The sequence below is a fragment of the Pan paniscus genome, chromosome 17 (assembly GCF_029289425.2).
Source record: "Pan paniscus chromosome 17, NHGRI_mPanPan1-v2.0_pri, whole genome shotgun sequence".
NCBI lineage: Eukaryota > Metazoa > Chordata > Mammalia > Primates > Hominidae > Pan > Pan paniscus.
Window position 1 is genome coordinate 4,228,877 of NC_073266.2, and position 72,089 is coordinate 4,300,965.

A 72,089-nucleotide genomic window follows, 5' to 3' on the forward strand; every position below is an offset into this window, starting at 1 on the left:
ACATTTTATATACTGTAAATAAAATATCAAAATACAGTAAATATATATTACATACTCTACATAAAATATCAAAAAGTACACCAAATATGTGTTATATATACTGTAAATAAACTATCGAAAACTACAGTAATTACATTTAATATACTGTACATAAAATATCAAAAATTACACCAAATGTATATTATATACTGTAAATAAAATATCAAAAAGGACAGTAAATATATACTACACACCCTATGTAAAATATCAAAAACTACACCAAATATATATTATATAATTTACATAAAATATCAAAATGTCACCAAATATATCTTATACACCGTACATAAAATATCAAAAATTACAGTAAATATATTTCATATATTGTATATATAATATTAAATAAAGTACAATAAATACATTTTATATACTCTAAATTAAATATCAAAAAGTACAGTAAATATATATTACAGACAGTACATAAAATATCAAGAAGTAGACCAAATATGTGTTATATATACAGTAAATAAACTATCAAAATCTACAGTAATTATATTTCATATATTGTACATATAATATTAACTAAAAGTACACCAGATATATTTTATATACTGTAAATAAAATATCAAAATGTACAGTAAATATTTATTACATACACTACATAAAATATCAAAAAGTACACCAAATATGTGTTATAGATACTGTAAATAAACTATCAAAAACTACAGTAATTATATTTAATATACTGTACATAAAATATCAAAAATTTCACCAAATGTATATTATATACTGTAAATAAAATATCAAAAAGTACAGTAAATATATACTACACAACCTATGTAAAATATCAAAAACTACACCAAATACGTATTATATAATTTACATAAAATAACAAAAGGACACCAAATATATATTATATAATGTACATAAAATATCGAAAAGTACAGTAAATATATTTCATATATTCTAAATGTAATATTAACTAAAAGTACACCAAATACATTTTATATACTGTAAATAAAATATCAAAAAGTACAGTAAATATATATTACATACTGTACATAATATATCAAATAGTACACCAAATATGTGTTATATATACTGTAAATAAACTATCAAAATCTACAGTAATTATATTTAATATATTGTACATAAAATATCAAAAATTACACCAAATGTATATTTTAGACTGTAAATAAAACATCAAAAAGGAAAGTAAATATATAGTACACACCCTATGTAAAATATAAAAAACTACAACAAATTTATGTTATATAATTAACATAAAATATGAAAAGGACTCCAAATATATCTTATATACTGTGTATAAAATATGAAAAATACAGTAAATATAATTCATATATTGTACATATAATATTAACTAAAAGTACACCAAATACATTTTATGTACTGTGAATAAAATACTAAAAGTACTGTAAATGTATATTACATACTGTACATAAAATATCAAAAAGTACACCAAATATGTGTTATATATACTGTAAATAAACTATCAAAAACTACAGAAATTATATTTAATATACTGTACATAAAATATCAAAAATTACAACAAATGTACATCATATACTGTAAATAAAGTATTAAAAAGGACTGTAAATATATATGACACACCCTATGTAAAATATCAAAATCTACACCAAATATATATTATATAAATTACATAAAATATCAAAAGTACACCAAATATATATTATATACTTTACATAAAATATCAAAAAGTACAGTATATATATGTCATATATTGTATATATAATATTAACTAAAAGTACACAAAATACATTTTATATACTGTAAATAAAATATCAAAATACGGTAAATATATATTACATACTGTACATAAAATATAAAATAGTACACCAAATATGTGTTATATATACTGTAAATAAACTATCATAAACTACAGTAATTATATTTAATATACTGTACATAAAATATCAAAAATTACACCAAATGTATATTATATACCTTTAATAAAATATCAAAAAGGACAGTAAATATATACTACACACCCTATGTAAAATATCAAAAACTACACCAAATATATATTATATAATTTACATAAAATATCAAAAGTTCACCAAATATATCTTATACACCGTACATAAAATATCAAAAAGTACAGTAAATAGATTTCATATATTGTACATATAATATTAAATAAAGTACACCAAATACATTTTATATACTGTAAATAAAATATCAAAATGTACAGTAAATATATATTACATACAGTACATAAAATATCAAGAAGTACACCAAATATGTGTTATATATACTGTAAATAAACTATCAAAAACTACAGTAATTATATTTCATATATTGTTCATATAATATTAACTAAAAGTACACCAAATACATTTTATATACAGTAAATAAAATACCAAAAAGTACAGTAAATATATATTACATACACTACATAAATTATCAAAAAGTACACCAAATATGAGTTATATATACTGTAAATAAACTATCAAAAACTACAGTAATTATATTTAATATACTGTACATAAAATATCAAAAATTACACCAAATGTATATTATATACTGTAAATAAAATATCAAAAAGACAGTAAATATATACTACACACCCTATGTAAAATATCAAAAACTACACCAAATACATATTATATAATTTACAAAAAATAACAAAAGGACACCAAATATATATTATATACTGTACATAAAATATCGAAAAGTACAGTAAATATATTTCATATATTCTACATGTAATATTAACTAAAAGTACACCAAATACATTTTATATACTGTAAATAAAATATCAAAAAGTACAGTAAATATATATTACATACTGTACATAAAATATCAAATAGTACACCAAATATGTGTTATATATACTGTAAATAAACTATCAAAATCTACAGTAATTATATTTAATATACTGTACATAAAATATCAAAAATTACATCAAATTTATATTTTAGACTGTAAATAAAATATCAAAAGGAAAGTAAATATATAGTACACACCCTATGGAAAATATAAAGAACTACACCAAATTTATGTTATATAATTAACATAAAATATGAAAAGGACACCAAATACATCTTATATACTGTACATAATATATCAAAATGTACAGTAAATATAATTCATATATTGCACATATAATATTAACTAAAAGTACACCAAATACATTTTATATACTGTGAATAAAATATCAAAAAGTACTGTAAATGTATATTACATACTGTACATAAAATATCAAAAAGTAAACCAAATATGTGTTATATATACTGTAAATAAACTATCGAAAACTACAGTAATTATATTTAATATACTGTACATAAAATATCAAAAATTACACCAAATGTACATTATATACTGTAAATAAAATATTAAAAAGGACAGTAAATATATATGACACACCCTATGTAAAATATCAAAATCTACACCAAATATATATTATATAATTTACATAAAATATCAAAAGGTCAACAAATATATATTATATACTCTACTTAAAATATCAAAAAGTACAGTAAATATATTTCATATATTGTACATATAATATTAACAAAAATACGCAAAATACATTTTATATACTGTAAATAAAATATCAAAATACAGTAAATATATATTACATACTCTACATAAAATATCAAAAAGTACACCAAATATGTGTTATATATACTGTAAATAAACTATCGAAAACTACAGTAATTACATTTACTATACTGTACATAAAATATCAAAAATTACACCAAATGTATATTATATACTGTAAATAAAATATCAAAAAGGACAGTAAATATATACTACACACCCTATGTAAAATATCAAAAACTACACCAAATATATATTATATAATTTACATAAAATATCAAAATGTCACCAAATATATCTTATACACCGTACATAAAATATCAAAAAGTACAGTAAATATATTTCATATATTGTACTTATAATATTAAATAAAGTACAACAAATACATTTTATATACTGTAAATTAAATATCAAAAAGTACAGTAAATATATATTACAGACAGTACATAAAATATCAAGAAGTAGACCAAATATGTGTTATATATACAGTAAATAAACTATCAAAAACTACAGTAATTATATTTCATATATTGTACATATAATATTAACTAAAAGTACACCAAATATATTTTATATACTGTAAATAAAATATCAAAAAGTACAGTAAATATGTATTACATACACTACATAAAATATCAAAAAGTACACCAAATATGTGTTACAGATACTGTAAATAAACTATCAAAAACTACAGTAATTATATTTAATATACTGTACATAAAATATCAAAAATTTCACCAAATGTATATTATATACTGTAAATAAAATATCAAAAAGTACAGTAAATATATACTACACAACCTATGTAAAATATCAAAAACTACACCAAATACGTATTATATAATTTACATAAAATAACAAAAGGACACCAAATATATATTATATACTGTACATAAAATATCGAAAAGTACAGTAAATATATTTCATATATTCTACATGTAATATTAACTAAAAGTACACCAAATACATTTTATATACTGTAAATAAAATATCAAAAAGTACAGTAAATATATATTACATACTGTACATAATATATCAAATAGTACACCAAATATGTGTTATATATACTGTAAATAAACTATCGAAAACTTCAGTAATTTTATTTAATATACTGTACATAAAATATCAAAAATTACACCAAATGTACATTATATACTGTAAATAAAATATTAAAAAGGACAGTAAATATATATGACACACCCTATGTAAAATATCAAAATCTACACCAAATATATATTATATAATTTACATAAAATATCAAAAGGTCAACAAATATATATTATATACTCTACTTAAAATATCAAAAAGTACAGTAAATACATTTCATATATTGTACATATAATATTAACAAAAATACGCAAAATACATTTTATATACTGTAAATAAAATATCAAAATACAGTAAATATATATTACATACTCTACATAAAATATCAAAAAGTACACCAAATATGTGTTATATATACTGTAAATAAACTATCGAAAACTACAGTAATTACATTTAATATACTGTACATAAAATATCAAAAATTACACCAAATGTATATTATATACTGTAAATAAAATATCAAAAAGGACAGTAAATATATACTACACACCCTATGTAAAATATCAAAAACAACACCAAATATATATTATATAATTTACATAAAATATCAAAATGTCACCAAATATATCTTATACACCGTACATAAAATATCAAAAATTACAGTAAATATATTTCATATATTGTATATATAATATTAAATAAAGTACAATAAATACATTTTATATACTGTAAATTAAATATCAAAAAGTACAGTAAATATATATTACAGACAGTACATAAAATATCAAGAAGTAGACCAAATATGTGTTATATATACAGTAAATAAACTATCAAAAACTACAGTAATTATATTTCATATATTGTACATATAATATTAACTAAAAGTACACCAAATATATTTTATATACTGTAAATAAAATATCAAAATGTACAGTAAATATTTATTACATACACTACATAAAATATCAAAAAGTACACCAAATATGTGTTATAGATACTGTAAATAAACTATCAAAAACTACAGTAATTATATTTAATATACTGTACATAAAATATCAAAAATTTCACCAAATGTATATTATATACTGTAAATAAAATATCAAAAAGTACAGTAAATATATACTACACAACCTATGTAAAATATCAAAAACTACACCAAATACGTATTATATAATTTACATAAAATAACAAAAGGACACCAAATATATATTATATAATGTACATAAAATATCGAAAAGTACAGTAAATATATTTCATATATTCTAAATGTAATATTAACTAAAAGTACACCAAATACATTTTATATACTGTAAATAAAATATCAAAAAGTACAGTAAATATATATTACATACTGTACATAATATATCAAATAGTACACCAAATATGTGTTATATATACTGTAAATAAACTATCAAAATCTACAGTAATTATATTTAATATATTGTACATAAAATATCAAAAATTACACCAAATGTATATTTTAGACTGTAAATAAAACATCAAAAAGGAAAGTAAATATATAGTACACACCCTATGTAAAATATAAAAAACTACAACAAATTTATGTTATATAATTAACATAAAATATGAAAAGGACTCCAAATATATCTTATATACTGTGTATAAAATATGAAAAATACAGTAAATATAATTCATATATTGTACATATAATATTAACTAAAAGTACACCAAATACATTTTATGTACTGTGAATAAAATACTAAAAGTACTGTAAATGTATATTACATACTGTACATAAAATATCAAAAAGTACACCAAATATGTGTTATATACACTGTAAATAAACTATCAAAAACTACAGAAATTATATTTAATATACTGTACATAAAATATCAAAAATTACAACAAATGTACATCATATACTGTAAATAAAGTATTAAAAAGGACTGTAAATATATATGACACACCCTATGTAAAATATCAAAATCTACACCAAATATATATTATATAATTTACATAAAATATCAAAAGTACACCAAATATATATTATATACTTTACATAAAATATCAAAAAGTACAGTATATATATTTCATATATTGTATATATAATATTAACTAAAAGTACACAAAATACATTTTATATACTGTAAATAAAATATCAAAATACGGTAAATATATATTACATACTGTACATAAAATATAAAATAGTACACCAAATATGTGTTATATATACTGTAAATAAACTATCATAAACTACAGTAATTATATTTAATATACTGTACATAAAATATCAAAAATTACACCAAATGTATATTATATACCTTTAATAAAATATCAAAAAGGACAGTAAATATATACTACACACCCTATGTAAAATATCAAAAACTACACCAAATATATATTATATAATTTACATAAAATATCAAAAGTTCACCAAATATATCTTATACACCGTACATAAAATATCAAAAAGTACAGTAAATAGATTTCATATATTGTACATATAATATTAAATAAAGTACACCAAATACATTTTATATACTGTAAATAAAATATCAAAATGTACAGTAAATATATATTACATACAGTACATAAAATATCAAGAAGTACACCAAATATGTGTTATATATACTGTAAATAAACTATCAAAAACTACAGTAATTATATTTCATATATTGTTCATATAATATTAACTAAAAGTACACCAAATACATTTTATATACAGTAAATAAAATACCAAAAAGTACAGTAAATATATATTACATACACTACATAAATTATCAAAAAGTACACCAAATATGTGTTATATATACTGTAAATAAACTATCAAAAACTACAGTAATTATATTTAATATACTGTACATAAAATATCAAAAATTTCACCAAATGTATATTATATACTGTAAATAAAATATCAAAAAGACAGTAAATATATACTACACACCCTATGTAAAATATCAAAAACTACACCAAATACATATTATATAATTTACAAAAAATAACAAAAGGACACCAAATATATATTATATACTGTACATAAAATATCGAAAAGTACAGTAAATATATTTCATATATTCTACATGTAATATTAACTAAAAGTACACCAAATACATTTTATATACTGTAAATAAAATATCAAAAAGTACAGTAAATATATATTACATACTGTACATAAAATATCAAATAGTACACCAAATATGTGTTATATATACTGTAAATAAACTATCAAAATCTACAGTAATTATATTTAATATACTGTACATAAAATATCAAAAATTACATCAAATTTATATTTTAGACTGTAAATAAAATATCAAAAGGAAAGTAAATATATAGTACACACCCTATGGAAAATATAAAGAACTACACCAAATTTATGTTATATAATTAACATAAAATATGAAAAGGACACCAAATACATCTTATATACTGTACATAATATATCAAAATGTACAGTAAATATAATTCATATATTGCACATATAATATTAACTAAAAGTACACCAAATACATTTTATATACTGTGAATAAAATATCAAAAAGTACTGTAAATATATATTACATACTGTACATAAAATATCAAAAAGTAAACCAAATATGTGTTATATATACTGTAAATAAACTATCGAAAACTACAGTAATTATATTTAATATACTGTACATAAAATATCAAAAATTACACCAAATGTACATTATATACTGTAAATAAAATATTAAAAAGGACAGTAAATATATATGACACACCCTATGTAAAATATCAAAATCTACACCAAATATATATTATATAATTTACATAAAATATCAAAAGGTCAACAAATATATATTATATACTGTACATAAAATATCAAAAAGTACAGTAAATATATTTCATATATTGTACATATAATATTAATTAAAGTACGCAAAATACATTTTATATAGTCTAAATAAAATATCAAAATACAGTAAATATATATTACATACCCTACATAAAATATCAAATAGTACACCAAATATGTGTTATATATACTGTAAATAAACTATCATAAACTACAGTAATTATATTTAATATACTGTACATAAAATATCAAAAATTACACCAAATGTATATTTTATACTGTAAATAAAATATCAAAAAGACAGTAAATATATACTACACACCCTATGTAAAATATCAAAAACTACACCAATTATATATTATATAATTTACATAAAATATCAAAAGGTCACCAAATATATCTTATACACCGTACATAAAATATCAAAAAGTACAGTAAATAGATTTCATATATTGTACATATAATGTTAAATAAAGTACACCAAATACATTTTATATACAGTAAATAAAATATCAAAAAGTACAGTAAATATATATTACATACAGTACATAAAATATCAAGAAGTACACCAAATATGTGTTATATATACTGTAAATAAACTATCAAAAACTACAGTAATTATATTTCATATATTGTACATATAATATTAACTAAAAGTACACCAAATACATTTTATATACTGTAAATAAAATACCAAAAAGTACAGTAAATATATATTACATGCACTACATAAAATATCAAAAAGTACACCAAATATGTGTTATATATACTGTAAATAAACTATGAAAAACTACAGTAATTATATTTAATATACTGTACATAAAATATCATAAATTACACCAAATATATATTATATACTGTAAATAAAATATCAAAAAGACATTAAATATATACTACACACCCTATGTAAAATATCAAAAACTACACCAAATACATATTATATAATTTACAAAAAATAACAAAAGGACACAAAATATATATTATATACTGTACATAAAATATCGAAAAGTACAGTAAATATATTTCATATATTCTACATGTAATATTAACTAAAAGTACACCAAATACATTTTATATACTGTAAATAAAATATCAAAAAGTACAGTAAATATATATTACATACTGTACATAAAATATCAAATAGTACACCAAATAAGTGTTATATATACTGTAAATAAACTATCAAAATCTACAGTAATTATATTTAATATACTGTACATAAAATATCAAAAATTACACCAAATGTATATTTTAGACTGTAAATAAAATATCAAAAAGAAAGTAAATATATGGTACACACCCTATGTAAAATATAAAAAACTACACCAAATTTCTGTTATATAATTAACATAAAATATGAAAAGGACACCAAATATATCTTATATACTGTACATAAAATATCAAAAAGTACAGTAAATATAATTCATATATTGTACATATAATATTAACTAAAAGTACACCAAATACATATTATATACTGTGAATAAAATATCAAAAAGTAATGTAAATGTATATTACATACTGTACATAAAATATCAAAAAGTACACCAAATATGTGTTATATATACTGTAAATAAACTACCAAAAACTTCAGTAATTATATTTAATATACTGTACATAAAATATCAAAAATTACACCAAATGTACATTATATACTGTAAATAAAATATTAAAAAGGACAGTAAATATATATGACACACCCTATGTAAAATATCAAAATCTACACCAAATATATATTATATAATTTACATAAAATATCAAAAGGTCACCAAATATATATTATATACTGTACATAAAATATCAAAAAGTACAGTAAATATATTTCATATATTGTACATATAATATTAATTAAAGTACGCAAAATACATTTTATATACTCTAAATAAAATATCAAAATACAGTAAATATATATTACATACTCTACATAAAATATCAAAAAGTACACCAAATATGTGTTATATATACTGTAAATAAACTATCATTAACTACAGTAATTATATTTAATATACTGTACATAAAATATCAAAAATTACACCAAATGTATATTATATACTGTAAATAAAATATCAAAAAGACAGTAAATATATACTACACACCCTATGTAAAATATCAAAAACTACACCAAATATATATTATATAATTTACATAAAATATCAAAATGTCACCAAATATATCTTATACACCGTACATAAAATATCAAAAAGTACAGTAAATATATTTCATATATTGTACATATAATATTAAATAAAGTACACCAAATACATTTTATATTCTGTAAATTAAATATCAAAAAGTACAGTAAATATATATTACAGACAGTACATAAAGTATCAAGAAGTACACCATATATGTGTTATATATACAGTAAATAAACTATCAAAAACTACAGTAATTATATTTCATATATTGCACATGTAATATTAACTAAAAGTACACCAAATACATTTTATATACTGTAAATTAAATATCAAAAAGTACAGTAAATATATATTACATACACTACATAAAATATCAAAAAGTACACCAAATATGTGTTATAGATACTGTAAATAAACTATCAAAAACTACAGTAATTATATTTAATATACTGTACATAAAATATCAAAAATTACACCAAATGTATATTATATACTGTAAATAAAATATCAAAATGTACAGTATATATATACTACACACCCTATGTAAAATATCAAAAACTACACCAAATACGTATTATATAAATTACATAAAATAAAAAAAGGACACCAAATATATATTATATGATGTACATAAAATATCGAAAAGTACAGTAAATATATTTCATATATTCTACATGTAATATTAATTAAAAGTACACCAAATACAAATTATATACTGTAAATAAAATATCAAAAAGTACAGTAAATATATATTACATACTGTACATAAAATATCAAATAGTACACCAAATATGTATTATAAATACTGTAAATAAACTATTAATATCTACAGTAATTATATTTAATATACTGTACATAAAATATCAAAAATTACACCAAATGTATATTTTAGACTGTAAATAAAATATCAAAAAGGAAAGTAAATATATAGTACACACCCTATGTAAAATATCAAAAACTACACCAAATTTATATTATATAGTTAACATAAAATATGAAAAGGACACCAAATATATCTTATATACTGTACATAAAATATGAAAAAGTACAGTAAATATAATTCATATATTGTATATATAATATTAACTAAAAGTACACCAAATACATTTTATATACTGTGAATAAATTATCAAAAAGTACTGTAAATGTATATTACATACTGTACATAAAATATCAAAAAGTACACCAAATATGTGTTATATATACTGTAAATAAACTATCAAAAACTACAGTAATTATATTTAATATACTGTACATAAAATATCAAAAATTACACCAAATGTACATTATATACTGTAAATAAAATATTAAAAAGGACAGTAAATATATATGACACACCCTATGTAAAATATCAAAATCTACACCAAATATATATTATATAATTTACATAAAATATCAAAAGGTCACCAAATATATATTATATACTGTACATAAAATATCAAAAAGTACAGTAAATATATTTCATATATTGTACCTATAATATTAAGTAAAAGTACGCAAAATAGATTTTATATACTCTAAATAAAATATCAAAATACAGTAAATATATATTACATACTCTACATAAAATATCAAAAAGTACACCAAATATGTGTTATATATACTGTAAATAAACTATCATAAACTACAGTAATTATATTGAATATACTGTACATAAAGTATCAAAAATTACACCAAATGTATACTATATACTCTAAATAAAATATCAAAAAGACAGTAAATATATACTACACACCCTATGTAAAATATCAAAAACTACACCAAATACATATTATATAATTTACAAAAAATAAAAAAAGGACACCAAATATATATTATATACTGTACATAAAATATCGAAAAGTACAGTAAATATATTTCATATATTCTACATGTAATATTAACTAAAAGTACACCAAATACATTTTAAATACTGTAAATAAAACATCAAAAAGTACAGTAAATATATATTACATGCTGTACATAAAATATCAAATAGTACACCAAATATGTGTTATATATACTGTAAATAAACTATCAAAATCTACAGTAATTATATTAAATATACTGTACATAAAATATCAAAAATTACATCAAATGTATATTTTAGACTGTAAATAAAATATCAAAAAGGATAGTAAATATATAGTACACACCCTATGTAAAATATCAAAAACTACATCAAATTTATGTTATATAATTAACATAAAATATGAAAAGGACACCAAATATATCTTATATACTGTACATACAATATCAAAAAGTACAGTAAATATAATTCATATATTGTACATATAATATTAACTAAAAGTACACCAAATACATTTTATATACTGTGAATAATATATCAAAAAGTACTGTAAATGTATATTACATACTGTACATAAAATATCAAAAAGTACACCAAATATGTGTTATATATACTGTAAATAAACTATCAAAAACTACAGTAATTATATATAATATACTGTACATAAAATATCAAAAATTACACCAAATGTACATTATATACTGTAAATAAAATATTAAAAAGGACAGTAAATATATATGACACACCCTATGTAAAATATCAAAATCTACACCAAATATATATTATATAATTTACATAAAATATCAAAAGTACACCAAATATATATTATATACTGTACATAAAATATCAAAATTTACAGTAAATATATTTCATATATTGTACATATAAAATTAACTAAAAGTACACAAAATACATTTTATATACTGTAAATAAAATATAAAAATACAGTAAATATATATTACATACTGTACATAAAATATCAAATAGTACACCAAATATGTGTTATATATACTGTAAATAAACTATCATAAAGTACAGTAATTATATTTAATATACTGTACAGAAAATATCAAAAATTACACCAAATGTATATTATACACTGTAAATAAAATATCAAAAAGGACAGTAAATATATACTACACACCCTATGTAAAATATCAAAAACTACACCAAATATATATTATATAATTTACATAAAATATCAAAATGTCACCAAATATATCTTATACACCGTACATAAAATATCAAAAAGTACAGTAAATATATTTCATATATTGTACATATATTATTAAATAAAGTACACCAAATACATTTTATATACTGTAAATTAAATATCAAAAAGTACAGTAAATATATATTACAGACAGTACATAAAATATCAAGAAGTACACCAAATATGTGTTATATATACAGTAAATAAACTATCAAAAACTACAGTAATTATATTTCAAATATTGTACTTATAATATTAACTAAAAGTACACCAAATACATTTTATATACTGTAAATAAAATATCAAAAAGTACAGTAAATATATATTACATACACTACATAAAATATCAAAAAGTACACCAAATATGTGTTATATATACTGTAAATAAACTATCAAAAACTACAGTAATTATATTTAATATACTGTACATAAAATATCAAAATTTACACCAAATGTATATTATATACTGTAAATAAATATCAAAAAGTACAGTAAATATATACTACACACCCTATGTAAAATATCAAAAACTACACCAAATACGTATTATATAATTTACATAAAATAACAAAAGGACACCAAATATATATTATATACTGTACATAAAATATCGAAAAGTACAGTAAATATATTTCATATATTCTACATGTAATATTAACTAAAAGTACACCAAATACATTTTATATACTGTAAATAAAATATCAAAAAGAACAGTAAATATATATTACATACAGTACATAAAGTATCAAGAAGTACACCAAATATGTGTTATATATACTGTAAATAAACTATCAAAAACTACAGTAATTATATTTCATATATTGTACATATAATATTAACTAAAAGTACACCAAATACATTTTATATTCTGTAAATTAAATATCAAAAAGTACAGTAAATATATATTACATACTGTACATAAAATATCAAATAGTACACCAAATATGTGTTATATATACTGTAAATAAACTATCAAAATCTACAGTAATTATATTTAATATACTGTACATAAAATATCAAAAATTACACCAAATGTATATTTTAGACTGTAAATAAAATATCAAAAAGGAAAGTAAATATATAGTACACACCCTATGGAAAATATAAAAAACTACACCAAATTTATGTTATATAATTAACATAAAATATGAAAAGGACACCAAATATATCTTATATACTGTACATAAAATATCAAAAAGTACAGTAAATATAATTCATATATTATACATATAATATTAACTAAAAGTACACCGAATACATTTTATATACTGTGAATAAAATATCAAAAAGTACTGTAAATGTCTATTACATACTGTACATAAAATATCAAAAAGTACACAAAATATGTGTTATATATACTGTAAATAAACTCTCGAAAACTACAGTAATTATATTTAATATACTGTACATAAAATATCAAAAATTACACCAAATGTACATTATATACGGTAAATAAAATATTAAAAAGGACAGGAAATATATATGACACACCCTATGTAAAATATCAAAATCTACAACAAATATATATTATATAATTTACATAAAATATCAAAAGGTCACAAAATATATATTATATACTCTACTTAAAATATCAAAAAGTACAGTAAATATATTTCATATATTGTACATATAATATTAACTAAAATACGCAAAATACATTTTATATACTGTAAATAAAATATCAAAATACAGTAAATATATATTACATACTGTACATAAAATATGAAAAAGTACACCAAATATGTGTTATATATACTGTAAATAAACTATCGAAAACTACAGTAATTACATTTAATATACTGTACATAAAATATCAAAAATTACACCAAATGTATATTATATACTGTAAATAAAATATCAAAAAGGACAGTAAGTATATACTACACACCCTATGTAAAATATCAAAAACTACACCAAATATATATTATATAATTTACATAAAATATCAAAATGTCACCAAATATATCTTATACACCGTACATAAGATATTCAAAAGTACAGTAAATATATTTCATATATTTTACATATAATATTAAATAAAGTACAACAAATACATTTTATATACTGTAAATTAAATATCAAAAAGTACAGTAAATATATATTACAGACAGTACATAAAATATCAAGAAGTAGACCAAATATGTGTTATATATACAGTAAATAAACTATCAAAAACTACAGTAATTATATTTCATATATTGTACATATAATATTAACTAAAAGTACACCAAATATATTTTATATACTGTAAATAAAATATCAAAAATACAGTAAATATGTATTACATACACTACATAAAATATCAAAAAGTACACCAAATATGTGTTATAGATACTGTAAATAAACTATCAAAAACTACAGTAATTATATTTAATATACTGTACATAAAATATCAAAAATTACACCAAATGTATATTATATACTGTAAATAAAATATCAAAAAGTACAGTAAATATATACTACACAACCTATGTAAAATATCAAAAACTACACCAAATACGTATTATATAATTTACATAAAATAACAAAAGGACACCAAATATATATTATATAATTTACATAAAATATCGAAAAGTACAGTAAGTATATTTCATATATTCTATATGTAATATTAACTAAAAGTACACCAAATACATTTTATATACTGTAAATAAAATATCAAAAAGTCCAGTAAATATATATTACATACTGTACATAAAATATCAAAAAGTACACCAAATATGTGTTATATATACTGTAAATAAACTATCAAAAACTACAGTAATTATATTTAATATACTGTACATAAAATATCAAAAATTACACCAAATGTACATTATATACTGTAAATAAAATATTAAAAAGGACAGTAAATATATATGACACACCCTATGTAAAATATCAAAATCTACACCAAATATATATTATATAATTTACATAAAATATCAAAAGGTCACCAAATATATATTATATACTGTACATAAAATATCAAAAAGTACAGTAAATATATTTCATATATTGTACCTATAATATTAACTAAAAGTACGCAAAATAGATTTTATATACTCTAAATAAAATATCAAAATACAGTAAATATATATTACATACTCTACATAAAATATCAAAAAGTACACCAAATATGTGTTATATATACTGTAAATAAACTATCATAAACTACAGTAATTATATTGAATATACTGTACATAAAGTATCAAAAATTACACCAAATGTATACTATATACTGTAAATAAAATATCAAAAAGACAGTAAATATATACTACACACCCTATGTAAAATATCAAAAACTACACCAAATACATATTATATAATTTACAAAAAATAAAAAAAGGACACCAAATATATATTATATACTGTACATAAAATATCGAAAAGTACAGTAAATATATTTCATATATTCTACATGTAATATTAACTAAAAGTACACCAAATACATTTTATATACTGTAAATAAAATATCAAAAATTACAGTAAATATATATTACATGCTGTACATAAAATATCAAATAGTACACCAAATATGTGTTATATATACTGTAAATAAACTATCAAAATCTACAGTAATTATATTTAATATACTGTACATAAAATATCAAAAATTACATCAAATGTATATTTTAGACTGTAAATAAAATATCAAAAAGGATAGTAAATATATAGTACACACCCTATGTAAAATATCAAAAGCTACATCAAATTTATGTTATATAATTAACATAAAATATGAAAAGGACACCAAATATATCTTATATACTGTACATAAAATATCAAAAAGTACAGTAAATATAATTCATGTATAGTACATATAATATTAACTAAAAGTACACCAAATACATTTTATATACTGTGAATAATATATCAAAAAGTACTGTAAATGTATATTACATACTGTACATAAAATATCAAAAAGTACACCAAATATGTGTTATATATACTGTAAATAAACTATCAAAAACTACAATAATTATATATAATATACTGTACATAAAATATCAAAAATTACACCAAATGTACATTATATACTGTAAATAAAATATTAAAAAGACAGTAAATATATATGACACACCCTATGTAAAATATCAAAATCTACACCAAATATATATTATATAATTTACATAAAATATCAAAAGTACACCAAATATATATTATATACTGTACATAAAATATCAAAATTTACAGTAAATATATTTCATATATTGTACATATAAAATTAACTAAAACTACACAAAATACATTTTATATACTGTAAATAAAATATAAAAATACAGTAAATATATATTACATACTCTACATAAAATATCAAAATGTACACCAAATATGTGTTATATATACTGTAAATAAACTATCAGAAAGTACAGTAATTATATTTAATATACTGTACAGAAAATATCAAAAATTACACCAAATGTATATTATATACTGTAAATAAAATATCAAAAAGACAGTAAATATATACTACACACCCTATGTAAAATATCAAAAACTACACCAAATACGTATTATATAATTTACATAAAATAACAAAGGGACACCAAATATATATTATCTACTGTACATAAAATATCGAAAAGTACAGTAAATATATTTCATATATTCTACATGTAATATTAACTAAAAGTACACCAAATACATTTTATATACTGTAAATAAAATATCAAAAAGTACAGTAAATATATATTACATACAGTACATAAAATATCAGGAAGTACACCAAATATGTGTTATATATACTGTAAATAAACTATCAAAAACTACAGTAATTATATTTCATATATTGTACATATAATATTAACTAAAAGTACACCAAATACATTTTATATACTGTAAATAAAATATCAAAAAGTACAGTAAATATATATTACATACTGTACATAAAATATCAAATAGTACACCAAATATGTGTTATATATACTGTAAATAAACTATCAAAATCTACAGTAATTATATTTAATATACTGTACATAAAATATCAAAAATTACACCAAATGTATATTTTAGACTGTAAATAAAATATCAAAAAGGAAAGTAAATATATACTACACACCCTATGGAAAATATAAAAAACTACACCAAATTTATGTTATATAATTAACATAAAATATGAAAAGGACACCAAATATATCTTATATACTGTACATAAAATATCAAAAAGTACAGTAAATATAATTCATATATTGTACATATAATATTAACTAAAAGTACACCAAATACATTTTATATACTGTGAATAAAATATCAAAAAGTACTGTAAATGTATATTACATACTGTACATAAAATATCAAAAAGTACACCAAATATGTGTTATATATACCGTAAATAAACTATCGAAAACTACAGTAATTATATTTAATATACTGTACATAAAATATCAAAAATTACACCAAATGTACATTATATACTGTAAATAAAATATTAAAAAGGACAGTAAATATATATGACACACCCTATGTAAAATATCAAAATCTACACCAAATATATATTATATAATTTACATAAAATATCAAAAGTTCACCAAATATATCTTATAAACCATACATAAAATATCAAAAAGTACAGTAAATATATTTCATATATTGTACATATAATATTAAATAAAGTACACCAAATACATTTTATATACTGTAAATAAAATATCAAAAAGTACAGTAAATATATATTACATACAGTACATAAAATATCAAGGAGTACAGCAAATATCTTTTATATATACCGTAAATTAACTATCAAAAACTACAGTAATTATATTTCATATATTGTACATATAATATTAACTAAAAGTACACCAAACCCATTTTATATACTGTAAATCAAATATCAAAAGTACAGTAAATATATATTACATACAGTACATAAAATATCAAGAAGTACTCCAAATATGTGTTATATATACTGTAAATAAACTATCAAAAACTACAGTAATTATATTTAATATACTGTACATAAAATAACAAAAATTACACCAAATGTATATTATATACTGTAAATAAAATATCAAAAAGTACAGTAAATATATACTACACACCCTATGTAAAATATCAAAAACTACACCAAATACATATTATATAATTTACATAAAATAAAAAAAGGACACCAAATATATCGTATATACTGTACATAAAATATCGAAAAGTACAGTAAATATATTTCATATATTCTACATGTAATATTAACTAAAAGTACACCAAATACATTTTATATACTGTAAATAAAATATCAAAAAGTACAGTAAATATATATTACATACTGTACATAAAATATCAAATAGTACACCAAATATGTGTTATATATACTGTAAATAAACTATCATAAAGTACAGTAATTATATTTAATATACTGTACATAAAATATCAAAAAGTACACCAAATATATATTATATAGTGTAAATAATATATCAAAATGGACAGTAAATATATACAACACACCCTAGGTAAAATATCATAAACTACACCATATCTATATTATATAATTTACAAAAAATATCAAAAGGTCACCAAATATATCTTAAACACCGTAGATAAAATATCAAAAAGTACAGTAAATATATTTCAAATATTGTATGAATAATATTAAATGAAGTACACCAAATACATTTTATGTACTGTAAATAAAATATCAATAACTACAGTAAATATATATTACATACAGTACATAAAATATCAAGAAGTACACCAAATATGTGTTATATATACTGTGAATAAACTATCAAAAACTACAGTAATTATATTTCATATATTGTACATATAATATTAACTAAAAGTACACCAAATACATTTTATATACTGTAAATAAAATATCAAAAAGTACAGTAAATATATATTACATACACTACATAAAATATCAAAAAGTACACCAAATATGTGTTATATATACTGTAAATAAACTATCAAAAACTACAGTAATTATATTTAATATACTGTACATAAAATATCAAAAATTACACCAAATGTATATTATATACTGTAAATAAAATATCAAAAAGTACAGTAAATATATAATACACACCCTATGTAAAATATCAATAACTACACCAAATACATATTATATAATTTACATAAAATAACAAAAGGACACCAAATATATATTATATACTGTACATAAAATATCGAAAAGTACAGTAAATATATTTCATATATTCTACATGTAATATTAACTAAAAGTACACCAAATACATTTTATATACTGTAAATAAAATATCAAAAAGTACAGTAAATATATATTACATACTGTACATAAAACATCAAATAGTACACCAAATATGTGTTATATATACTGTAAATAAACTATCAAAAACTACAGTAATTATATTAATATACTGTACATAAAATATCAAAAATTACATCAAATGTATATTTTAGACTGTAAATAAAATATCAAAAAGGATAGTAAATATATAGTACACACCCTATGTAAAATATCAAAAACTACATCAAATTTATGTTATATAATTAACATAAAATATGAAAAGGACACCAAATATATCTTATATACTGTACATAAAATATCAAAAAGTACAGTAAATATAATTCATGTATTGTACATATAATATTAACTAAAAGTACACCAAATACATTTTATATACTGTGAATAATATATCAAAAAGTACTGTAAATGTATATTACATACTGTACATAAAATATCAAAAAGTACACCAAATATGTGTTATATATACTGTAAATAAACTATCAAAAACTACAATAATTATATATAATATACTGTACATAAAATATCAAAAATTACACCAAATGTACATTATATACTGTAAATAAAATATTAAAAAGACAGTAAATATATATGACACACCCTATGTAAAATATCAAAATCTACACCAAATATATATTATATAATTTACATAAAATATCAAAAGTACACCAAATATATATTATATACTGTACATAAAATATCAAAATTTACAGTAAATATATTTCATATATTGTACATATAAAATTAACTAAAAGTACACAAAATACATTTTATATACTGTAAATAAAATATAAAAATACAGTAAATATATATTACATACTCTACATAAAATATCAAAATGTACACCAAATATGTGTTATATATACTGTAAATAAACTATCAGAAAGTACAGTAATTATATTTAATATACTGTACAGAAAATATCAAAAATTACACCAAATGTATATTATATACTGTAAATAAAATATCAAAAAGACAGTAAATATATACTACACACCCTATGTAAAATATCAAAAACTACACCAAATACGTATTATATAATTTACATAAAATAACAAAGGGACACCAAATATATATTATCTACTGTACATAAAATATCGAAAAGTACAGTAAATATATTTCATATATTCTACATGTAATATTAACTAAAAGTACACCAAATACATTTTATATACTGTAAATAAAATATCAAAAAGTACAGTAAATATATATTACATACAGTACATAAAATATCAGGAAGTACACCAAATATGTGTTATATATACTGTAAATAAACTATCAAAAACTACAGTAATTATGTTTCATATATTGTACATATAATATTAACTAAAAGTACACCAAATACATTTTATATACTGTAAATAAAATATCAAAAAGTACAGTAAATATATATTACATACTGTACATAAAATATCAAATAGTACACCAAATATGTGTTATATATACTGTAAATAAACTATCAAAATCTACAGTAATTATATTTAATATACTGTACATAAAATATCAAAAATTACACCAAATGTATATTTTAGACTGTTAATAAAATATCAAAAAGGAAAGTAAATATATACTACACACCCTATGGAAAATATAAAAAACTACACCAAATTTATGTTATATAATTAACATAAAATATGAAAAGGACACCAAATATATCTTATATACTGTACATAAAATATCAAAAAGTACAGTAAATATAATTCATATATTGTACATATAATATTAACTAAAAGTACACCAAATACATTTTATATACTGTGAATAAAATATCAAAAAGTACTGTAAATGTATATTACATACTGTACATAAAATATCAAAAAGTACACCAAATATGTGTTATATATACTGTAAATAAACTATCGAAAACTACAGTAATTATATTTAATATACTGTACATAAAATATCAAAAATTACACCAAATGTACATTATATACTGTAAATAAAATATTAAAAAGGACAGTAAATATATATGACACACCCTATGTAAAATATCAAAATCTACACCAAATATATATTATATAATTTACATAAAATATCAAAAGTTCACCAAATATATCTTATAAACCATACATAAAATATCAAAAAGTACAGTAAATATATTTCATATATTGTACATATAATATTAAATAAAGTACACCAAATACATTTTATATACTGTAAATAAAATATCAAAAAGTACAGTAAATATATATTACATACAGTACATAAAATATCAAGGAGTACAGCAAATATCTTTTATATATACCGTAAATTAACTATCAAAAACTACAGTAATTATATTTCATATATTGTACATATAATATTAACTAAAAGTACACCAAACCCATTTTATATACTGTAAATCAAATATCAAAAGTACAGTAAATATATATTACATACAGTACATAAAATATCAAGAAGTACTCCAAATATGTGTTATATATACTGTAAATAAACTATCAAAAACTACAGTAATTATATTTAATATACTGTACATAAAATAACAAAAATTACACCAAATGTAAATTATATAGTGTAAATAATATATCAAAAAGCACAGTAAATATATGTGACACACCCTATGTAAAATATCAAAAAGTACACCAAATATATATTATATAATATACATAAAATACCAAAGGTCACCAAATGTATCTTATACACCGTACATAAAATATCAAAACGTACAGTAAATATATTTCATATATTGTACATATAATATTAAATAAAGTACACCAAATACATTTTATATACTGTAAATAAAATATCAAAAAGTACAGTAAATATATATTACATACAGTACATAAAATATCAAGAAGTACACCAAATATGTGTTATATATACTGTAAATAAACTATCAAAAACTACAGTAATTATATTTCATATATTGTACATATAATATTAACTAAAAGTGCACCAAATACATTTTATATACTGTAAATAAAATATCAAAAAGTAGAGTAAATATATATTACATACACTACATAAAATATCAAAAAGTACACCAAATATGTGTTATATATACTGTAAATAAACTATCAAAACTACAGTAATTATATTTAATATACTGTACATAAAATATCAAAAATTACACCAAATGTATATTATACACTGTAAATAAAATATCAAAAGGACAGTAAATATATACAACACACCCTATGTAATATATCAAAAACTACACCAAATATATAGTATATTATTTACATAAAATACCAAAAGGAAACCAAATATATCTTATATACTGTACATAAAATATCAAAAAGTACAGTAAATATATTTCATACATTGTAGATATAATATAAACTAAAAGTACACCAAATACATTTTGTATACTGTAAATAAAATATCAAAAAGTACAGTAAATATATATTGCATACAGTACATAAAATATCAAAAAGTACACCAAATATGTGTTATATATAATGTAAATAAACTATCAAAAACTACAGAAATTGTATTTAATATACTGTACATAAAATATCAAAAATTACACCAAATGTATATTATATACTCTAAATAAAATATGAAAAATGACAGTAAATATATATTACACTCTATGTAAAATATCAAAACTACACCAAATATATATTATATAATTTACATAAAATATCAAAAGTACACCAAATATATATTACATACTGTACATAAAATATCAAAAAGTACAGTAAATATATTTCATATATTGTACATATAATATTAACTAAAAGTACACCAAATACATTTTATATAGTGTAAATAAAATATCAAAATACAGTAAATATATATTACATACTCTACATAAAATATCAAAAAGTACACCAAATATGTGTTATATATACAGTAAATAAACTATCATAAATGACAGTAATTATATTTAATATAATGTATATAAAATATCAAAAATTACACCAAATGTATATTATATACAGTAAATAAAATATCAAAAAGCACAGTAAATATATACTACACACCCTATGTAAAATATCAAAAACTACACCAAATATATATTATATAATTTACATAAAATATCAAAAGGTCACCAAATATATCTTATACACCGTACATAAAATATCAAAAAATACAGTAAATATATTTCATATATTGTACATATAATATTAAATAAAGTACACCAAATACATTTTATATACTGCAAATAAAATATCAAAAATTACAGTAAATATATATTACATACAGTACATAAAATAACAAAAAGGACACCAAATATGTGTTGTATATACTGTACATAAACTATCAAAAACTACAGTAATTATATTTCATATATTGTACATATAATATTAACTAAAAGTACACCAAATACATTTTATATACTGTAAATAAAATATTAAAAAGTACAGTAAATATATATTACATACACTACATAAAATATCAAAAAGTACACCAAATATGTGTTATATATACTTTAAAGAAACTATCAAAAACTACAGTAATTATATTTAATATACTGTACATAAAATATCAAAAATTACATCAAATGTATATTATACACTGTAAATAAAATATCAAAAAGACAGTAAATATATACTACACACCCTATGTAAAATATCAAAAACTACACCAAATATATATTATATAATTTACATAAAATACCAAAAGGACACCAAATATATCTTATATACTGTACATAAAATATCAAAAAGTACAGTAAACATATTTCATATATTGTACATATAATATTTACTAAAAGTACACCAAATACATTTTATATACGGTAAATTAAATATCAAAATGTACAGTAAATATATATTACATACAGTACATAAAATATCAAAAAGTACACCAAATATGTGTTATATATACTGTAAATAAACTATCAAAAACTACAGAAATTATATTTAATATACTGTACATAAAATATCAAAAATTACACCAAATGTATATTATATACTCTAAATAAAATATGAAAAAGGACAGTAAATATATATTATATTCTATGTAAAATATCAAAACCTACACCAAATATATATTATATAATTTACATAAAATATCAAAAGTACACCAAATATATATTATGTACTGTACATAAAATATCAAAAAGTACAGTAAATATATTTCATATATTGTACAGATAATATTAACTAAAACTACACCAAATAAATTTTATATACTGTAAATAAAATATCAAAATACAGTAAATATATATTACATACTGTACATAAAATATCAAAAAGTACACCAAATATGTGTTATATATACTCTAAATAAACTATCATAAACTACAGTAATTATATTTAATATACTGTACATAAAATATCAAAAATTACACCAAATGTATATTATATACATTAAATGAAATATCAAAAAGGACAGTAAATATATACTACACACCCTATGTTAAATATCAAAAACTACACCAAATATATATTATATAATTTACATAAAGTATCAAAAGGTCACCAAATATATCTTATACACCGTACATAAAATATCAAAAAGTACAGTAAACATATTTCATATATTGTACATATAATATTAAATAAAGTACACCAAACACATTTTATATACTGTAAATAAAATATCAAATAGTACAGTAAATATATATTACATACAGTACATAAAATATCAAGAAGTACACCAAATATGTGTTATATATACTGTAAATAAACTATCAAAAACTACAGTAATTATATTTCATATATTGTACATATAATATTAACTAAAAGTACACCAAATACATTTTATATACTGTAAACAAAATATCAAAAAGTAGAGTAAATATATATTACATACACTACATAAAATATCAAAAAGTACACCAAATATGTGTTATATATACTGTAAATAAACTATCGAAAACTACAGTAATTATATTTAATATACTGTACATAAAATATCAAAATTACACCAAATGTATATTATACACTGTAAATAAAATATCAAAAAGGACAGTAAATATATACTACACACCCTATGTAAAATATCAAAAACTACACCAAATATATATTATATAATTTACATAAAATACAAAAAGGACACCAAATATAACTTATATACTGTACATAAAATATCAAAAAGTACAGTAAATATATTTCATATATTGTACATATGATATTAAGTAAAATACAGCAAATTCATTTTATATACTGTAAATAAAATATCAAAAAGTACAGTAAATATATATTACATACAGTACATAAAATATCAAAAAGTACACCAAATATGTGTTATATATACTGTAAATGAACTATCAAAAACTACAGAAATTATATTTAATATACTGTACATAAAATATCAAAAATTACACCAAACGTATATTATATACTCTGAATAAAATATTAAAAAGGACAGTAAATATATATTACACTCTATGTAAAATATCAAAAGCTACACCAAATATATATTATATAATTTACATTAAATATCAAAAGTACACCAAATATATATTATATACTGTACATAAAATATCAAAAAGTGCAGTAAATATATTTCATATATTGTACATATATTATTAACTAAAAGTACACCAAATACATTTTATATACTGTAAATAATATATCAAAATACAGTAAATAAATATTACATACTCTACATAAAATAACAAAAAGTACACCAAATATTTGTTATATATACTCTAAATAAACTATCATAAACTACAGTGATTATATTTAATATACTGTACATAAAATATCTAAAATTACACCAAATGTATATTATATACTGTAAATAAAATATCAAAAAGACAGTAAATATATACTACACACCCTATGTAAAATATCAAAAAGTACACAAAATATATATTATATAATTTACATAAAATATCAAAAGGACACCAAATATATCTTATACACCATACATAAAATATCAAAAAGTACAGTAAATATATTTCATATATTGTACATATAATATTAAATAAAGTACACCAAATATATTTTATATACTGTAAATAAAATATCAGAAAGTACAGTAAATATATATTACATACAGCACATAAAATATCAAGAAGTACACAAAATATGTGTTATATATACTGTAAATAAACTATCAAAACTACAGTAATTATATTTCATATATTGTACATTTAATATTAACTAAAAGTACACCAAATACAATTTATATACTGTAAATAAAATATCAAAAAGTACAGTAAATATATATTACACACCCTACATAAAATATCAAAAAGTACACCAAATATGTGTTATATATACTGTAAATAAACTATCAAAAACTACAGTAATTATATTTAATATACTGTACATAAAAAATCAAAAATTACACCTAATGTATATTATATACTCTAAATAAATATTATAAAGGACAGTAAATATATATTACACTCTATGCAAAATATAAAAATCTACACCAAATATATATTATATAATTTACATAAAATATCAAAAGGACACCAAATATAGATTATATACTGTACATAAAATATCAAAAAGTACATTGAATATATTTCATATATTGTACATATAATATTAACTAAAATTACACCAAATACATTTTATATACTGTAAATAAAATATCAAAAATACAGTAAATATATATTACATAGAGTACATAAAATATCAAAAAGTACACCAAATATCTGTTATATATACTGTAAATAAACTATCAAAAACTGCAGTAATTATATTTAACATAATGTACATAAAATATCAAAAATTACACCAAATGTATATTATGTACTGTAAATAAAATATCAAAATTACAGTAAATATATATTACATACACTACATAAAATATCAAAAAGTACAACAAATATGTGTTACATATACTGTAAATAAACTGTCAAAAACTACAGTAATTATATTTAATATACTGTACATAAAATATCAAAAATTACACCAAATGTATATTATATACTGTAAATAAAATATCAAAAAGTAAAGTAAATATATACTACACTCCCTATGTAAAATATCAAAAACTACACCAAATATATATTATATAATTTACATAAAATACCAAAAGGACACAAAATATATATTATATACAGTACATAAAATATCGAAAAGTACAGTAAATATATTTTATATATTCTACATGTAATATTAACTAAAAGTACACCAAATACATTTTATATACTGTAAATAAAGTATCAAATTTACAGTAAATATATGTTACATACTGTACATAAAATATGAAATAGTACACCAAATATGTGTTATATATACTGTAAATAAACTATCAAATCTAGAGTAATTATATTTAATATACTGTACATAAAATATCAAATATTACACCAAATGTATATTTTAGACTGTAAATAAAATATCAAATAGGAAAGTAAATATATAGTACACACCCTATGTAAAATATCAAAAACTACACTAAATTTATATAATATAATTTACATAAAATACCAAAAGGACACCAAATATAGATTATATACTGTACATAAAATATCAAAAAGTACATTAAATATATTTCATATATTGTACATATAATATTAACAAAAAGTACACCAAATGCATTTTATATACTGTAAATAAAATATCAAAATACAGTAAATATATATTACATACTCTACATAAAATATCAAAATGTACACCAAATATGTGTAATATATACTGTAAATAAACTATCAAAAACTACAGTAATTATATTTACTATACTCTACATAAAATATCAAAAATTACACCAAATATTTGTTATATATACTGTAAATAAACTATCAAACACTACAGTAATTATATTTAATATACTGCACATATAATATCAAAAATTACATCAAATGTATATTATATACTGTAAATAAAATATCAAAAATGACAGTAAATATATAGGACACACACTATGTAAAAAATCAAAATCTACACCAAATATGTATTATATAATTTACATAAAATATCAAATGGACACCAAATATATCTTATATACTGTACATAAAATATCAAAATGTACAGTAAATATATTTCATATATTGTTCATATAATATTAACTAAAAGTACACCAAATACATTTTATATACTGTAAATTAAATATCAAAAAGGACGGTAAATATATATTACATACTGTACATAAAATATCAAAAAATACACCATATATGTGTTATATATACTGTAAATAAACTATCAAAAACTACAGTAATTATATTTCATATACTGTACATAAAATATAAAAAACTACACCAAATGTATATTATATACTGTAAATAAAATATCAAAAATGAAAGTAAATATATATGACACACCCTATGTAAAATATCAAAAACTACACCAAATATGTATTATATAATTTATATAAAATATCAAAAGGCCACAAAATATATCTTATATACTGTACATAAAATATCAAAAAGTACAGTAAATATGTTTCATATATTGTAAATATAATATTAGCTAAAAGTACACCAAATACATTTTATATACTGTAAATAAAATATCAAAAAGTACAGTAAATATATATTACATACTGTACATAAAATATCAAAAAGTACACCAAATATGAGTTATATATACTGTAAATAAACTCTCAAAAACTACAGTAATTATATTTAATATACTGTACATAAAATATCAAAAATTACACCAAATTTATAGTATATATCCTAAATAAATTATGAAAAATGACAGTAAATATATATTGCACTGTATGTAAAATATCAAATGCTACACCAAATATATATAATATAATTTACATAAAATATCAAAAGGACACAAAATATATCTTATATACTGAACATAAAATATCAAAAAGTACAGTAAATATATTTCATATATTGTACATATAATATTAATTAAAAGTACACCAAATACATTTTATATACTGTAAATAAAATATCAAAAAGTACAGTTAATATATATTACATACTGTACATAAAATATGAAAAAGTACACCAAATATGTGTTATATATACTGTAAATAAACTATCACAAACTACAGTAATTATATTTAATATACTGTACATAAAATATTAAAAATTAAACCAAATGTATATTATATACTCTAAATAAAATATGAAAAGTCAGTGAATATATATTACATTCTATGTAAAATATCAAAAACTACACCAAATATATATTATATAATTTACATAAAATATCAAAAGTACACCAAATATGTATTATATACTGTAAATAAAATATCAAAAAGTACAGTAAATATATTTCATATATTGTACATATAATATTAACTAAAAGTACACCAAATACATTTTATATACTGTAAATAAAATATCAAAATACAGTAAATATGTATTACATACTGTACATAAAATATCAAAAAGTACACCAAATATGTGTTATATATACTGTAAATAAACTATCAAAAACTGCAGTAATTATATTTAATATACTGTACATAAAATATCAAAAATTACACCAAATGTATATTATATACTGTAAATAAAATATCAAAAAGGACAGTAAATATATACTACACACCCTATGTAAAATATCAAAAATATCAGTAAATATCTGAAACGGAGGCAGAAAGAGAGAGAATGAGAAGCCCTGTGAATGGAAGGGAGAGCGAAAAGGGAAAATGGTCCTATTTACAAATGACAGATGTGAAACCGGGGTTCACATCAACAGTGTCACTGCCAGGAAGGAGGGTCATGCTAGCCATGTCACCGGTAGTGTGGCCCGCAGGGACGCCGACCTGCTGGAGCGTCGTGCCAGCATGGGCTCTGGCAGCCACGTGGGCCAGCAGGAGGGTCCCGCTGCACAGCTGTGGGGTGAGGATAGACTTGGTGGTGATATCGCCCATTAAAGGGGCCTCTTCTGCTGGCAAGAGTGTGACAGTAGCAAGTAGATGGACAAGCCTGCGTGTGAGGACGGAATGCAGGAGGTGCTCTTTTGCGGCTGGGTGTGGGGCCCTCACGGGAACCGTGGAGAAATGGCCAGGTAACTGCGTCATGTGGGCTAGTAGATTGGCCAGGGCTTCGAACTAAAGGACAATAACGTGGAGTAGCTGTCAGGCCCTGGGAATGTCTGAGTGTAAGTGGAGATGGGTTTGGGGTCACTGAGGGATGCGTGGGAGCCATCCCTGTATAGGTACAGGTCATAGGGAGATAGTCTCGTGAGGCCTGTGAGTGTCTAGGGTTGTCCTGGGTGCCTGGGGCTGACTGTGGCAGAAATCTGGGGAAGGCTGGAGAGAAGCTGGGAGACCCAGGAGAGTCCCTGAAGGCAGGGGGTGAAGAGGTGAAAGAAATGGGGGAGGGTTGCAGTAAGGTCCGTGAGTTTGTAGGTGATTCCTGGGTGCGGGAAGCTGACTCCAGGTGAAATCTGGAGATGGTCGGAGTGTAGCTGAGAGAGACAGAAGAGTCCTTGAGGGCTGGGGGTGAGAACATGAGGGAGACTGGGGAGTAAGTCAGTGAAATTCGTGAGTTCGGTGGTGTATCGTGGGTGCCTGGAACTGACTCCAGCTGGAATCTAGCGAAGTTTTGAGAGTAGCTGAAAGAGACACAGGAGTCCCTGTGGGCTGAGGGCAAAGACCTGAGAGAGACCAGGGAGGACCTCAGTGAAGTCTGTGAGTCTGTAGGTGATTCCGGAGTGTGGGAGGCTGAGTGCCGCTGAAATCTGGGCGTGGTGGGAGAGTAGCTGGGACAGACAGGAGAGTCCCAGGGGGCTGGGGGTGAAGACATGACAGAGACTGGGGAGTAACTCAGCGAAACTGCTGAGTTTGGTGGTGATACCTGGGTGCCTGGAACTGACTCCCGCTGAAATCTGGGCATGGTTGGAGAGTAGCTGGGACACACAGGAGAGTCCCTGAGGGCTGGGGGTGAAGACATGAGAGAGACCGGGGAGTACCTCAGTGAAACTGGTGAGTTTGGTGGTGACTCCGGGGTGCCTGGGACTGACTCCAGCTGAAATGTGTGCGTGGTTGGAGAGTAGCTGGGACAGACAGGAGAGTCCCTGAGGGCTGGTGAAGACATGAGAGAGACTGGAGAGTAAGTGAGTGAAATTGGTGAGTTTGGTGGTGCTTCCTGGGTGCCTGGAACTGACTCCCGCTGAAGTGTGGGCGTGGTTGGAGAGTAGCTGGGACACACAGGAGAGTCCCTGAGGGTTGGAGATAAAGACGTGCTAGAGAGTGAGGAGTAACTGAGTGAAATTGGGGAGTTTGGTGGTGATTCCGGGGTGCCTGGAGCTGACTGCAGCTGAAATGTGGGCGTGGTTGGAGAGTAGCTGGGACAGACGGGAGAGTCCCTGAGGGATGGTGAAGACATGAGAGAGACTGGGGAGTAACGCAGTGAAATTGGTGAGTTTGGTGGTGATTTCTGGGTGCCTGCAACGGACTCCCGCTGAAGTGTGGGCGTGTTTGGAGAGTAGCTGGGACAGACAGGCGAGTCCCTGAGGGTTGGAGATAAAGACGTGCTAGCGACTGGGGAGTAACTCAGTGAAAGTGGTGGGCTTGGTGGTGATCCCCGGGTTCCTGGAACTGACCCGCGCTGAAATGTGGGCGTGGTTGGAGAGTAGCTGGGACAGACTGGAGGGTCCGTAAGGGCTGGGGGTGAAGACGTGAGAGAGACTGGCGAGGATCTCACTGAGGTCTGTGAGTTTGTAGGTGTTTCTGGGGTGTGGGGTAGAGACTCCCGCTGAAATCTGGGCGTAGTTGGAGAGTAGCTGGGACAGACAGGAGAGTCATGGGTGGCTGGGGGTGAGCTGCTGGATGATGGCAGTAAGAACATATGGTATATTATTGATGAATGAGGTGACTGTGAAGAATCTCCAGAGGAGGACACGGGAGAACACAATGACATGAGTGACTGTCCTGCTTGGTTAGGAAAGGGAAACGTAAAGTTGTGGAATTCTGTTGATGATGGATGTGAGAGTGGTGAAGCCCTGCGGGGTGATGTAGAGTACTTCCACATCCCTGGTGAGGAGCTGCCCCTTGGGTCTGAGTTTCTGGGAGGGGAGAGGGAGAAGCTGGGTGAGGCAGGCATGAATCTTGAGGAGTCAGGGCTGGGGGACCGCTCATATTCTCCCGAGACGTGTGAGTCTCTGGGGGACTCCTGGGTGCATGGGGCTGACTCCCGCAGGAACCTGGGGATGGTTGGAGAGTAACTGGGAGCCACAGGAGAGTCCCTGAGGCCTGGGGGTGAAGAGATGAAAGACACAGGGGTGGAGCACCGTGAGGCTCGTGAGTTTGTAGGTGATTCCCGGGTGTGGGGGCTGACTCCAGCTGAAATCTGGGGTTGTTTGGAGAGTAGCTGGGAGACACAGGAGATCCCCCGAGAGCTGGGGGTGAGCTGCTGGGTGATGGCAGTAAGAACATGTGGTATATTATTGATGAACGTGGGGACTCTGAGGAATCCTCAGAGGAGGACACGGGAGAGCCCAATGGCTTCATTGATTGCCCATCACGGTGAGGACAGGGAAATGGGAGCTTGTGGGATTCTGGTGATGACAGAGGTGAGTGTGGTGAAGCCCTAGGGGATGGTGAATGGTAGCTCCGGATCCCTGGTGAGGAGCTTCCCCTGAAGCCTGAGTTTCTGAGAGGGGAGAGGGAGAAGCTGGGTGAGGCTCGCATGGACCTTGGGGAGTCCGTGCTGGGGGACCGTTCATAGGAAGAGCCGGACAAGACCCTACTGTTCTTAGGTGCAGACATGATTAGGAAACCTGCAGCTCCCAGGGGCCCCTACTAATTTTCTAACTCGCAGAAGGAAGGAGTGTGTGTGCGTGTGTGTGTGTGTGCGGTGTGAGGTATGTGCCCCTTAAGAAAATGGAAATCAACCAACCAATGAGACAGACAGACAGACAGACAGACAGACAGACAGACAGAGATTCACTTGCCCAAGTGTTCTGTCCTGTCCTCTGAATCCGCTTCCAAGTCGCAAGACGCTGTGAGCTCCAAGTCAACGCAGAGTCCGCCAACCGCTCCGGCCACTGATCCGCTCCGCGAAGGTCTGAGTACAGGCCAGCCAGGGTGGGTTTAAATGGCCTCGGGCGCAGCCTAGCAGCGGAAAGGGCGGAGCTTCACTCCTCCTTTCCATCAGTCACCCCCAACTTTCCCAGGCTACACCTCGTAGGAAACTGTTCTCCTGCTTTGATTTCATGCGCCACCTTTGGGACAATCTAAGAACTTACAAGTTTTCTTGGCCAGATATATTAGGAATTGTATGCACTGAAACACTGAAAACCAACTAGTGGTTCTGTGGTTCCCACGTTGTGGTTTTGACACCAGCAGCATCCTTGCCACAATCAAACCCCGGAGATCCACAGATCTGCGGTGTAACAATACCTCCCCCTGATCCGGATGCATGGCAGTTTAAGAAGTCTTTCCGTGTAAGGGAAAAGACTTTGTAGAAAAGGTGGAGATATGCGTTGTAGAAACATTCTTTTGCTCTGGAACCACGTAGACTTGGGAGCCAGTTGGGAGGAGCATTCGTTGGATGAGGGTGCTCGGGTTAGGAATATCAAGGTGTGGCTCCAGATAATCCAATCATCTAATTAAGATTCCAGTTATGCTCATCTGTTTTAAAATTCCGTTTGGGTAAATTCTTTTAGTCAGACTGAGAATGGCAAAGCCTCAACCCCAATTTCCAGGGAGGGTTGAGAGCCTCAGGTGGAGTTGATCACCAATAGCCTATGGTTTAACCCGTCATGCCTATAGAATGAGGTCTCCATAAAAACCCAAAAGGACTGGGTTCAGAGAGCTTGTGGATAACACTTCCTGGAAGGTAGTGCACCCCTCCCCACACGCCGGGCCCCGCATTTATTTCTGAACTTTTGGCAAAGTCCGCTAAAATACAACGGCAAATGTAAGTGTTTCCCTGCGTGCTGTGAGCTCTTCCAGCCAATGAATGCAACTAAATCTGGGAGTGGTGGCAACCTGATTTATAGCCAGTTGCTGAGAAGCACAGGTAAAACAACGTGGGGCTTCCCATTGTTATTAGTGTGGGAGGCCTGTCTGGCGGGACTCGGCCCTTTGGAATCTAAAGCTATGTCCCGGTAGATAGCGTCACCATTGAATTAGAAGACACACATATGTTGAGAATAATCTTTCTGGTCATTTGCTGCATGTCTTATTTACAATATGTAATCAAATTCTTTATCCTGGCCTTATGGCACCTGGGTTGAGAACCATGATTTGAACCAAACATTGGTCTGTCACGTTCTGAGTTTGAAACTTTATTTTGCCTTTAGCGTTTTGCTATTGCTTTTTCGTTTTCTTTTGTTTCGTTTCGTTTCTAAGTTCTGGGGTATATGTGCAGGATGTGCAGATTTGTTACTAAGGTAAACGTGTGCCATGGTGGTTCGCTGCACCTGTCAACCCATCACCTAGGTATTAAGCCCAGCATGCAGTAGCTGTTTTTCTTAACGCTCTGCCTCCCGAAAGGCCCCAGTGAGTGTTGTTCCCCTTCCTGTGTCCATGTGATCTCATTTTTCAGCTCTCATTATAAGTGAGAATGTGGCGTTTGGTTTTCTTTCCCTGGATTAGTTTGCTGAGCATAATGACCACACATCACCACTGTTTCTGTTTTTTAGTATAAAGAGTAGTATTTTATTGAATAAGATTTGCTCACAGAAAAATAAGCTTAAGTCTACAATGAATGCCAGACTCTACAGCAGAAAGCAATTTTCTCACTTTTCCACACACAATGGTTCCTACTAAGTGAAAAAACTTCATTCACAAATGTACTACTCTGTCTCAAAACATCTCACATAATCATGCACTGTACTAAAGCCATTAGATCAGTTCTTCAGTCAGGTTAAAGAAGTATCCCTCTAATAACTGACTTTTATAATGCTATCAATATCCACTCCCAATCAGTCTGCCATTGTTAATGGTGTACAGCATTACTGAATACAATGGAATTGATGACGCCCATATCCACGGACACACCGTGACTTACGGTGGTTTGATTTATGATTTTTCAACGTTATGATGGGATTATTGGAATATTAGATGCGTTTCTGAGTTACAGTGGGTTTATGAGTATGCGACCCTATACTCCAGAAACAGCTGTATAAGGAAAAACAGGTGTACCTAATAAAAATATGCTTAGTGACTTGGGATAAACCAATAGATGTTCACAACTGATGGAGAGCCGTGAAAGAGAGATAGCGGTAAATAGTTACAATAACACAATTTTCCTGCACCTGTCGAGGATTTCTCCCAAAAAACGCAGAATGTGGGATGCACCTAAGGCATATGAAAGAGAGAGGGCAGAAGGAGTAAGAGAGAAATAGGAGGAAGGAAGGAAGGAAGGAAAGAAAGAAGGAAGGTAGGAAGGAAGGAAGGAAGGAAGGAAGGAAGGAAGGAAGGAAGGAAAGAAGGACGAAAGGAAGGAGAAAACACCCGGTGTTACTAAAACCCCCCAAAAAATGGTTTCCCCCTGTGGGTAAGCCTACAATGTGGATGAATCTTGAAAATATTGTGCTACGTGTTGTGTCAGTCATAACAGCTCACCTATTGTGCAATTCCGTTGATAGGAAATGTCCACAATATGGAAATCTAAGCATATGGGATTGATCGCACTAGGTAGTTGCTACCTAGGGCTGAGGGTCAGGGAGAGGGTTTGAGACAGAATGAGGAGTGACTAATGTCTACAGGGTTTTTCTCTGGTCGGGGGTGATAAGACGTTCTACAATGGATTGCGAACTAAAAGTGAATGTGCACCACCACAGGTATACTAAAAGCCACTCAATTCATGACTTTTAATGGGGGAATCTTCTGTGGCGCACTCTCATGGAGACCACGGCAGACATAGTGAGAGAGAAAAAGGTGAGTAAATATCTGAAACGGAGGCAGAAAGAGAGAGAATGAGAAGCCCTGTGAATGGAAGGGAGAGCGAAAAGGGAAAATGGTCCTATTTACAAATGACAGATGTGAAACCGGGGTTCACATCAACAGTGTCACTGCCAGGAAGGAGGGTCATGCTAGCCATGTCACCGGTAGTGTGGCCCGCAGGGACGCCGACCTGCTGGAGCGTCGTGCCAGCATGGGCTCTGGCAGCCACGTGGGCCAGCAGGAGGGTCCCGCTGCACAGCTGTGGGGTGAGGATAGACTGGGTGGTGATATCGCCCATTACAGGGGCCTCTTCTGCTGGCAAGAGTGTGACAGTAGCAAGTAGATGGACAAGCCTGCGTGTGAGGACGGAATGCAGGAGGGGCTCTTGTGCGGCTGGGTGTGGGGCCCTCACGGGAACCGTGGAGAAATGGCCAGGTAACTGCGTCATGTGGGCTAGTAGATTGGCCAGGGCTTCGAACTGAAGGACAATAACGGGGAGTAGCTGTCAGGCCCTGGGAGTGTCTGAGTGTAAGTGGAGATGGGTTTGGGGTCACTGAGGGATGCGTGGGAGCCATCCCTGTATAGGTACAGGTCATAGGGAGATAGTCTCGTGAGGCCTGTGAGTGTCTAGGGTTGTCCTGGGTGCCTGGGGCTGACTGTGGCAGAAATCTGGGGAAGGCTGGAGAGAAGCTGGGAGACCCAGGAGAGTCCCTGAAGGCAGGGGGTGAAGAGGTGAAAGAAATGGGGGAGGGTTGCAGTAAGGTCCGTGAGTTTGTAGGTGATTCCTGGGTGCGGGAAGCTGACTCCAGGTGAAATCTGGAGACGGTCGGAGTGTAGCTGAGAGAGACAGAGGAGTCCTTGAGGGCTGGGGGTGAGAACATGAGGGAGACTGGGGAGTAAGTCAGTGAAATTCGTGAGTTCGGTGGTGTATCGTGGGTGCCTGGAACTGACTCCAGCTGGAATCTAGCGAAGTTTTGAGAGTAGCTGAAAGAGACACAGGAGTCCCTGTGGGCTGAGGGCAAAGACCTGAGAGAGACCAGGGAGGACCTCAGTGAAGTCTGTGAGTCTGTAGGTGATTCCGGAGTGTGGGAGGCTGAGTGCCGCTGAAATCTGGGCGTGGTGGGAGAGTAGCTGGGACAGACAGGAGAGTCCCAGGGGGCTGGGGGTGAAGACATGACAGAGACTGGGGAGTAACTCAGCGAAACTGCTGAGTTTGGTGGTGATACCTGGGTGCCTGGAACTGACTCCCGCTGAAATCTGGGCATGGTTGGAGAGTAGCTGGGACACACAGGAGAGTCCCTGAGGGCTGGGGGTGAAGACATGAGAGAGACCGGGGAGTACCTCAGTGAAACTGGTGAGTTTGGTGGTGACTCCGGGGTGCCTGGGACTGACTCCAGCTGAAATGTGTGCGTGGTTGGAGAGTAGCTGGGACAGACAGGAGAGTCCCTGAGGGCTGGTGAAGACATGAGAGAGACTGGAGAGTAAGTGAGTGAAATTGGTGAGTTTGGTGGTGATTTCTGGGTGCCTGCAACGGACTCCCGCTGAAGTGTGGGCGTGTTTAGAGAGTAGCTGGGACAGACAGGCGAGTCCCTGAGGGTTGGAGATAAAGACGTGCTAGAGACTGGGGAGTAACTCAGTGAAAGTGGTGGGCTTGGTGGTGATCCCCGGGTTCCTGGAACTGACCCGCGCTGAAATGTGGGCGTGGTTGGAGAGTAGCTGGGACAGACTGGAGGGTCCGTAAGGGCTGGGGGTGAAGACGTGAGAGAGACTGGCGAGGATCTCACTGAGGTCTGTGAGTTTGTAGGTGTTTCTGGGGTGTGGGGTAGAGACTCCCGCTGAAATCTGGGCGTAGTTGGAGAGTAGCTGGGACAGACAGGAGAGTCATGGGTGGCTGGGGGTGAGCTGCTGGATGATGGCAGTAAGAACATATGGTATATTATTGATGAATGAGGTGACTGTGAAGAATCTCCAGAGGAGGACACGGGAGAACACAATGACATGAGTGACTGTCCTGCTTGGTTAGGAAAGGGAAACGTAAAGTTGTGGAATTCTGTTGATGATGGATGTGAGAGTGGTGAAGCCCTGCGGGGTGATGTAGAGTACTTCCACATCCCTGGTGAGGAGCTGCCCCTTGGGTCTGAGTTTCTGGGAGGGGAGAGGGAGAAGCTGGGTGAGGCAGGCATGAATCTTGAGGAGTCAGGGCTGGGGGACCGCTCATATTCTCCCGAGACGTGTGAGTCTCTGGGGGACTCCTGGGTGCATGGGGCTGACTCCCGCAGGAACCTGGGGATGGCTGGAGAGTAACTGGGAGCCACAGGAGAGTCCCTGAGGCCTGGGGGTGAAGAGATGAAAGACACAGGGGTGGAGCACCGTGAGGCTCGTGAGTTTGTAGGTGATTCCCGGGTGTGGGGGGCTGACTCCAGCTGAAATCTGGGGTTGTTTGGAGAGTAGCTGGGAGACACAGGAGATCCCCCGAGAGCTGGGGGTGAGCTGCTGGGTGATGGCAGTAAGAACATGTGGTATATTATTGATGAACGTGGGGACTCTGAGGAATCCTCAGAGGAGGACACGGGAGAGCCCAATGGCTTCATTGATTGCCCATCACGGTGAGGACAGGGAAATGGGAGCTTGTGGGATTCTGGTGATGACAGAGGTGAGTGTGGTGAAGCCCTAGGGGATGGTGAATGGTAGCTCCGGATCCCTGGTGAGGAGCTTCCCCTGAAGCCTGAGTTTCTGAGAGGGGAGAGGGAGAAGCTGGGTGAGGCTCGCATGGACCTTGGGGAGTCCGTGCTGGGGGACCGTTCATAGGAAGAGCCGGACAAGACCCTACTGTTCTTAGGTGCAGACATGATTAGGAAACCTGCAGCTCCCAGGGGCCCCTACTAATTTTCTAACTCGCAGAAGGAAGGAGTGTGTGTGCGTGTGTGTGTGTGTGCGGTGTGAGGTATGTGCCCCTTAAGAAAATGGAAATCAACCAACCAATGAGACAGACAGACAGACAGACAGACAGACAGACAGACAGAGATTCACTTGCCCAAGTGTTCTGTCCTGTCCTCTGAATCCGCTTCCAAGTCGCAAGACGCTGTGAGCTCCAAGTCAACGCAGAGTCCGCCAACCGCTCCGGCCACTGATCCGCTCCGCGAAGGTCTGAGTACAGGCCAGCCAGGGTGGGTTTAAATGGCCTCGGGCGCAGCCTAGCAGCGGAAAGGGCGGAGCTTCACTCCTCCTTTCCATCAGTCACCCCCAACTTTCCCAGGCTACACCTCGTAGGAAACTGTTCTCCTGCTTTGATTTCATGCGCCACCTTTGGGACAATCTAAGAACTTACAAGTTTTCTTGGCCAGATATATTAGGAATTGTATGCACTGAAACACTGAAAACCAACTAGTGGTTCTGTGGTTCCCACGTTGTGGTTTTGACACCAGCAGCATCCTTGCCACAATCAAACCCCGGAGATCCACAGATCTGCGGTGTAACAATACCTCCCCCTGATCCGGATGCATGGCAGTTTAAGAAGTCTTTCCGTGTAAGGGAAAAGACTTTGTAGAAAAGGTGGAGATATGCGTTGTAGAAACATTCTTTTGCTCTGGAACCACGTAGAGACTTGGGAGCCAGTTGGGAGGAGCATTCGTTGGATGAGGGTGCTCGGGTTAGGAATATCAAGGTGTGGCTCCAGATAATCCAATCATCTAATTAAGATTCCAGTTATGCTCATCTGTTTTAAAATTCCGTTTGGGTAAATTCTTTTAGTCAGACTGAGAATGGCAAAGCCTCAACCCCAATTTCCAGGGAGGGTTGAGAGCCTCAGGTGGAGTTGATCACCAATAGCCTATGGTTTAACCCGTCATGCCTATAGAATGAGGTCTCCATAAAAACCCAAAAGGACTGGGTTCAGAGAGCTTGTGGATAACACTTCCTGGAAGGTAGTGCACCCCTCCCCACACGCCGGGCCCCGCATTTATTTCTGAACTTTTGGCAAAGTCCGCTAAAATACAACGGCAAATGTAAGTGTTTCCCTGCGTGCTGTGAGCTCTTCCAGCCAATGAATGCAACTAAATCTGGGAGTGGTGGCAACCTGATTTATAGCCAGTTGCTGAGAAGCACAGGTAAAACAACGTGGGGCTTCCCATTGTTATTAGTGTGGGAGGCCTGTCTGGCGGGACTCGGCCCTTTGGAATCTAAAGCTATGTCCCGGTAGATAGCGTCACCATTGAATTAGAAGACACACATATGTTGAGAATAATCTTTCTGGTCATTTGCTGCATGTCTTATTTACAATATGTAATCAAATTCTTTATCCTGGCCTTATGGCACCTGGGTTGAGAACCATGATTTGAACCAAACATTGGTCTGTCACGTTCTGAGTTTGAAACTTTATTTTGCCTTTAGCGTTTTGCTATTGCTTTTTCGTTTTCTTTTGTTTCGTTTCGTTTCTAAGTTCTGGGGTATATGTGCAGGATGTGCAGATTTGTTACTAAGGTAAACGTGTGCCATGGTGGTTCGCTGCACCTGTCAACCCATCACCTAGGTATTAAGCCCAGCATGCAGTAGCTGTTTTTCTTAACGCTCTGCCTCCCGAAAGGCCCCAGTGAGTGTTGTTCCCCTTCCTGTGTCCATGTGATCTCATTTTTCAGCTCTCATTATAAGTGAGAATGTGGCGTTTGGTTTTCTTTCCCTGGATTAGTTTGCTGAGCATAATGACCACACATCACCACTGTTTCTGTTTTTTAGTATAAAGAGTAGTATTTTATTGAATAAGATTTGCTCACAGAAAAATAAGCTTAAGTCTACAATGAATGCCAGACTCTACAGCAGAAAGCAATTTTCTCACTTTTCCACACACAATGGTTCCTACTAAGTGAAAAAACTTCATTCACAAATGTACTACTCTGTCTCAAAACATCTCACATAATCATGCACTGTACTAAAGCCATTAGATCAGTTCTTCAGTCAGGTTAAAGAAGTATCCCTCTAATAACTGACTTTTATAATGCTATCAATATCCACTCCCAATCAGTCTGCCATTGTTAATGGTGTACAGCATTACTGAATACAATGGAATTGATGACGCCCATATCCACGGACACACCGTGACTTACGGTGGTTTGATTTATGATTTTTCAACGTTATGATGGGATTATTGGAATATTAGATGCGTTTCTGAGTTACAGTGGGTTTATGAGTATGCGACCCTATACTCCAGAAACAGCTGTATAAGGAAAAACAGGTGTACCTAATAAAAATATGCTTAGTGACTTGGGATAAACCAATAGATGTTCACAACTGATGGAGAGCCGTGAAAGAGAGATAGCGGTAAATAGTTACAATAACACAATTTTCCTGCACCTGTCGAGGATTTCTCCCAAAAAACGCAGAATGTGGGATGCACCTAAGGCATATGAAAGAGAGAGGGCAGAAGGAGTAAGAGAGAAATAGGAGGAAGGAAGGAAGGAAGGAAAGAAAGAAGGAAGGTAGGAAGGAAGGAAGGAAGGAAGGAAGGAAGGAAGGAAGGAAAGAAGGACGAAAGGAAGGAGAAAACACCCGGTGTTACTAAAACCCCCCAAAAAATGGTTTCCCCCTGTGGGTAAGCCTACAATGTGGATGAATCTTGAAAATATTGTGCTACGTGTTGTGTCAGTCATAACAGCTCACCTATTGTGCAATTCCGTTGATAGGAAATGTCCACAATATGGAAATCTAAGCATATGGGATTGATCGCACTAGGTAGTTGCTACCTAGGGCTGAGGGTCAGGGAGAGGGTTTGAGACAGAATGAGGAGTGACTAATGTCTACAGGGTTTTTCTCTGGTCGGGGGTGATAAGACGTTCTACAATGGATTGCGAACTAAAAGTGAATGTGCACCACCACAGGTATACTAAAAGCCACTCAATTCATGACTTTTAATGGGGGAATCTTCTGTGGCGCACTCTCATGGAGACCACGGCAGACATAGTGAGAGAGAAAAAGGTGAGTAAATATCTGAAACGGAGGCAGAAAGAGAGAGAATGAGAAGCCCTGTGAATGGAAGGGAGAGCGAAAAGGGAAAATGGTCCTATTTACAAATGACAGATGTGAAACCGGGGTTCACATCAACAGTGTCACTGCCAGGAAGGAGGGTCATGCTAGCCATGTCACCGGTAGTGTGGCCCGCAGGGACGCCGACCTGCTGGAGCGTCGTGCCAGCATGGGCTCTGGCAGCCACGTGGGCCAGCAGGAGGGTCCCGCTGCACAGCTGTGGGGTGAGGATAGACTGGGTGGTGATATCGCCCATTACAGGGGCCTCTTCTGCTGGCAAGAGTGTGACAGTAGCAAGTAGATGGACAAGCCTGCGTGTGAGGACGGAATGCAGGAGGGGCTCTTGTGCGGCTGGGTGTGGGGCCCTCACGGGAACCGTGGAGAAATGGCCAGGTAACTGCGTCATGTGGGCTAGTAGATTGGCCAGGGCTTCGAACTGAAGGACAATAACGGGGAGTAGCTGTCAGGCCCTGGGAGTGTCTGAGTGTAAGTGGAGATGGGTTTGGGGTCACTGAGGGATGCGTGGGAGCCATCCCTGTATAGGTACAGGTCATAGGGAGATAGTCTCGTGAGGCCTGTGAGTGTCTAGGGTTGTCCTGGGTGCCTGGGGCTGACTGTGGCAGAAATCTGGGGAAGGCTGGAGAGAAGCTGGGAGACCCAGGAGAGTCCCTGAAGGCAGGGGGTGAAGAGGTGAAAGAAATGGGGGAGGGTTGCAGTAAGGTCCGTGAGTTTGTAGGTGATTCCTGGGTGCGGGAAGCTGACTCCAGGTGAAATCTGGAGACGGTCGGAGTGTAGCTGAGAGAGACAGAGGAGTCCTTGAGGGCTGGGGGTGAGAACATGAGGGAGACTGGGGAGTAAGTCAGTGAAATTCGTGAGTTCGGTGGTGTATCGTGGGTGCCTGGAACTGACTCCAGCTGGAATCTAGCGAAGTTTTGAGAGTAGCTGAAAGAGACACAGGAGTCCCTGTGGGCTGAGGGCAAAGACCTGAGAGAGACCAGGGAGGACCTCAGTGAAGTCTGTGAGTCTGTAGGTGATTCCGGAGTGTGGGAGGCTGAGTGCCGCTGAAATCTGGGCGTGGTGGGAGAGTAGCTGGGACAGACAGGAGAGTCCCAGGGGGCTGGGGGTGAAGACATGACAGAGACTGGGGAGTAACTCAGCGAAACTGCTGAGTTTGGTGGTGATACCTGGGTGCCTGGAACTGACTCCCGCTGAAATCTGGGCATGGTTGGAGAGTAGCTGGGACACACAGGAGAGTCCCTGAGGGCTGGGGGTGAAGACATGAGAGAGACCGGGGAGTACCTCAGTGAAACTGGTGAGTTTGGTGGTGACTCCGGGGTGCCTGGGACTGACTCCAGCTGAAATGTGTGCGTGGTTGGAGAGTAGCTGGGACAGACAGGAGAGTCCCTGAGGGCTGGTGAAGACATGAGAGAGACTGGAGAGTAAGTGAGTGAAATTGGTGAGTTTGGTGGTGATTTCTGGGTGCCTGCAACGGACTCCCGCTGAAGTGTGGGCGTGTTTAGAGAGTAGCTGGGACAGACAGGCGAGTCCCTGAGGGTTGGAGATAAAGACGTGCTAGAGACTGGGGAGTAACTCAGTGAAAGTGGTGGGCTTGGTGGTGATCCCCGGGTTCCTGGAACTGACCCGCGCTGAAATGTGGGCGTGGTTGGAGAGTAGCTGGGACAGACTGGAGGGTCCGTAAGGGCTGGGGGTGAAGACGTGAGAGAGACTGGCGAGGATCTCACTGAGGTCTGTGAGTTTGTAGGTGTTTCTGGGGTGTGGGGTAGAGACTCCCGCTGAAATCTGGGCGTAGTTGGAGAGTAGCTGGGACAGACAGGAGAGTCATGGGTGGCTGGGGGTGAGCTGCTGGATGATGGCAGTAAGAACATATGGTATATTATTGATGAATGAGGTGACTGTGAAGAATCTCCAGAGGAGGACACGGGAGAACACAATGACATGAGTGACTGTCCTGCTTGGTTAGGAAAGGGAAACGTAAAGTTGTGGAATTCTGTTGATGATGGATGTGAGAGTGGTGAAGCCCTGCGGGGTGATGTAGAGTACTTCCACATCCCTGGTGAGGAGCTGCCCCTTGGGTCTGAGTTTCTGGGAGGGGAGAGGGAGAAGCTGGGTGAGGCAGGCATGAATCTTGAGGAGTCAGGGCTGGGGGACCGCTCATATTCTCCCGAGACGTGTGAGTCTCTGGGGGACTCCTGGGTGCATGGGGCTGACTCCCGCAGGAACCTGGGGATGGCTGGAGAGTAACTGGGAGCCACAGGAGAGTCCCTGAGGCCTGGGGGTGAAGAGATGAAAGACACAGGGGTGGAGCACCGTGAGGCTCGTGAGTTTGTAGGTGATTCCCGGGTGTGGGGGGCTGACTCCAGCTGAAATCTGGGGTTGTTTGGAGAGTAGCTGGGAGACACAGGAGATCCCCCGAGAGCTGGGGGTGAGCTGCTGGGTGATGGCAGTAAGAACATGTGGTATATTATTGATGAACGTGGGGACTCTGAGGAATCCTCAGAGGAGGACACGGGAGAGCCCAATGGCTTCATTGATTGCCCATCACGGTGAGGACAGGGAAATGGGAGCTTGTGGGATTCTGGTGATGACAGAGGTGAGTGTGGTGAAGCCCTAGGGGATGGTGAATGGTAGCTCCGGATCCCTGGTGAGGAGCTTCCCCTGAAGCCTGAGTTTCTGAGAGGGGAGAGGGAGAAGCTGGGTGAGGCTCGCATGGACCTTGGGGAGTCCGTGCTGGGGGACCGTTCATAGGAAGAGCCGGACAAGACCCTACTGTTCTTAGGTGCAGACATGATTAGGAAACCTGCAGCTCCCAGGGGCCCCTACTAATTTTCTAACTCGCAGAAGGAAGGAGTGTGTGTGCGTGTGTGTGTGTGTGCGGTGTGAGGTATGTGCCCCTTAAGAAAATGGAAATCAACCAACCAATGAGACAGACAGACAGACAGACAGACAGACAGACAGACAGAGATTCACTTGCCCAAGTGTTCTGTCCTGTCCTCTGAATCCGCTTCCAAGTCGCAAGACGCTGTGAGCTCCAAGTCAACGCAGAGTCCGCCAACCGCTCCGGCCACTGATCCGCTCCGCGAAGGTCTGAGTACAGGCCAGCCAGGGTGGGTTTAAATGGCCTCGGGCGCAGCCTAGCAGCGGAAAGGGCGGAGCTTCACTCCTCCTTTCCATCAGTCACCCCCAACTTTCCCAGGCTACACCTCGTAGGAAACTGTTCTCCTGCTTTGATTTCATGCGCCACCTTTGGGACAATCTAAGAACTTACAAGTTTTCTTGGCCAGATATATTAGGAATTGTATGCACTGAAACACTGAAAACCAACTAGTGGTTCTGTGGTTCCCACGTTGTGGTTTTGACACCAGCAGCATCCTTGCCACAATCAAACCCCGGAGATCCACAGATCTGCGGTGTAACAATACCTCCCCCTGATCCGGATGCATGGCAGTTTAAGAAGTCTTTCCGTGTAAGGGAAAAGACTTTGTAGAAAAGGTGGAGATATGCGTTGTAGAAACATTCTTTTGCTCTGGAACCACGTAGAGACTTGGGAGCCAGTTGGGAGGAGCATTCGTTGGATGAGGGTGCTCGGGTTAGGAATATCAAGGTGTGGCTCCAGATAATCCAATCATCTAATTAAGATTCCAGTTATGCTCATCTGTTTTAAAATTCCGTTTGGGTAAATTCTTTTAGTCAGACTGAGAATGGCAAAGCCTCAACCCCAATTTCCAGGGAGGGTTGAGAGCCTCAGGTGGAGTTGATCACCAATAGCCTATGGTTTAACCCGTCATGCCTATAGAATGAGGTCTCCATAAAAACCCAAAAGGACTGGGTTCAGAGAGCTTGTGGATAACACTTCCTGGAAGGTAGTGCACCCCTCCCCACACGCCGGGCCCCGCATTTATTTCTGAACTTTTGGCAAAGTCCGCTAAAATACAACGGCAAATGTAAGTGTTTCCCTGCGTGCTGTGAGCTCTTCCAGCCAATGAATGCAACTAAATCTGGGAGTGGTGGCAACCTGATTTATAGCCAGTTGCTGAGAAGCACAGGTAAAACAACGTGGGGCTTCCCATTGTTATTAGTGTGGGAGGCCTGTCTGGCGGGACTCGGCCCTTTGGAATCTAAAGCTATGTCCCGGTAGATAGCGTCACCATTGAATTAGAAGACACACATATGTTGAGAATAATCTTTCTGGTCATTTGCTGCATGTCTTATTTACAATATGTAATCAAATTCTTTATCCTGGCCTTATGGCACCTGGGTTGAGAACCATGATTTGAACCAAACATTGGTCTGTCACGTTCTGAGTTTGAAACTTTATTTTGCCTTTAGCGTTTTGCTATTGCTTTTTCGTTTTCTTTTGTTTCGTTTCGTTTCTAAGTTCTGGGGTATATGTGCAGGATGTGCAGATTTGTTACTAAGGTAAACGTGTGCCATGGTGGTTCGCTGCACCTGTCAACCCATCACCTAGGTATTAAGCCCAGCATGCAGTAGCTGTTTTTCTTAACGCTCTGCCTCCCGAAAGGCCCCAGTGAGTGTTGTTCCCCTTCCTGTGTCCATGTGATCTCATTTTTCAGCTCTCATTATAAGTGAGAATGTGGCGTTTGGTTTTCTTTCCCTGGATTAGTTTGCTGAGCATAATGACCACACATCACCACTGTTTCTGTTTTTTAGTATAAAGAGTAGTATTTTATTGAATAAGATTTGCTCACAGAAAAATAAGCTTAAGTCTACAATGAATGCCAGACTCTACAGCAGAAAGCAATTTTCTCACTTTTCCACACACAATGGTTCCTACTAAGTGAAAAAACTTCATTCACAAATGTACTACTCTGTCTCAAAACATCTCACATAATCATGCACTGTACTAAAGCCATTAGATCAGTTCTTCAGTCAGGTTAAAGAAGTATCCCTCTAATAACTGACTTTTATAATGCTATCAATATCCACTCCCAATCAGTCTGCCATTGTTAATGGTGTACAGCATTACTGAATACAATGGAATTGATGACGCCCATATCCACGGACACACCGTGACTTACGGTGGTTTGATTTATGATTTTTCAACGTTATGATGGGATTATTGGAATATTAGATGCGTTTCTGAGTTACAGTGGGTTTATGAGTATGCGACCCTATACTCCAGAAACAGCTGTATAAGGAAAAACAGGTGTACCTAATAAAAATATGCTTAGTGACTTGGGATAAACCAATAGATGTTCACAACTGATGGAGAGCCGTGAAAGAGAGATAGCGGTAAATAGTTACAATAACACAATTTTCCTGCACCTGTCGAGGATTTCTCCCAAAAAACGCAGAATGTGGGATGCACCTAAGGCATATGAAAGAGAGAGGGCAGAAGGAGTAAGAGAGAAATAGGAGGAAGGAAGGAAGGAAGGAAAGAAAGAAGGAAGGTAGGAAGGAAGGAAGGAAGGAAGGAAGGAAGGAAGGAAGGAAAGAAGGACGAAAGGAAGGAGAAAACACCCGGTGTTACTAAAACCCCCCAAAAAATGGTTTCCCCCTGTGGGTAAGCCTACAATGTGGATGAATCTTGAAAATATTGTGCTACGTGTTGTGTCAGTCATAACAGCTCACCTATTGTGCAATTCCGTTGATAGGAAATGTCCACAATATGGAAATCTAAGCATATGGGATTGATCGCACTAGGTAGTTGCTACCTAGGGCTGAGGGTCAGGGAGAGGGTTTGAGACAGAATGAGGAGTGACTAATGTCTACAGGGTTTTTCTCTGGTCGGGGGTGATAAGACGTTCTACAATGGATTGCGAACTAAAAGTGAATGTGCACCACCACAGGTATACTAAAAGCCACTCAATTCATGACTTTTAATGGGGGAATCTTCTGTGGCGCACTCTCATGGAGACCACGGCAGACATAGTGAGAGAGAAAAAGGTGAGTAAATATCTGAAACGGAGGCAGAAAGAGAGAGAATGAGAAGCCCTGTGAATGGAAGGGAGAGCGAAAAGGGAAAATGGTCCTATTTACAAATGACAGATGTGAAACCGGGGTTCACATCAACAGTGTCACTGCCAGGAAGGAGGGTCATGCTAGCCATGTCACCGGTAGTGTGGCCCGCAGGGACGCCGACCTGCTGGAGCGTCGTGCCAGCATGGGCTCTGGCAGCCACGTGGGCCAGCAGGAGGGTCCCGCTGCACAGCTGTGGGGTGAGGATAGACTGGGTGGTGATATCGCCCATTACAGGGGCCTCTTCTGCTGGCAAGAGTGTGACAGTAGCAAGTAGATGGACAAGCCTGCGTGTGAGGACGGAATGCAGGAGGGGCTCTTGTGCGGCTGGGTGTGGGGCCCTCACGGGAACCGTGGAGAAATGGCCAGGTAACTGCGTCATGTGGGCTAGTAGATTGGCCAGGGCTTCGAACTGAAGGACAATAACGGGGAGTAGCTGTCAGGCCCTGGGAGTGTCTGAGTGTAAGTGGAGATGGGTTTGGGGTCACTGAGGGATGCGTGGGAGCCATCCCTGTATAGGTACAGGTCATAGGGAGATAGTCTCGTGAGGCCTGTGAGTGTCTAGGGTTGTCCTGGGTGCCTGGGGCTGACTGTGGCAGAAATCTGGGGAAGGCTGGAGAGAAGCTGGGAGACCCAGGAGAGTCCCTGAAGGCAGGGGGTGAAGAGGTGAAAGAAATGGGGGAGGGTTGCAGTAAGGTCCGTGAGTTTGTAGGTGATTCCTGGGTGCGGGAAGCTGACTCCAGGTGAAATCTGGAGATGGTCGGAGTGTAGCTGAGAGAGACAGAAGAGTCCTTGAGGGCTGGGGGTGAGAACATGAGGGAGACTGGGGAGTAAGTCAGTGAAATTCGTGATTTCGGTGGTGTATCGTGGGTGCCTGGAACTGACTCCAGCTGGAATCTAGCGAAGTTTTGAGAGTAGCTGAAAGAGACACAGGAGTCCCTGTGGGCTGAGGGCAAAGACCTGAGAGAGACCAGGGAGGACCTCAGTGAAGTCTGTGAGTCTGTAGGTGATTCCGGAGTGTGGGAGGCTGAGTGCCGCTGAAATCTGGGCGTGGTGGGAGAGTAGCTGGGACAGACAGGAGAGTCCCAGGGGGCTGGGGGTGAAGACATGACAGAGACTGGGGAGTAACTCAGCGAAACTGCTGAGTTTGGTGGTGATACCTGGGTGCCTGGAACTGACTCCCGCTGAAATCTGGGCATGGTTGGAGAGTAGCTGGGACACACAGGAGAGTCCCTGAGGGCTGGGGGTGAAGACATGAGAGAGACCGGGGAGTACCTCAGTGAAACTGGTGAGTTTGGTGGTGACTCCGGGGTGCCTGGGACTGACTCCAGCTGAAATGTGTGCGTGGTTGGAGAGTAGCTGGGACAGACAGGAGAGTCCCTGAGGGCTGGTGAAGACATGAGAGAGACTGGAGAGTAAGTGAGTGAAATTGGTGAGTTTGGTGGTGCTTCCTGGGTGCCTGGAACTGACTCCCGCTGAAGTGTGGGCGTGGTTGGAGAGTAGCTGGGACACACAGGAGAGTCCCTGAGGGTTGGAGATAAAGACGTGCTAGAGAGTGAGGAGTAACTGAGTGAAATTGGGGAGTTTGGTGGTGATTCCGGGGTGCCTGGAGCTGACTGCAGCTGAAATGTGGGCGTGGTTGGAGAGTAGCTGGGACAGACGGGAGAGTCCCTGAGGGATGGTGAAGACATGAGAGAGACTGGGGAGTAACGCAGTGAAATTGGTGAGTTTGGTGGTGATTTCTGGGTGCCTGCAACGGACTCCCGCTGAAGTGTGGGCGTGTTTGGAGAGTAGCTGGGACAGACAGGCGAGTCCCTGAGGGTTGGAGATAAAGACGTGCTAGCGACTGGGGAGTAACTCAGTGAAAGTGGTGGGCTTGGTGGTGATCCCCGGGTTCCTGGAACTGACCCGCGCTGAAATGTGGGCGTGGTTGGAGAGTAGCTGGGACAGACTGGAGGGTCCGTAAGGGCTGGGGGTGAAGACGTGAGAGAGACTGGCGAGGATCTCACTGAGGTCTGTGAGTTTGTAGGTGTTTCTGGGGTGTGGGGTAGAGACTCCCGCTGAAATCTGGGCGTAGTTGGAGAGTAGCTGGGACAGACAGGAGAGTCATGGGTGGCTGGGGGTGAGCTGCTGGATGATGGCAGTAAGAACATATGGTATATTATTGATGAATGAGGTGACTGTGAAGAATCTCCAGAGGAGGACACGGGAGAACACAATGACATGAGTGACTGTCCTGCCTAACCAAGGAAAGGGAAACGTAAAGTTGTGGAATTCTGTTGATGATGGATGTGAGAGTGGTGAAGCCCTGCGGGGTGATGTAGAGTACTTCCACATCCCTGGTGAGGAGCTGCCCCTTGGGTCTGAGTTTCTGGGAGGGGAGAGGGAGAAGCTGGGTGAGGCAGGCATGAATCTTGAGGAGTCAGGGCTGGGGGACCGCTCATATTCTCCCGAGACGTGTGAGTCTCTGGGGGACTCCTGGGTGCATGGGGCTGACTCCCGCAGGAACCTGGGGATGGCTGGAGAGTAACTGGGAGCCACAGGAGAGTCCCTGAGGCCTGGGGGTGAAGAGATGAAAGACACAGGGGTGGAGCACCGTGAGGCTCGTGAGTTTGTAGGTGATTCCCGGGTGTGGGGGGCTGACTCCAGCTGAAATCTGGGGTTGTTTGGAGAGTAGCTGGGAGACACAGGAGATCCCCCGAGAGCTGGGGGTGAGCTGCTGGGTGATGGCAGTAAGAACATGTGGTATATTATTGATGAACGTGGGGACTCTGAGGAATCCTCAGAGGAGGACACGGGAGAGCCCAATGGCTTCATTGATTGCCCATCACGGTGAGGACAGGGAAATGGGAGCTTGTGGGATTCTGGTGATGACAGAGGTGAGTGTGGTGAAGCCCTAGGGGATGGTGAATGGTAGCTCCGGATCCCTGGTGAGGAGCTTCCCCTGAAGCCTGAGTTTCTGAGAGGGGAGAGGGAGAAGCTGGGTGAGGCTCGCATGGACCTTGGGGAGTCCGTGCTGGGGGACCGTTCATAGGAAGAGCCGGACAAGACCCTACTGTTCTTAGGTGCAGACATGATTAGGAAACCTGCAGCTCCCAGGGGCCCCTACTAATTTTCTAACTCGCAGAAGGAAGGAGTGTGTGTGCGTGTGTGTGTGTGTGCGGTGTGAGGTATGTGCCCCTTAAGAAAATGGAAATCAACCAACCAATGAGACAGACAGACAGACAGACAGACAGACAGACAGCGATTCACTTGCCCAAGTGTTCTGTCCTGTCCTCTGAATCCGCTTCCAAGTCGCAAGACGCTGTGAGCTCCAAGTCAACGCAGAGTCCGCCAACCGCTCCGGCCACTGATCCGCTCCGCGAAGGTCTGAGTACAGGCCAGCCAGGGTGGGTTTAAATGGCCTCGGGCGCAGCCTAGCAGCGGAAAGGGCGGAGCTTCACTCCTCCTTTCCATCAGTCACCCCCAACTTTCCCAGGCTACACCTCGTAGGAAACTGTTCTCCTGCTTTGATTCCATGCGCCACCTTTGGGACAATCTAAGAACTTACAAGTTTTCTTGGCCAGATATATTAGGAATTGTATGCACTGAAACACTGAAAACCAACTAGTGGTTCTGTGGTTCCCACGTTGTGGTTTTGACACCAGCAGCATCCTTGCCACAATCAAACCCCGGAGATCCACAGATCTGCGGTGTAACAATACCTCCCCCTGATCCGGATGCATGGCAGTTTAAGAAGTCTTTCCGTGTAAGGGAAAAGACTTTGTAGAAAAGGTGGAGATATGCGTTGTAGAAACATTCTTTTGCTCTGGAACCACGTAGAGACTTGGGAGCCAGTTGGGAGGAGCATTCGTTGGATGAGGGTGCTCGGGTTAGGAATATCAAGGTGTGGCTCCAGATAATCCAATCATCTAATTAAGATTCCAGTTATGCTCATCTGTTTTAAAATTCCGTTTGGGTAAATTCTTTTAGTCAGACTGAGAATGGCAAAGCCTCAACCCCAATTTCCAGGGAGGGTTGAGAGCCTCAGGTGGAGTTGATCACCAATAGCCTATGGTTTAACCCGTCATGCCTATAGAATGAGGTCTCCATAAAAACCCAAAAGGACTGGGTTCAGAGAGCTTGTGGATAACACTTCCTGGAAGGTAGTGCACCCCTCCCCACACGCCGGGCCCCGCATTTATTTCTGAACTTTTGGCAAAGTCCGCTAAAATACAACGGCAAATGTAAGTGTTTCCCTGCGTGCTGTGAGCTCTTCCAGCCAATGAATGCAACTAAATCTGGGAGTGGTGGCAACCTGATTTATAGCCAGTTGCTGAGAAGCACAGGTAAAACAACGTGGGGCTTCCCATTGTTATTAGTGTGGGAGGCCTGTCTGGCGGGACTCGGCCCTTTGGAATCTAAAGCTATGTCCCGGTAGATAGCGTCACCATTGAATTAGAAGACACACATATGTTGAGAATAATCTTTCTGGTCATTTGCTGCATGTCTTATTTACAATATGTAATCAAATTCTTTATCCTGGCCTTATGGCACCTGGGTTGAGAACCATGATTTGAACCAAACATTGGTCTGTCACGTTCTGAGTTTGAAACTTTATTTTGCCTTTAGCGTTTTGCTATTGCTTTTTCGTTTTCTTTTGTTTCGTTTCGTTTCTAAGTTCTGGGGTATATGTGCAGGATGTGCAGATTTGTTACTAAGGTAAACGTGTGCCATGGTGGTTCGCTGCACCTGTCAACCCATCACCTAGGTATTAAGCCCAGCATGCAGTAGCTGTTTTTCTTAACGCTCTGCCTCCCGAAAGGCCCCAGTGAGTGTTGTTCCCCTTCCTGTGTCCATGTGATCTCATTTTTCAGCTCTCATTATAAGTGAGAATGTGGCGTTTGGTTTTCTTTCCCTGGATTAGTTTGCTGAGCATAATGACCACACATCACCACTGTTTCTGTTTTTTAGTATAAAGAGTAGTATTTTATTGAATAAGATTTGCTCACAGAAAAATAAGCTTAAGTCTACAATGAATGCCAGACTCTACAGCAGAAAGCAATTTTCTCACTTTTCCACACACAATGGTTCCTACTAAGTGAAAAAACTTCATTCACAAATGTACTACTCTGTCTCAAAACATCTCACATAATCATGCACTGTACTAAAGCCATTAGATCAGTTCTTCAGTCAGGTTAAAGAAGTATCCCTCTAATAACTGACTTTTATAATGCTATCAATATCCACTCCCAATCAGTCTGCCATTGTTAATGGTGTACAGCATTACTGAATACAATGGAATTGATGACGCCCATATCCACGGACACACCGTGACTTACGGTGGTTTGATTTATGATTTTTCAACGTTATGATGGGATTATTGGAATATTAGATGCGTTTCTGAGTTACAGTGGGTTTATGAGTATGCGACCCTATACTCCAGAAACAGCTGTATAAGGAAAAACAGGTGTACCTAATAAAAATATGCTTAGTGACTTGGGATAAACCAATAGATGTTCACAACTGATGGAGAGCCGTGAAAGAGAGATAGCGGTAAATAGTTACAATAACACAATTTTCCTGCACCTGTCGAGGATTTCTCCCAAAAAACGCAGAATGTGGGATGCACCTAAGGCATATGAAAGAGAGAGGGCAGAAGGAGTAAGAGAGAAATAGGAGGAAGGAAGGAAGGAAGGAAAGAAAGAAGGAAGGTAGGAAGGAAGGAAGGAAGGAAGGAAGGAAGGAAGGAAGGAAGGAAAGAAGGACGAAAGGAAGGAGAAAACACCCGGTGTTACTAAAACCCCCCAAAAAATGGTTTCCCCCTGTGGGTAAGCCTACAATGTGGATGAATCTTGAAAATATTGTGCTACGTGTTGTGTCAGTCATAACAGCTCACCTATTGTGCAATTCCGTTGATAGGAAATGTCCACAATATGGAAATCTAAGCATATGGGATTGATCGCACTAGGTAGTTGCTACCTAGGGCTGAGGGTCAGGGAGAGGGTTTGAGACAGAATGAGGAGTGACTAATGTCTACAGGGTTTTTCTCTGGTCGGGGGTGATAAGACGTTCTACAATGGATTGCGAACTAAAAGTGAATGTGCACCACCACAGGTATACTAAAAGCCACTCAATTCATGACTTTTAATGGGGGAATCTTCTGTGGCGCACTCTCATGGAGACCACGGCAGACATAGTGAGAGAGAAAAAGGTGAGTAAATATCTGAAACGGAGGCAGAAAGAGAGAGAATGAGAAGCCCTGTGAATGGAAGGGAGAGCGAAAAGGGAAAATGGTCCTATTTACAAATGACAGATGTGAAACCGGGGTTCACATCAACAGTGTCACTGCCAGGAAGGAGGGTCATGCTAGCCATGTCACCGGTAGTGTGGCCCGCAGGGACGCCGACCTGCTGGAGCGTCGTGCCAGCATGGGCTCTGGCAGCCACGTGGGCCAGCAGGAGGGTCCCGCTGCACAGCTGTGGGGTGAGGATAGACTGGGTGGTGATATCGCCCATTACAGGGGCCTCTTCTGCTGGCAAGAGTGTGACAGTAGCAAGTAGATGGACAAGCCTGCGTGTGAGGACGGAATGCAGGAGGGGCTCTTGTGCGGCTGGGTGTGGGGCCCTCACGGGAACCGTGGAGAAATGGCCAGGTAACTGCGTCATGTGGGCTAGTAGATTGGCCAGGGCTTCGAACTGAAGGACAATAACGGGGAGTAGCTGTCAGGCCCTGGGAGTGTCTGAGTGTAAGTGGAGATGGGTTTGGGGTCACTGAGGGATGCGTGGGAGCCATCCCTGTATAGGTACAGGTCATAGGGAGATAGTCTCGTGAGGCCTGTGAGTGTCTAGGGTTGTCCTGGGTGCCTGGGGCTGACTGTGGCAGAAATCTGGGGAAGGCTGGAGAGAAGCTGGGAGACCCAGGAGAGTCCCTGAAGGCAGGGGGTGAAGAGGTGAAAGAAATGGGGGAGGGTTGCAGTAAGGTCCGTGAGTTTGTAGGTGATTCCTGGGTGCGGGAAGCTGACTCCAGGTGAAATCTGGAGAAGGTCGGAGTGTAGCTGAGAGAGACAGAAGAGTCCTTGAGGGCTGGGGGTGAGAACATGAGGGAGACTGGGGAGTAAGTCAGTGAAATTCGTGAGTTCGGTGGTGTATCGTGGGTGCCTGGAACTGACTCCAGCTGGAATCTAGCGAAGTTTTGAGAGTAGCTGAAAGAGACACAGGAGTCCCTGTGGGCTGAGGGCAAAGACCTGAGAGAGACCAGGGAGGACCTCAGTGAAGTCTGTGAGTCTGTAGGTGATTCCGGAGTGTGGGAGGCTGAGTGCCGCTGAAATCTGGGCGTGGTGGGAGAGTAGCTGGGACAGACAGGAGAGTCCCAGGGGGCTGGGGGTGAAGACATGACAGAGACTGGGGAGTAACTCAGCGAAACTGCTGAGTTTGGTGGTGATACCTGGGTGCCTGGAACTGACTCCCGCTGAAATCTGGGCATGGTTGGAGAGTAGCTGGGACACACAGGAGAGTCCCTGAGGGCTGGGGGTGAAGACATGAGAGAGACCGGGGAGTACCTCAGTGAAACTGGTGAGTTTGGTGGTGACTCCGGGGTGCCTGGGACTGACTCCAGCTGAAATGTGTGCGTGGTTGGAGAGTAGCTGGGACAGACAGGAGAGTCCCTGAGGGCTGGTGAAGACATGAGAGAGACTGGAGAGTAAGTGAGTGAAATTGGTGAGTTTGGTGGTGATTTCTGGGTGCCTGCAACGGACTCCCGCTGAAGTGTGGGCGTGTTTAGAGAGTAGCTGGGACAGACAGGCGAGTCCCTGAGGGTTGGAGATAAAGACGTGCTAGAGACTGGGGAGTAACTCAGTGAAAGTGGTGGGCTTGGTGGTGATCCCCGGGTTCCTGGAACTGACCCGCGCTGAAATGTGGGCGTGGTTGGAGAGTAGCTGGGACAGACTGGAGGGTCCGTAAGGGCTGGGGGTGAAGACGTGAGAGAGACTGGCGAGGATCTCACTGAGGTCTGTGAGTTTGTAGGTGTTTCTGGAGTGTGGGGTAGAGACTCCCGCTGAAATCTGGGCGTAGTTGGAGAGTAGCTGGGACAGACAGGAGAGTCATGGGTGGCTGGGGGTGAGCTGCTGGATGATGGCAGTAAGAACATATGGTATATTATTGATGAATGAGGTGACTGTGAAGAATCTCCAGAGGAGGACACGGGAGAACACAATGACATGAGTGACTGTCCTGCTTGGTTAGGAAAGGGAAACGTAAAGTTGTGGAATTCTGTTGATGATGGATGTGAGAGTGGTGAAGCCCTGCGGGGTGATGTAGAGTACTTCCACATCCCTGGTGAGGAGCTGCCCCTTGGGTCTGAGTTTCTGGGAGGGGAGAGGGAGAAGCTGGGTGAGGCAGGCATGAATCTTGAGGAGTCAGGGCTGGGGGACCGCTCATATTCTCCCGAGACGTGTGAGTCTCTGGGGGACTCCTGGGTGCATGGGGCTGACTCCCGCAGGAACCTGGGGATGGCTGGAGAGTAACTGGGAGCCACAGGAGAGTCCCTGAGGCCTGGGGGTGAAGAGATGAAAGACACAGGGGTGGAGCACCGTGAGGCTCGTGAGTTTGTAGGTGATTCCCGGGTGTGGGGGGCTGACTCCAGCTGAAATCTGGGGTTGTTTGGAGAGTAGCTGGGAGACACAGGAGATCCCCCGAGAGCTGGGGGTGAGCTGCTGGGTGATGGCAGTAAGAACATGTGGTATATTATTGATGAACGTGGGGACTCTGAGGAATCCTCAGAGGAGGACACGGGAGAGCCCAATGGCTTCATTGATTGCCCATCACGGTGAGGACAGGGAAATGGGAGCTTGTGGGATTCTGGTGATGACAGAGGTGAGTGTGGTGAAGCCCTAGGGGATGGTGAATGGTAGCTCCGGATCCCTGGTGAGGAGCTTCCCCTGAAGCCTGAGTTTCTGAGAGGGGAGAGGGAGAAGCTGGGTGAGGCTCGCATGGACCTTGGGGAGTCCGTGCTGGGGGACCGTTCATAGGAAGAGCCGGACAAGACCCTACTGTTCTTAGGTGCAGACATGATTAGGAAACCTGCAGCTCCCAGGGGCCCCTACTAATTTTCTAACTCGCAGAAGGAAGGAGTGTGTGTGCGTGTGTGTGTGTGTGCGGTGTGAGGTATGTGCCCCTTAAGAAAATGGAAATCAACCAACCAATGAGACAGACAGACAGACAGACAGACAGACAGACAGACAGAGATTCACTTGCCCAAGTGTTCTGTCCTGTCCTCTGAATCCGCTTCCAAGTCGCAAGACGCTGTGAGCTCCAAGTCAACGCAGAGTCCGCCAACCGCTCCGGCCACTGATCCGCTCCGCGAAGGTCTGAGTACAGGCCAGCCAGGGTGGGTTTAAATGGCCTCGGGCGCAGCCTAGCAGCGGAAAGGGCGGAGCTTCACTCCTCCTTTCCATCAGTCACCCCCAACTTTCCCAGGCTACACCTCGTAGGAAACTGTTCTCCTGCTTTGATTTCATGCGCCACCTTTGGGACAATCTAAGAACTTACAAGTTTTCTTGGCCAGATATATTAGGAATTGTATGCACTGAAACACTGAAAACCAACTAGTGGTTCTGTGGTTCCCACGTTGTGGTTTTGACACCAGCAGCATCCTTGCCACAATCAAACCCCGGAGATCCACAGATCTGCGGTGTAACAATACCTCCCCCTGATCCGGATGCATGGCAGTTTAAGAAGTCTTTCCGTGTAAGGGAAAAGACTTTGTAGAAAAGGTGGAGATATGCGTTGTAGAAACATTCTTTTGCTCTGGAACCACGTAGAGACTTGGGAGCCAGTTGGGAGGAGCATTCGTTGGATGAGGGTGCTCGGGTTAGGAATATCAAGGTGTGGCTCCAGATAATCCAATCATCTAATTAAGATTCCAGTTATGCTCATCTGTTTTAAAATTCCGTTTGGGTAAATTCTTTTAGTCAGACTGAGAATGGCAAAGCCTCAACCCCAATTTCCAGGGAGGGTTGAGAGCCTCAGGTGGAGTTGATCACCAATAGCCTATGGTTTAACCCGTCATGCCTATAGAATGAGGTCTCCATAAAAACCCAAAAGGACTGGGTTCAGAGAGCTTGTGGATAACACTTCCTGGAAGGTAGTGCACCCCTCCCCACACGCCGGGCCCCGCATTTATTTCTGAACTTTTGGCAAAGTCCGCTAAAATACAACGGCAAATGTAAGTGTTTCCCTGCGTGCTGTGAGCTCTTCCAGCCAATGAATGCAACTAAATCTGGGAGTGGTGGCAACCTGATTTATAGCCAGTTGCTGAGAAGCACAGGTAAAACAACGTGGGGCTTCCCATTGTTATTAGTGTGGGAGGCCTGTCTGGCGGGACTCGGCCCTTTGGAATCTAAAGCTATGTCCCGGTAGATAGCGTCACCATTGAATTAGAAGACACACATATGTTGAGAATAATCTTTCTGGTCATTTGCTGCATGTCTTATTTACAATATGTAATCAAATTCTTTATCCTGGCCTTATGGCACCTGGGTTGAGAACCATGATTTGAACCAAACATTGGTCTGTCACGTTCTGAGTTTGAAACTTTATTTTGCCTTTAGCGTTTTGCTATTGCTTTTTCGTTTTCTTTTGTTTCGTTTCGTTTCTAAGTTCTGGGGTATATGTGCAGGATGTGCAGATTTGTTACTAAGGTAAACGTGTGCCATGGTGGTTCGCTGCACCTGTCAACCCATCACCTAGGTATTAAGCCCAGCATGCAGTAGCTGTTTTTCTTAACGCTCTGCCTCCCGAAAGGCCCCAGTGAGTGTTGTTCCCCTTCCTGTGTCCATGTGATCTCATTTTTCAGCTCTCATTATAAGTGAGAATGTGGCGTTTGGTTTTCTTTCCCTGGAGTAGTTTGCTGAGCATAATGACCACACATCACCACTGTTTCTGTTTTTTAGTATAAAGAGTAGTATTTTATTGAATAAGATTTGCTCACAGAAAAATAAGCTTAAGTCTACAATGAATGCCAGACTCTACAGCAGAAAGCAATTTTCTCACTTTTCCACACACAATGGTTCCTACTAAGTGAAAAAACTTCATTCACAAATGTACTACTCTGTCTCAAAACATCTCACATAATCATGCACTGTACTAAAGCCATTAGATCAGTTCTTCAGTCAGGTTAAAGAAGTATCCCTCTAATAACTGACTTTTATAATGCTATCAATATCCACTCCCAATCAGTCTGCCATTGTTAATGGTGTACAGCATTACTGAATACAATGGAATTGATGACGCCCATATCCACGGACACACCGTGACTTACGGTGGTTTGATTTATGATTTTTCAACGTTATGATGGGATTATTGGAATATTAGATGCGTTTCTGAGTTACAGTGGGTTTATGAGTATGCGACCCTATACTCCAGAAACAGCTGTATAAGGAAAAACAGGTGTACCTAATAAAAATATGCTTAGTGACTTGGGATAAACCAATAGATGTTCACAACTGATGGAGAGCCGTGAAAGAGAGATAGCGGTAAATAGTTACAATAACACAATTTTCCTGCACCTGTCGAGGATTTCTCCCAAAAAACGCAGAATGTGGGATGCACCTAAGGCATATGAAAGAGAGAGGGCAGAAGGAGTAAGAGAGAAATAGGAGGAAGGAAGGAAGGAAGGAAAGAAAGAAGGAAGGTAGGAAGGAAGGAAGGAAGGAAGGAAGGAAGGAAGGAAGGAAGGAAAGAAGGACGAAAGGAAGGAGAAAACACCCGGTGTTACTAAAACCCCCCAAAAAATGGTTTCCCCCTGTGGGTAAGCCTACAATGTGGATGAATCTTGAAAATATTGTGCTACGTGTTGTGTCAGTCATAACAGCTCACCTATTGTGCAATTCCGTTGATAGGAAATGTCCACAATATGGAAATCTAAGCATATGGGATTGATCGCACTAGGTAGTTGCTACCTAGGGCTGAGGGTCAGGGAGAGGGTTTGAGACAGAATGAGGAGTGACTAATGTCTACAGGGTTTTTCTCTGGTCGGGGGTGATAAGACGTTCTACAATGGATTGCGAATTAAAAGTGAATGTGCACCACCACAGGTATACTAAAAGCCACTCAATTCATGACTTTTAATGGGGGAATCTTCTGTGGCGCACTCTCATGGAGACCACGGCAGACATAGTGAGAGAGAAAAAGGTGAGTAAATATCTGAAACGGAGGCAGAAAGAGAGAGAATGAGAAGCCCTGTGAATGGAAGGGAGAGCGAAAAGGGAAAATGGTCCTATTTACAAATGACAGATGTGAAACCGGGGTTCACATCAACAGTGTCACTGCCAGGAAGGAGGGTCATGCTAGCCATGTCACCGGTAGTGTGGCCCGCAGGGACGCCGACCTGCTGGAGCGTCGTGCCAGCATGGGCTCTGGCAGCCACGTGGGCCAGCAGGAGGGTCCCGCTGCACAGCTGTGGGGTGAGGATAGACTGGGTGGTGATATCGCCCATTACAGGGGCCTCTTCTGCTGGCAAGAGTGTGACAGTAGCAAGTAGATGGACAAGCCTGCGTGTGAGGACGGAATGCAGGAGGGGCTCTTGTGCGGCTGGGTGTGGGGCCCTCACGGGAACCGTGGAGAAATGGCCAGGTAACTGCGTCATGTGGGCTAGTAGATTGGCCAGGGCTTCGAACTGAAGGACAATAACGGGGAGTAGCTGTCAGGCCCTGGGAGTGTCTGAGTGTAAGTGGAGATGGGTTTGGGGTCACTGAGGGATGCGTGGGAGCCATCCCTGTATAGGTACAGGTCATAGGGAGATAGTCTCGTGAGGCCTGTGAGTGTCTAGGGTTGTCCTGGGTGCCTGGGGCTGACTGTGGCAGAAATCTGGGGAAGGCTGGAGAGAAGCTGGGAGACCCAGGAGAGTCCCTGAAGGCAGGGGGTGAAGAGGTGAAAGAAATGGGGGAGGGTTGCAGTAAGGTCCGTGAGTTTGTAGGTGATTCCTGGGTGCGGGAAGCTGACTCCAGGTGAAATCTGGAGATGGTCGGAGTGTAGCTGAGAGAGACAGAAGAGTCCTTGAGGGCTGGGGGTGAGAACATGAGGGAGACTGGGGAGTAAGTCAGTGAAATTCGTGAGTTCGGTGGTGTATCGTGGGTGCCTGGAACTGACTCCAGCTGGAATCTAGCGAAGTTTTGAGAGTAGCTGAAAGAGACACAGGAGTCCCTGTGGGCTGAGGGCAAAGACCTGAGAGAGACCAGGGAGGACCTCAGTGAAGTCTGTGAGTCTGTAGGTGATTCCGGAGTGTGGGAGGCTGAGTGCCGCTGAAATCTGGGCGTGGTGGGAGAGTAGCTGGGACAGACAGGAGAGTCCCAGGGGGCTGGGGGTGAAGACATGACAGAGACTGGGGAGTAACTCAGCGAAACTGCTGAGTTTGGTGGTGATACCTGGGTGCCTGGAACTGACTCCCGCTGAAATCTGGGCATGGTTGGAGAGTAGCTGGGACACACAGGAGAGTCCCTGAGGGCTGGGGGTGAAGACATGAGAGAGACCGGGGAGTACCTCAGTGAAACTGGTGAGTTTGGTGGTGACTCCGGGGTGCCTGGGACTGACTCCAGCTGAAATGTGTGCGTGGTTGGAGAGTAGCTGGGACAGACAGGAGAGTCCCTGAGGGCTGGTGAAGACATGAGAGAGACTGGAGAGTAAGTGAGTGAAATTGGTGAGTTTGGTGGTGCTTCCTGGGTGCCTGGAACTGACTCCCGCTGAAGTGTGGGCGTGGTTGGAGAGTAGCTGGGACACACAGGAGAGTCCCTGAGGGTTGGAGATAAAGACGTGCTAGAGAGTGAGGAGTAACTGAGTGAAATTGGGGAGTTTGGTGGTGATTCCGGGGTGCCTGGAGCTGACTGCAGCTGAAATGTGGGCGTGGTTGGAGAGTAGCTGGGACAGACGGGAGAGTCCCTGAGGGATGGTGAAGACATGAGAGAGACTGGGGAGTAACGCAGTGAAATTGGTGAGTTTGGTGGTGATTTCTGGGTGCCTGCAACGGACTCCCGCTGAAGTGTGGGCGTGTTTGGAGAGTAGCTGGGACAGACAGGCGAGTCCCTGAGGGTTGGAGATAAAGACGTGCTAGCGACTGGGGAGTAACTCAGTGAAAGTGGTGGGCTTGGTGGTGATCCCCGGGTTCCTGGAACTGACCCGCGCTGAAATGTGGGCGTGGTTGGAGAGTAGCTGGGACAGACTGGAGGGTCCGTAAGGGCTGGGGGTGAAGACGTGAGAGAGACTGGCGAGGATCTCACTGAGGTCTGTGAGTTTGTAGGTGTTTCTGGGGTGTGGGGTAGAGACTCCCGCTGAAATCTGGGCGTAGTTGGAGAGTAGCTGGGACAGACAGGAGAGTCATGGGTGGCTGGGGGTGAGCTGCTGGATGATGGCAGTAAGAACATATGGTATATTATTGATGAATGAGGTGACTGTGAAGAATCTCCAGAGGAGGACACGGGAGAACACAATGACATGAGTGACTGTCCTGCCTAACCAAGGAAAGGGAAACGTAAAGTTGTGGAATTCTGTTGATGATGGATGTGAGAGTGGTGAAGCCCTGCGGGGTGATGTAGAGTACTTCCACATCCCTGGTGAGGAGCTGCCCCTTGGGTCTGAGTTTCTGGGAGGGGAGAGGGAGAAGCTGGGTGAGGCAGGCATGAATCTTGAGGAGTCAGGGCTGGGGGACCGCTCATATTCTCCCGAGACGTGTGAGTCTCTGGGGGACTCCTGGGTGCATGGGGCTGACTCCCGCAGGAACCTGGGGATGGCTGGAGAGTAACTGGGAGCCACAGGAGAGTCCCTGAGGCCTGGGGGTGAAGAGATGAAAGACACAGGGGTGGAGCACCGTGAGGCTCGTGAGTTTGTAGGTGATTCCCGGGTGTGGGGGGCTGACTCCAGCTGAAATCTGGGGTTGTTTGGAGAGTAGCTGGGAGACACAGGAGATCCCCCGAGAGCTGGGGGTGAGCTGCTGGGTGATGGCAGTAAGAACATGTGGTATATTATTGATGAACGTGGGGACTCTGAGGAATCCTCAGAGGAGGACACGGGAGAGCCCAATGGCTTCATTGATTGCCCATCACGGTGAGGACAGGGAAATGGGAGCTTGTGGGATTCTGGTGATGACAGAGGTGAGTGTGGTGAAGCCCTAGGGGATGGTGAATGGTAGCTCCGGATCCCTGGTGAGGAGCTTCCCCTGAAGCCTGAGTTTCTGAGAGGGGAGAGGGAGAAGCTGGGTGAGGCTCGCATGGACCTTGGGGAGTCCGTGCTGGGGGACCGTTCATAGGAAGAGCCGGACAAGACCCTACTGTTCTTAGGTGCAGACATGATTAGGAAACCTGCAGCTCCCAGGGGCCCCTACTAATTTTCTAACTCGCAGAAGGAAGGAGTGTGTGTGCGTGTGTGTGTGTGTGCGGTGTGAGGTATGTGCCCCTTAAGAAAATGGAAATCAACCAACCAATGAGACAGACAGACAGACAGACAGACAGACAGACAGACAGAGATTCACTTGCCCAAGTGTTCTGTCCTGTCCTCTGAATCCGCTTCCAAGTCGCAAGACGCTGTGAGCTCCAAGTCAACGCAGAGTCCGCCAACCGCTCCGGCCACTGATCCGCTCCGCGAAGGTCTGAGTACAGGCCAGCCAGGGTGGGTTTAAATGGCCTCGGGCGCAGCCTAGCAGCGGAAAGGGCGGAGCTTCACTCCTCCTTTCCATCAGTCACCCCCAACTTTCCCAGGCTACACCTCGTAGGAAACTGTTCTCCTGCTTTGATTCCATGCGCCACCTTTGGGACAATCTAAGAACTTACAAGTTTTCTTGGCCAGATATATTAGGAATTGTATGCACTGAAACACTGAAAACCAACTAGTGGTTCTGTGGTTCCCACGTTGTGGTTTTGACACCAGCAGCATCCTTGCCACAATCAAACCCCGGAGATCCACAGATCTGCGGTGTAACAATACCTCCCCCTGATCCGGATGCATGGCAGTTTAAGAAGTCTTTCCGTGTAAGGGAAAAGACTTTGTAGAAAAGGTGGAGATATGCGTTGTAGAAACATTCTTTTGCTCTGGAACCACGTAGAGACTTGGGAGCCAGTTGGGAGGAGCATTCGTTGGATGAGGGTGCTCGGGTTAGGAATATCAAGGTGTGGCTCCAGATAATCCAATCATCTAATTAAGATTCCAGTTATGCTCATCTGTTTTAAAATTCCGTTTGGGTAAATTCTTTTAGTCAGACTGAGAATGGCAAAGCCTCAACCCCAATTTCCAGGGAGGGTTGAGAGCCTCAGGTGGAGTTGATCACCAATAGCCTATGGTTTAACCCGTCATGCCTATAGAATGAGGTCTCCATAAAAACCCAAAAGGACTGGGTTCAGAGAGCTTGTGGATAACACTTCCTGGAAGGTAGTGCACCCCTCCCCACACGCCGGGCCCCGCATTTATTTCTGAACTTTTGGCAAAGTCCGCTAAAATACAACGGCAAATGTAAGTGTTTCCCTGCGTGCTGTGAGCTCTTCCAGCCAATGAATGCAACTAAATCTGGGAGTGGTGGCAACCTGATTTATAGCCAGTTGCTGAGAAGCACAGGTAAAACAACGTGGGGCTTCCCATTGTTATTAGTGTGGGAGGCCTGTCTGGCGGGACTCGGCCCTTTGGAATCTAAAGCTATGTCCCGGTAGATAGCGTCACCATTGAATTAGAAGACACACATATGTTGAGAATAATCTTTCTGGTCATTTGCTGCATGTCTTATTTACAATATGTAATCAAATTCTTTATCCTGGCCTTATGGCACCTGGGTTGAGAACCATGATTTGAACCAAACATTGGTCTGTCACGTTCTGAGTTTGAAACTTTATTTTGCCTTTAGCGTTTTGCTATTGCTTTTTCGTTTTCTTTTGTTTCGTTTCGTTTCTAAGTTCTGGGGTATATGTGCAGGATGTGCAGATTTGTTACTAAGGTAAACGTGTGCCATGGTGGTTCGCTGCACCTGTCAACCCATCACCTAGGTATTAAGCCCAGCATGCAGTAGCTGTTTTTCTTAACGCTCTGCCTCCCGAAAGGCCCCAGTGAGTGTTGTTCCCCTTCCTGTGTCCATGTGATCTCATTTTTCAGCTCTCATTATAAGTGAGAATGTGGCGTTTGGTTTTCTTTCCCTGGATTAGTTTGCTGAGCATAATGACCACACATCACCACTGTTTCTGTTTTTTAGTATAAAGAGTAGTATTTTATTGAATAAGATTTGCTCACAGAAAAATAAGCTTAAGTCTACAATGAATGCCAGACTCTACAGCAGAAAGCAATTTTCTCACTTTTCCACACACAATGGTTCCTACTAAGTGAAAAAACTTCATTCACAAATGTACTACTCTGTCTCAAAACATCTCACATAATCATGCACTGTACTAAAGCCATTAGATCAGTTCTTCAGTCAGGTTAAAGAAGTATCCCTCTAATAACTGACTTTTATAATGCTATCAATATCCACTCCCAATCAGTCTGCCATTGTTAATGGTGTACAGCATTACTGAATACAATGGAATTGATGACGCCCATATCCACGGACACACCGTGACTTACGGTGGTTTGATTTATGATTTTTCAACGTTATGATGGGATTATTGGAATATTAGATGCGTTTCTGAGTTACAGTGGGTTTATGAGTATGCGACCCTATACTCCAGAAACAGCTGTATAAGGAAAAACAGGTGTACCTAATAAAAATATGCTTAGTGACTTGGGATAAACCAATAGATGTTCACAACTGATGGAGAGCCGTGAAAGAGAGATAGCGGTAAATAGTTACAATAACACAATTTTCCTGCACCTGTCGAGGATTTCTCCCAAAAAACGCAGAATGTGGGATGCACCTAAGGCATATGAAAGAGAGAGGGCAGAAGGAGTAAGAGAGAAATAGGAGGAAGGAAGGAAGGAAGGAAAGAAAGAAGGAAGGTAGGAAGGAAGGAAGGAAGGAAGGAAGGAAGGAAGGAAGGAAGGAAAGAAGGACGAAAGGAAGGAGAAAACACCCGGTGTTACTAAAACCCCCCAAAAAATGGTTTCCCCCTGTGGGTAAGCCTACAATGTGGATGAATCTTGAAAATATTGTGCTACGTGTTGTGTCAGTCATAACAGCTCACCTATTGTGCAATTCCGTTGATAGGAAATGTCCACAATATGGAAATCTAAGCATATGGGATTGATCGCACTAGGTAGTTGCTACCTAGGGCTGAGGGTCAGGGAGAGGGTTTGAGACAGAATGAGGAGTGACTAATGTCTACAGGGTTTTTCTCTGGTCGGGGGTGATAAGACGTTCTACAATGGATTGCGAATTAAAAGTGAATGTGCACCACCACAGGTATACTAAAAGCCACTCAATTCATGACTTTTAATGGGGGAATCTTCTGTGGCGCACTCTCATGGAGACCACGGCAGACATAGTGAGAGAGAAAAAGGTGAGTAAATATCTGAAACGGAGGCAGAAAGAGAGAGAATGAGAAGCCCTGTGAATGGAAGGGAGAGCGAAAAGGGAAAATGGTCCTATTTACAAATGACAGATGTGAAACCGGGGTTCACATCAACAGTGTCACTGCCAGGAAGGAGGGTCATGCTAGCCATGTCACCGGTAGTGTGGCCCGCAGGGACGCCGACCTGCTGGAGCGTCGTGCCAGCATGGGCTCTGGCAGCCACGTGGGCCAGCAGGAGGGTCCCGCTGCACAGCTGTGGGGTGAGGATAGACTGGGTGGTGATATCGCCCATTACAGGGGCCTCTTCTGCTGGCAAGAGTGTGACAGTAGCAAGTAGATGGACAAGCCTGCGTGTGAGGACGGAATGCAGGAGGGGCTCTTGTGCGGCTGGGTGTGGGGCCCTCACGGGAACCGTGGAGAAATGGCCAGGTAACTGCGTCATGTGGGCTAGTAGATTGGCCAGGGCTTCGAACTGAAGGACAATAACGGGGAGTAGCTGTCAGGCCCTGGGAGTGTCTGAGTGTAAGTGGAGATGGGTTTGGGGTCACTGAGGGATGCGTGGGAGCCATCCCTGTATAGGTACAGGTCATAGGGAGATAGTCTCGTGAGGCCTGTGAGTGTCTAGGGTTGTCCTGGGTGCCTGGGGCTGACTGTGGCAGAAATCTGGGGAAGGCTGGAGAGAAGCTGGGAGACCCAGGAGAGTCCCTGAAGGCAGGGGGTGAAGAGGTGAAAGAAATGGGGGAGGGTTGCAGTAAGGTCCGTGAGTTTGTAGGTGATTCCTGGGTGCGGGAAGCTGACTCCAGGTGAAATCTGGAGATGGTCGGAGTGTAGCTGAGAGAGACAGAAGAGTCCTTGAGGGCTGGGGGTGAGAACATGAGGGAGACTGGGGAGTAAGTCAGTGAAATTCGTGAGTTCGGTGGTGTATCGTGGGTGCCTGGAACTGACTCCAGCTGGAATCTAGCGAAGTTTTGAGAGTAGCTGAAAGAGACACAGGAGTCCCTGTGGGCTGAGGGCAAAGACCTGAGAGAGACCAGGGAGGACCTCAGTGAAGTCTGTGAGTCTGTAGGTGATTCCGGAGTGTGGGAGGCTGAGTGCCGCTGAAATCTGGGCGTGGTGGGAGAGTAGCTGGGACAGACAGGAGAGTCCCAGGGGGCTGGGGGTGAAGACATGACAGAGACTGGGGAGTAACTCAGCGAAACTGCTGAGTTTGGTGGTGATACCTGGGTGCCTGGAACTGACTCCCGCTGAAATCTGGGCATGGTTGGAGAGTAGCTGGGACACACAGGAGAGTCCCTGAGGGCTGGGGGTGAAGACATGAGAGAGACCGGGGAGTACCTCAGTGAAACTGGTGAGTTTGGTGGTGACTCCGGGGTGCCTGGGACTGACTCCAGCTGAAATGTGTGCGTGGTTGGAGAGTAGCTGGGACAGACAGGAGAGTCCCTGAGGGCTGGTGAAGACATGAGAGAGACTGGAGAGTAAGTGAGTGAAATTGGTGAGTTTGGTGGTGCTTCCTGGGTGCCTGGAACTGACTCCCGCTGAAGTGTGGGCGTGGTTGGAGAGTAGCTGGGACACACAGGAGAGTCCCTGAGGGTTGGAGATAAAGACGTGCTAGAGAGTGAGGAGTAACTGAGTGAAATTGGGGAGTTTGGTGGTGATTCCGGGGTGCCTGGAGCTGACTGCAGCTGAAATGTGGGCGTGGTTGGAGAGTAGCTGGGACAGACGGGAGAGTCCCTGAGGGATGGTGAAGACATGAGAGAGACTGGGGAGTAACGCAGTGAAATTGGTGAGTTTGGTGGTGATTTCTGGGTGCCTGCAACGGACTCCCGCTGAAGTGTGGGCGTGTTTGGAGAGTAGCTGGGACAGACAGGCGAGTCCCTGAGGGTTGGAGATAAAGACGTGCTAGCGACTGGGGAGTAACTCAGTGAAAGTGGTGGGCTTGGTGGTGATCCCCGGGTTCCTGGAACTGACCCGCGCTGAAATGTGGGCGTGGTTGGAGAGTAGCTGGGACAGACTGGAGGGTCCGTAAGGGCTGGGGGTGAAGACGTGAGAGAGACTGGCGAGGATCTCACTGAGGTCTGTGAGTTTGTAGGTGTTTCTGGGGTGTGGGGTAGAGACTCCCGCTGAAATCTGGGCGTAGTTGGAGAGTAGCTGGGACAGACAGGAGAGTCATGGGTGGCTGGGGGTGAGCTGCTGGATGATGGCAGTAAGAACATATGGTATATTATTGATGAATGAGGTGACTGTGAAGAATCTCCAGAGGAGGACACGGGAGAACACAATGACATGAGTGACTGTCCTGCCTAACCAAGGAAAGGGAAACGTAAAGTTGTGGAATTCTGTTGATGATGGATGTGAGAGTGGTGAAGCCCTGCGGGGTGATGTAGAGTACTTCCACATCCCTGGTGAGGAGCTGCCCCTTGGGTCTGAGTTTCTGGGAGGGGAGAGGGAGAAGCTGGGTGAGGCAGGCATGAATCTTGAGGAGTCAGGGCTGGGGGACCGCTCATATTCTCCCGAGACGTGTGAGTCTCTGGGGGACTCCTGGGTGCATGGGGCTGACTCCCGCAGGAACCTGGGGATGGCTGGAGAGTAACTGGGAGCCACAGGAGAGTCCCTGAGGCCTGGGGGTGAAGAGATGAAAGACACAGGGGTGGAGCACCGTGAGGCTCGTGAGTTTGTAGGTGATTCCCGGGTGTGGGGGGCTGACTCCAGCTGAAATCTGGGGTTGTTTGGAGAGTAGCTGGGAGACACAGGAGATCCCCCGAGAGCTGGGGGTGAGCTGCTGGGTGATGGCAGTAAGAACATGTGGTATATTATTGATGAACGTGGGGACTCTGAGGAATCCTCAGAGGAGGACACGGGAGAGCCCAATGGCTTCATTGATTGCCCATCACGGTGAGGACAGGGAAATGGGAGCTTGTGGGATTCTGGTGATGACAGAGGTGAGTGTGGTGAAGCCCTAGGGGATGGTGAATGGTAGCTCCGGATCCCTGGTGAGGAGCTTCCCCTGAAGCCTGAGTTTCTGAGAGGGGAGAGGGAGAAGCTGGGTGAGGCTCGCATGGACCTTGGGGAGTCCGTGCTGGGGGACCGTTCATAGGAAGAGCCGGACAAGACCCTACTGTTCTTAGGTGCAGACATGATTAGGAAACCTGCAGCTCCCAGGGGCCCCTACTAATTTTCTAACTCGCAGAAGGAAGGAGTGTGTGTGCGTGTGTGTGTGTGTGCGGTGTGAGGTATGTGCCCCTTAAGAAAATGGAAATCAACCAACCAATGAGACAGACAGACAGACAGACAGACAGACAGACAGACAGCGATTCACTTGCCCAAGTGTTCTGTCCTGTCCTCTGAATCCGCTTCCAAGTCGCAAGACGCTGTGAGCTCCAAGTCAACGCAGAGTCCGCCAACCGCTCCGGCCACTGATCCGCTCCGCGAAGGTCTGAGTACAGGCCAGCCAGGGTGGGTTTAAATGGCCTCGGGCGCAGCCTAGCAGCGGAAAGGGCGGAGCTTCACTCCTCCTTTCCATCAGTCACCCCCAACTTTCCCAGGCTACACCTCGTAGGAAACTGTTCTCCTGCTTTGATTCCATGCGCCACCTTTGGGACAATCTAAGAACTTACAAGTTTTCTTGGCCAGATATATTAGGAATTGTATGCACTGAAACACTGAAAACCAACTAGTGGTTCTGTGGTTCCCACGTTGTGGTTTTGACACCAGCAGCATCCTTGCCACAATCAAACCCCGGAGATCCACAGATCTGCGGTGTAACAATACCTCCCCCTGATCCGGATGCATGGCAGTTTAAGAAGTCTTTCCGTGTAAGGGAAAAGACTTTGTAGAAAAGGTGGAGATATGCGTTGTAGAAACATTCTTTTGCTCTGGAACCACGTAGAGACTTGGGAGCCAGTTGGGAGGAGCATTCGTTGGATGAGGGTGCTCGGGTTAGGAATATCAAGGTGTGGCTCCAGATAATCCAATCATCTAATTAAGATTCCAGTTATGCTCATCTGTTTTAAAATTCCGTTTGGGTAAATTCTTTTAGTCAGACTGAGAATGGCAAAGCCTCAACCCCAATTTCCAGGGAGGGTTGAGAGCCTCAGGTGGAGTTGATCACCAATAGCCTATGGTTTAACCCGTCATGCCTATAGAATGAGGTCTCCATAAAAACCCAAAAGGACTGGGTTCAGAGAGCTTGTGGATAACACTTCCTGGAAGGTAGTGCACCCCTCCCCACACGCCGGGCCCCGCATTTATTTCTGAACTTTTGGCAAAGTCCGCTAAAATACAACGGCAAATGTAAGTGTTT